The 50,954-nt window shown below is 33.5% G+C and overlaps 1 protein-coding gene across 1 annotated transcript; it reads left to right on the top strand.

Moving 5' to 3' along the window:
- Window positions 1-3,629: 3,629 nt before the first annotated feature.
- Window positions 3,630-48,309, top strand: LOC133205965 (protein MMS22-like). The gene is made up of 34 exons (XM_061341872.1): window positions 3,630-3,746; window positions 7,962-8,037; window positions 8,396-8,521; window positions 9,616-9,656; window positions 11,307-11,379; window positions 12,957-13,050; window positions 15,342-15,441; window positions 15,869-16,002; window positions 16,738-16,851; window positions 17,098-17,167; window positions 20,912-21,033; window positions 21,863-21,922; window positions 22,013-22,126; window positions 26,131-26,183; window positions 26,482-26,535; window positions 28,949-29,050; window positions 29,753-29,864; window positions 30,780-30,949; window positions 31,131-31,255; window positions 31,486-31,576; window positions 31,825-31,868; window positions 32,732-32,852; window positions 33,258-33,317; window positions 33,419-33,565; window positions 37,253-37,373; window positions 37,642-37,812; window positions 39,335-39,457; window positions 39,688-39,783; window positions 40,059-40,097; window positions 40,664-40,795; window positions 41,256-41,314; window positions 41,463-41,585; window positions 47,487-47,678; window positions 47,929-48,309. The coding sequence occupies exons 1-34, from the start codon at window positions 3,659-3,661 to the stop codon at window positions 47,975-47,977; spliced, it is 3,396 nt and encodes a 1,131-aa protein (XP_061197856.1). The 5' UTR covers window positions 3,630-3,658; the 3' UTR covers window positions 47,978-48,309.
- The last annotated feature ends 2,645 nt before the right edge of the window (window positions 48,310-50,954 follow it).

The following is a 50,954-nucleotide window of genomic DNA, read 5'->3' on the forward strand; positions in this document are numbered from 1 at the left end:
ACACATGCAAAATATAAAAGCCCTTGCACCAACTATTCAAAAGTTATGATCAAGGATGAAGTTTTTCAAAAGTAGGTCAAACTCCAAGGACAAAAGGTCAAAATGTTGGTATCCGAAGGAAGGTCTTGTCACGATGAATACACTTGTGAAATATGGAAGCCTAGCACCAACTGTTCAATAGTTATGGCCAAGGTTAAATTTGGGTAAATTTTTACAAAAGTGGGTCAAATCCAAGGTCAAGAGGTCAAATATATTGGTACCCAAAGGAAGGTTTTGTCACAAGGAATACACATGTGAAATATGAAAGCCATTGCTCCAACCAATCAAAAGTTATGGACAAGGTAAACATTTTTGAGAACAAACAGACAAACACACAGATAGAAAGACGGGCGGACAGAACAAAAACTATATACCCCCAAACCTTATTATTATAAGATTACGGGGACAAAGAAATAATCAACAAATATATTTAAGGATAAAAAAACCCATAGGTATCCAGGCATTCGGAGAAAATTGAATTTTTTATGCCCCCGTTTTTATGCTTTGGGTACAATTTTAAGTTGTTTACCTTCACCTTGGGAGTTTTACTTGCATTTGAGACTTGTTTTACCCAAAGGGTACAGAATTTCAAAAATCAGGTGAAAACATTCCTGCTTATTACTACTTTATATAATCTATTTACCTCCTAGATGCCCCAAAACAGAGAAGAAGATTTTCAAGGAAATAATCCATTTTAACTATAGATTCAATATAGCCCCACCCTGATACCAAGCCCCTGATCCAGGGGCCAAGATAATCACAATTTTGAAGGAGTTGCCTTTGCTCGTCATAACTATATACTTCGTTTATCTGCTCAATACCCAGGGACAGAGTAGATTTCAAAGAAATAATGCATTTTCACTACATAATCAATAGAGCCCCGCCCTACAGTAAAACACCAGAACCCCTGACCCTGGGGCCACAAATTTCACAATTTTGGAAGAGGCGCCCTTGCTCATAATAACTATAATATATTTGTTTGATATGCTTAAACCTAGGAGCACAATGAAGACTTTCGCAGAAATAATGCACTTTCACTATAGAATAAATAGAGCTCCCCTTTCCCGGAGAACCCTTCAGGCTGGGGCCAGAAATTTCACAATCTTGTAAGAGGCACCATTGATTATCATAATCATGCAATTATTTTATCTGCTTTATATAATGAGGGAGAGAAGAAGATTTTGAAAGAATTTGTGCATTTTCACTATATGAATTAATGCATTTTCATGATCAATAGAGCCCCACTCTAACACCAGAACCCTTGACCCAGGGGCCAAGATATTCATAATTTTGGAAGAACCGCCCTTGCTCATCATAACTAGGAGCAGAGAAGATTTTAAAAGAAATAGTGCACTTTCACTATATAATTAATAGAGCCCCCCCCCCCTTTTTACCGGAGAACCCCTCACAATCTTGTACGAGGCACCCTTGATCATCATAGCCATGCACCTAGTCTGTCTGCTTTATATACAAGGGGGGGGGGGGGGGAGAGAGAATTAGAAGATTTTTAAAGAATTTGTGCTTTTTCACTACATGATCAATAGAGCCCCACCCTAACATCAGAATCCGTGACCCAGGTGTCAAGATATTCACAATTTTGGAAGAGGCGCCCTTGATCATCATGACTATATACTTGGTTCCTATCTGCAAAATACCTAGGAGCAGAGAAGAAGCATTTCAAAGAAAATAATGCACTCTCACTAAATAATTTATAGAGCTCCTCCTCCCACAGACCCCCTCACCCTGGGGCCAGAAATTTCGAAATTTTGGAAGAGGCACCTTTGATCATCATAACCATGCAATTAGTTTATCTGCTTTATATAATGGGGGAGAGAAGATTTTAAAAGAATTAATGCATTTTCATTATATGATCAATAGAGCCCCACCCTAACACCAGAACCCTTTACTCAGGGTCAAGATAATCATAATTTTGGAACCTATTATTTACTCGCCCTTGCTCATCATAACTAGGAGCAGAGATGATAATGAAATAATGCACCCCCCTCCCATAGAAACACCTGAGTTTACTCAGATGACCTAAAAAAGAGATATCCTTCCTGGCTTCTTGAGACGACCGTGTGGTTTGCAAGGCAGTTATGGCTCTTTCAGAATAATGCCAGCATTGGCTGTTTAAAATAAAAGTCTAGTGAATGAATTGGACCTATAATAATAGGCTCCTAAAATTTGAGAAATGAATTCATATTTTAGGTAACTACAATACATTTAAAGAGTTCTAGATCTATACTCCCTTTTTCAATAATAATAATAAAAACCCAACTCTACATATGGAAACTCTTTTTCCATATAAGACAAATATATCCAGATTGCCTTAACTCTCTAAGAAAACGGTAACTCAAATGTTCTTAAGCTCTTCTTTAATTTAATATTAAATTAAATGTGGGTTCATCCTGATTATTTTTTACATGAACCATGAAAAGTTTCAGCTTTGCAACAATTATAGCCAAGTACGAGGAAAAGTAAGTATAAATTAAAAGTATAGATCTGCAACCAAAAAAGAAAACAACTAAATTTCTAAACCTTTGACTTTTAAAATGGAAATGATTATTTAAAACTTTTGAAATCGAAGCCTCTGCAGCTGCATGCAACGGCCTTTTGGAAATCCAAATGTTCAATATATTGTATTTTTTAAAAAATTTCATGAGTTTCAAAACTTACCTCTGGAAATGCAAAGTTGTCCATGAACAATATGTATTCCCGAAATGCAATTATCTGTATATTGTGACGTCAAAGTTCAGGCGCGGATCCAGGAATTTTTTTCCAGGGGGGGTTCCACCCCAGTCACACACCCTCCAAAAAAAAAACGGTATTTCTGTTTCCCAAAATTGAAATAAACCTATTTCGTGGTGGGGGTGGTGGGATCCACATTTTCCAAGGAAGGGGGGGGGCGGTCCAAAGTCATTCTTTATTTGCGTCAGCATATACTTTTAATAACTCTGCAAATTCCAAATCCCCCAACCCCTCTAGATCCGCGCATGAAGTTTGTGAATATACTAATCCAATCCCCCCCCCCCCCCCACCCCGTTCGCAATTTGAGATTTTTTTTATTACTCCTGTACATGATGTTTGTTTAAACTGGTATAACCTTACACCCACCCACCCCCACCCCCCAAGAAATAGGATTTTAAAGTTATTTCAATCTTTCTTACTTTCCTTCTTCATCCCCATTTCTTTATTGCTTTGCTTGTCACATAAAAATTGACCCCCCCCCCCTCCCCGTTCTTAATTTTTTGGATACACCACGAAATACTTTGATTTTAAAAATAAAATATGCGGTTTATATAATTACAGGCATTTTTAAAAATTTTGATTAATATGTTTGTTATTATAGATCTACGTAATGTACATCTTTCAGAGTTTTTGCGGGAAAAAATGTTTCTCCCATTATCGGTTTTCACAGTTATAATTATTTTTGCGGGAAAATGAAAGTATCATAGTATGGTTGCCACTGAGGAAATGAATGATAGAGCTGATGGCCGTGCAGATGGATGCGATATGAACTAAACTAGGGACATTAGATGTATAGATTTAATTAATCGTTTGTTCACAAAATTGTTAAAATTAATTAAACAGTGCTGTTTAATCATATCGGTTCAACGACATGATGGAATTTGATGACAGTGAAAGTTTTTATCCTCTCATCTCGGAGGAAAACATTTTACTGACAACGCCAAGGGAATTAGATTCTGGTAAGTGCGACATATGGCTTATGCTGAAGGCTTTAGTTCAAATATGCAACCAACTCTAGCCAAATCACAGCCAAGATTAAACTGTTAAAGTTAAACCTGCAAAGACTTAATATGCTTAATGGGGTCCAATCCTAACACCAGCAAAAATCTTATCATGCATGCGTATATTCGAGTAGATAGAACATTCTGAGCATGTATTTGATTAGATAAAACATTCTGAGCATGCATTTGATTAGATAGAACATTCTATCTTTAACAGTCAGGGGTGAGACTGAAAACTGCATTCTGAAAATGACAAATACTAGTCTTAAAATTAGTATTGTATTTAAATGATTAAAACTCATCATTTTTTTTAGAAAATGATGAAAAACAAGTCCTAAAAATTTCTAATGTTGCTAGCATATTGAGTTACCTCTCTTTAAAAATGTTATATCCACCAACCGCAAAAAGTGCAGAAAACATTGTAAGCCAGCGTTTTTTTTCCTTATATAACTGGTACCGATAAACGGTACCATTCCCAATGCCAAAAAACGTTAATTTTTCCCAATTTTGAGACTTAAATTTCCCAATTCAACTGCCAAGCAACAGACTACGATGACATCGTATTTCTTTTTAAATGAAACATTGTACAAGTTGACTAATAGTTTCACTTCCGCTTAAATTGAAAGTAGAGATTAATCGTAATATGGCGGGACCTGTTGTGTAAACAGTGTAGTGTAATACATTTTGACAAATAAAAGCATGAAAATGTGAAAACAAGCATTAATATTGAAAACAATAATACTTGTATATTCTTTGAAACACAGAGTATTAGCTTATGAGGTTGAAATAAACGCAAAATACATTTCATTTGTTTAAATGACAGAAAATTCTCCTTTTTTCTACTTCGATTCTTTTTTTCCCAATTGAACCGGTACCGGACCCTTTCCCAATGGGTAGAAAAAAATCACTGTAAGCAAACTTCATTTCTCAAATATAGTTGACTACAATACTGGTTATATTGACAGCGACAAATTCACAAGCAAAAAGAAGATTGGAAAAGTTATTTGTCAATTTTTTGGCACAAAATAGTAAAGAAGATAAAATGATGCATACAGTATTTCTTCATTTGACCAAAATGGAGGGTCTGGGCACGTTGAAATATCTCCCTTGTTTTATGGGGTGCACTAATTTTTTATTGTTTAAATTTGTTGTTGAGAATTTCTCTACTCATTTGTATATTGCAAGATAGTGTACTGTATGTTATTATTGAGTTAAAACCATGTAATAGTACAGTCATTTAGGGTATTCCGAATCATCCTGCATTTCCCGACTCTCGGTAATACCTTATCGCTGCTCCTCGCAGGACACATGCACCTGTGTGACAACCAACCAGTCATTAACAGCATGATTTATACTTATATAACATACAAAAAATAAAGAGGTAAACATAATGTGTTAATTAAAAAATCAATAATTTAATTCATTAACTTGCTATCCTTTTCGAAGAAAAAGTTCATGTAGAAATGTTGCATGGTATTTCTCATAGATGTCGTGGCATTGTTTGTGGATGAAACATTGCATATTAGGTTTTTGATACAAAGGCAATTTTATAAGCTTTCGTGAGCATTAATTGTTTTTGATAACACCTCAGATATATATTTTAGTTATGGCTGTATTTGTAGCCCCCGACAGTTTGGGGTATTTTGACATGACCACAGCCAAATAAATTGCACAAGCTACAATTTGTAAATTATGTCAGATATTATTATAACATAGTTTTTCTTTATTGCAAGGGGTATGAAAGTAATGATTTGACAAAGCAAGAGGTAATAAAACCAACCCGGGTATACACTTGATCTGTGTTGATCCTTTTATCATACAAGTACGGACATGCATGTATGTACACATTATATGTACAACTTCAAGTATGCGTATGTGCAAGTTATGCAGTGATGTATGTCATTCTTGATAATCGTGATATCTAAATAAGAGTATATAATGTTTAAATAAATTCCTTTTCATACATTTGTTTATTATCATCATTACCTTTTTTTTGGTACCCTTCTCGTAGAATTGTGATTAGGTATTACATTTTCAATGTTAATTGTTTTGCATGGAACAAAAAATTCTCACGGGTAAAAAAAAATGACATAATTATATTTACAGGAAACAATTTACAGTCGAGTAATTTCTGGAACCATTATTTTGTTTGTAATTGCTTTTCTGCAAGATCCGCTTCTGAGAACGCTGTCTTATAGTGCGATTACAAGGGGGGAGGGGGGGGGCTTTAATAACTTTAAAATAAACAAGTACAATCAACAAGAAAATAATTCTTTTAATTTTTGGGGCCTTTTGGTAAACAATACAAACTAATTCATTAATTATAATATTGTTATCTGTCCATTATTAACCCATTTACCTGGTGATTCAAAATACCCGGAAGTGAACCGCAATACACTAAAAAGTTGATGTAAATATAACCCTGTCAAGGTCGCTGTATAGAAGATAGACTCACCCTATAAACTATAAAGAAGATCTGATTTTTCATAGAATTGGCTTTCCTTTAATACCAAACAACCATTTATAAACTTGCAAATAAAAGTGTTTGCAGTGAAAATGTAAAAGGTATTTTGGAATACCCTAAATGTCTGTAGCGAAGTAGTTCTACAAAAATTTGACATTTTACCAATGAAATAATAACTTTCACCTTTTATGCTGAGGTTCTAATGCACATGGTCAACAGAAATTAGTGACCCGGATGAAATGAAACTCGTGTAAACACTCTTCTTTAAGGGATTAATTCAAAATTCATTTATTATATAATGGGATAGAAGAATAAAGTTGAGAATAAAAATATGATGATAGTTCGTCATATTGACAAAAATGACCAAAAAACGTAATTACCACTGGTAGTAAACATAAAGATTACCCATCATTTTTCAGAATGATGGATTTCAGTCTCGCCCCTGACTGATTAAAATGATAACTGTCCTACCCTAAGCATCTGGTTTAACAAGAGAAATCATTCCAAATGTCGGCCGTGTAGCAAAATAAACAGGAATAGATAACTCTAATCTACATGTTTATTATAAATAATCCAGAGAGTTCCAAATGAAAACATGGAGTGTAAATTCAAAGTGAGAAAAAACTTGAGAAGTGTTGAATTTTTGTCATTATGTGGATTATTTTTTAGGATTAAAGGCATGTACAAGCTCAAAAAGGCTTGTAATTTGGTAGTTATTTTAGTGCAACTCCTTTTGTATTTAATATTCAAAATCATTTCGGAGCTTATCTATTTGCTACATTGCAACTATATAGGACAAATTTTTACTGTGGTGAGGGCTTGTCCTGAGACACAGTTAGATTATACTAATTAGGTTGGAAAGAATCACCCAGGTTATATTTACCCAGTCCAGGAATTGATATACTTGGGCTAGCTATATAGAAACCTGCCCAAACTGGATTTATGATTTATAATATTCCAAATGGAATATATTGAAATCTTGAAATAAATCAATGTGAAAATATCTGCAATCAAGAGAATGTAAATATGTTAAAATATTTGTAAGTGAAAATGAATTCAATAAACATGATAAATGTAAAATTCTTTCTGAAAAGACCTGACCAATATACACAATCTGATACAGATCTCTACATAGCGCAAAGCTTTGCACTGTGTAGAGATCTGTATTTTAATCAGATTGCCAATATACAGTGCCTCAAGACTGATGTGTATGTATGCTAAATCTTCAATTCATGACAAATTATTCATGATTTGCAAGATGAACAATGTTTTTGGAAATACGAGGGTTGTCCCAGAAAAACTTTTTAAATATATCATAAACTACTTGTCAATGACCAAAATTATTCTTTTTTGTACATTGTTGGAAAATGATATTTTGAATTTCATTATTTTTACTTAATATTATGAGGTTGTGATGTCGTATACATTTGGAAACAGCATTTAACGGGTGTTAGATATCGGTGGTGGGTGAATCAAAATTTTTTCAGTTTCCAAAAATACCATTGTAAGCCACATTTCGATTATCAGCAGATTTTACAGAAATATTAGTGACAAAATTAACATCTAATAAAAACTCTTTCATCTAGGATACTAATATATGAAAACTCATTATTTTGACATAATGAATGGCATTGATATGACATTATATACATTAATGCTAAACACTGCAAATGGCTTAACCTCAATTTATTTGTTTTGTTTCATTTCAGATGACATAACAGACATTGAATTTGCTATACCATATGATTGTTCAAGTTGCAAAAATAATACAGCAGAGCTGAAGAGGTATGTGATAGTTCTCATATTAGCATGTAGTCCATATTCCTGCATTTTCAGTAAATGTACATAATATGTGTAATAAGAAAATCGATAGGAAAAGAAAAAGAATATCATTGTATCAGTATGTATATTGATGTTTAGCAGTAGCAGTGTGTCATCAGTTTTTAAGAAAATCTGTTGACATAATAAATGTAATTCAATTTTGATGGTTTTAATTCTGTAACAAATTTGTAATAGAGGCAGCAAGCTTGTTTCGATAAGACTTTATACAGAATGCAGCACTTTTGTGTAGCATTGTTAAAGCACACTTTCTGAGACGGGAAGAAAACATTTTGAAAAAAAATGATTTTAGAATTATTTTCAGATATTTAAAGTGTCTTACAAGTGAATCATTACCCAGTGTTCCACACACAATGGAGCTATTTGATCAAGTTTTTGTAAAAGGCCATTTTCAACAGAAGAACAGGAATAGTGCATTTATTTTGATGAGGTAAATTTTCTAATTGAATACAAGTACCTTTGTAGATGTAAGGCTGGAAAAAAAGATAATCCCTTTTGTCATGTTTGTACATTATGTGTAGCAAAAGTATATAAAATTAGTAGAAAAATTAATTTACTAAAAGTAACATCCAACTATAGATATAGGTGAGGATTGCTAAAATCAAGATTTTTCCTGTATTCTTTGCATAGATTAGAACTAAGAGATGATCATGATAATGGTCGGGTAAAAAAAGATTGTGTTTTAATTACAGTTATCTCTTTATTCCATTTTGCATTGCTCCGTAAACCTAAAAAATTTTGTAACTTCAGATATAACAAGATGTGTTTGAGAAACACCGATGCCCCTGTATGGCAGCTCATGGCGAAGATTAAAGTTTCTCAAATGCAAGTTAAATGTCAAGTTCAAGGTCAAAATGTCAAAATTGTTGCTACCAAATGAAAGGTCTTGTCACAAGGAAATACACCTGTGAAATATGACAGCCCTTGCATCAACCTTTCAAAAGTTATGATCAAAGCTTCAGTTTTTCAAAAGTACTGGTAGGTGAAACTCCAAAGTCAATGTCAAAAGGTCAAAATTGTTGGTACCCAAGAGAATGTTTTGTCAAAAGGAATACTCATGTGAAGTATGAGAGCTCTAGCACCAACTGTTCAAAAGTTTTGGCCAAGGTTAAAGTTTGGTAAAATTTTGCAAAAGTGGGTCAAACTCCAAGATCAAGGTCAAGTATGTTTCTACTTCAAGAAAGATCTTGTCACAAGGAATACACATGTAAAGCATAAAAGCCCTAGCTCTTACTGATTAAAAGTTATGGGCAAGGTTTTAAGTTTTTGTTGACAAACAGACAGATAGACAGACAGAGCAAAACCTATATGCCCCCAAATCTTTGATAAAAAAAGAAGTAAATATCTATTTTTGTATGAAAAGAAATGAATTTTTGTTGCAAATAGGTATTTCATGTTTCCAAGCTCCAGGGCTGATCATGAACTAATTGATGCTAGAATAAAATAAATAACACTTGTAAGAACTGCATAAAAAGTCTGCATGGACATGTATCATGCTAATTCATTCTTGTTAATACTTAATAGGCAGTGGATGAATATCATTAGCAGTCCTGATACCACATTTGGTGAGTTCATATAGTAGCAAAGCCAGATCTGGTTTTTGAAATGCTTATATTAATTTCTTAGATTGTCCATACAAATTATTTGAGCCATATTTATTTGATCCTCTAAGCCCAAATTATTGCCTGACAACATGAGCATCAGGCAGGTTAAAGATTAATTTTTCCTTGATGCAAATTAAAACAGTGGGTTGAAAGCTAGCCAACCAAGTTGTGTGCAAACAGATTTTACATCAGAATTTGTTGCTTTGATTTGAACAACAACAGGTAGCAGAAGAAATGATCATGTTACTGATGCAAAATCTTGGTGTTTTAATCCTTTAATTCCTTTAATTTTTTGCATGCAACTTTTCCATGTAATTCCCTATACAGACATGTCATTGTAATCTTTTTCTGCATTTCTATACTACTTGATTAGTCCATTTGTCTTCTATGAAAGAAGGGACACAATCAATTATTTCTTATTTCTTTCCTTTTGGAATTTCTATTAAATGGGTGAGATGGCTTCTTTTGAATAAAATGTCTGCTCTTATAACCTGATTCTTGACCTTTAGAATGTATAATTTTTTTTACATTTTTTATATACATGTCACATATATAACACTAAAGCAACAATTCACTGTTTTCCTAATATTTTTACTTTCCTAATTATCTCAAAAGTGGTTTAGTCCAATTAGTAACACACTCAAATAAACTGTAAATATACACACTCAAATGAACTGTAATATCAATTGCATATTTGTTTTAGTTACTTTATTTTTAATTTAAAGTCAGTGAACAATCTTCAATATAACATTATTAATACCTTCTTTCAAATGTTATGTACATGCTTGTACATTCCACATAATCAGTTCTGTTGTTTTCGTAATCACAGGTAGGTACTTTGAGATACAAACAAAAAAACATGTTCACCTGAAATTAGTTCACTTTCTTCTTCTGAGACAAGTTTTATTTCAAAAGAGTCTTCAAGATCCACTCGTAGGACAAATTCAAAATGTATGGTAATGAAACATTTTGCTCCCAAAGACAATTCCTACATAATTCGTTTAACACCTAAACACATTTTGCACTTCAGTGGCTAGGGATATCCACTCCTCAGCCAGGAACTGTGTGAAAGCACCAATTATTCTTTTTCTAATTGAAAATTGAACAAAAAAGTATTCTAGGGTAAGAAAAATCTATAGGTATATAGATATATGGAAAGAATAGCTATCTTTATTTACCAGTACTTTGCAGTACTTACTTTAAAAGTTGTTGACAATCGGACATCGATAATTTATTCATATTGTTTACAAGGAATTTTTGTTTGTCCAGTTGGACTGATTAGCAACATATTTTATTAGTCTGAATGAAAATGTATTAGTCTGAGACTTACAGACTAACATTAGTGTTAAACCCTGCAAATAGATTCAGGTAAGAGTAGAATTAAAAATTGGTTTTCTTTGACACAATAGTTTGGTCTTCTAGCAAGTTTCACTTTTTTTCAGAACAGTGTCATAATTGAACACTTGAGATCTTTTGTTAATAAATTTTCATTAATATAATACTTATGCATTTATGTTATCTTTATGATTTTGGTATTTTTGTGTAGTGCACTATTTTGCGATTTATGCAGTAATTTGTGACATTTAGAAACTTTAAAAGCTTTCTTTTTAGATGCCAAAAGCAAGGCAGAATACCGTCAGGACATTGTTAAGTTTTTGGAATTTATCAAGTACTTTATTGCAAGGTTTGTTTAAAAGGTCCCATTCTGTATAAGTGGAATTTTTAGCAAGACATATATATTTAGCTATTTGTCTTTAAAAGTCGGCTACTATTTTTAGCTCATCTGAGCCGAAGGCTCAAGTGAGCTTTTCAGCTGATCAAAATTTATCCGCTGTCTGTCATCCTCGTTGTTGTCATTAACTTTTCACAATTTCATCTTCTTCTCCAGAACCACTGTGCCAATTTCAACCAAACTTGGCACAGAGTATTCCTGGGTGAAGGGGATTCAAGTTTCTTCAAATGAAGAGCCACGCCCTCTTCCAAGGGGAGATAATTACAAATTAGTGAAAAATTAATGGCATCTTTTAAAAATCTTCTTCTCAAGAACCACCTGGCCAGGAAAGATGAAACTCATGTGGAATCATCCTCCGATAGTGCAGATTGAAGTTTGTTCAAATCATGACCCCTGGGGGTGGTAGGATGGGGCCACAATGGACGATCAAAGTTTTACATAGGAGTAAATAGGAAAAATCTTTCAAAATCTTCTCAAGAACAGCAAAGCCATGATTGGTCATATTTATATGGAAGCATCCTCAGGTAGTGTAGATTCAAGTTTGTTCAAATCATGACCCCCGGGGGTAGGGTGGGGCCACAATGGACGATCAAAGTTTAACATAGGAGTAAATAGGAAAAATCTTTCAAAATCTTCTTCTCAAGAACAGCAAAACCATGATTAATCTTATTCATTTGGAAGCATCCTCAGGTAGTGTAGATTCAAGTTTGTTCAAATGATGACCCTCGGGGGTTAGGGTGGGGCGTCAATGGACAATCAAAGTTTTATATAGGAGTATAGGAATACATAAGAATTTTTTCTTAAAGGTCTTCTCAAGAACAACAAAGCCATGGTTGGTCATAGTTGTAGGGAAGTATCCTCAGATAGTTTTGATTCAGATTTGTTTCAAATCATGACCCGAGGGGTAGGGTGGAACCACAATGAAAGTTCAAACTTGTAGGGAAAAAAGCCACAATTAGTCAAAGAAACATGTAAGCATCCTTAGTTAGTGTAGATTCAATTTTGTTCAAATCATACCCCCTCCCTTTTTAGGGGTAGGTCTGGACCACTTATGCATTTAAGCTTTTCAATACTGAACTGATTTTTGCTTTTTTCCTAGCCACAGTGCTCAGGTGAGTGATGTGGCACATGGGCCTCTTGTTTATTTAATGAAGTAATTAAAGCAATTTTGTAATGCCATGAAATGTAACTATTACCACAGATAGAAAATGAATTATTTGCAATATTCAAAAATGACAATCTCAGCTTTTTTGCAATAAATGCCTAATGGAATTCTAGATAAAAATTCTTCCTATACAGTATTTCTCCTTTAATGACTTGAAATGAATTTAAAAAAAAATTGCTTTGTTCCATCTTCATACATTCACTAAAAAAATTATCATTGAGTATTGTGATCATTCAAGACATATGCACATGTACATGAAAATTGGATTACACTGAATTCAGAATGGATTCTAAATAGGTTAGATATTCTTGCTTTACCAGGCTTTTTGAATTAGAAAATGCCTAAACTTTATGGTTTTTAATAGTGGTGCCAGCAGAAATGTATATGAGGACTTGGTGAAGGAGATCCATGGTATTCTACTGTACAGTGACAGACTGTCAGAATTTGAACGGGAACTAGTAAGTCCGTAGTTTGTTACATTGTATCATTTTTACTGCTTTTTGTTCCTTTTTCTCTATCTACTATTGTCTACCTTTAATAAAGCAAAATCTTGAAGTGGTTCTGATGATCTACTATTGATTCTGTTTTAACTAATTTTTTCCTCTTTTCTGTTAGCAAAGAGAAAAGGAAATTAACGACTCTGGCTTGTTATACCCTCTGCAAATGAATATGTTTAAAGTCTTTAAGTGTTATTGTAAAGTCTTGCTTTGAAATATCCATTTCTGGCAGGTCCAATAAAAGAACCCCGTCACAACTGAAAATTGACTTCTCTTTTTTCCAAAATTGCAACATGTGCAAGGAGATTGAAAATTTTAGTGCTTTTATATAAGAAATGAATTTTGAGATAGTGATGGTTCATTTAGATGCAAACAGAGGATAAGCCTGCAATCTAAGGGATTTATTCTTTGGTAAAACATAAAATCAGAATATATATATACTTTTGCCACAAAGTATTCTAGAAGTGACATTATAATGAGATGTGGATGCTTAAAAACCTCAAGGAACTTTTAGAAAATTTGGAATCACCAGATTTTACCAAAATCAATAGCATCAAAAGTATGACTTAATTTTCAACACTTTATTCAACCATTCCCCACCATAAATTATAGTCCAGGCTTTTTGACATCATAGACTCTGTTTCTTCAGTAAAAATAGAACTTATAAATTTGCATACCTTGTCATTGGTCATCTTCAAACTTATTTTGTTTTTAAAAAAACCCTCTGATTCTACACACAAGTACTCCAAGGTTTGATATTAAAAAAGATGCTAGAGTTTCTCATTATTGAACAATATCTGTGTGGTTTTCGGAGACCAGGTCTTCCAACAATCTGTTGGAATTCCCTGAGTACTAATTGTGCCCCGTTACTAGCTAGCAGACCTGTTTTTGTATTCATATGAAGCAGAATTTATGCAAAATCTTCTACATGAAAAGAAGAAGTCTCTTGCTCTAGCTTTCAATTCAACATTTAAATATATTGAAGATGTTTAATCAATTAACAATATTCAGTTGCATTCCTATGTTGATTCGATATATCCCACTGAACGCAAAATAATAGACACTACAGAGTCTGACACATCTGTTTCATATTTGGATGTTTTACTAGAGAAAGACATTGATGGCAAACTGACAACTAGACTTTATGATAAATGTGATGACCAACTATTTCAATAAGGGGAGGCATGAGGTGATTTATCACTGTTTCGATGACCAGAATTTGACACTTCAAATTCCAGACTATTGGAAGTAATTCTAAAACAGCCTCTTCAAATGAATAAATTCACCTCTTCACTTCAAATTCATTTGAAAACCCTGTTTTCTATCATCAACTTCCCTTATTTATCTAGCAATTGAATGTACCATTATCAGCAGCTACATATGGAGTCTCTCTCAAAGTTGATTCGATACCCAAGAGCATGCACTACATATGAAGAATTTCTAAAACAAGACAGGCTATTGACAAAGAAGTTGATGATATAAGGATATCAACAATCCTGTTTAAAGTCAACATTTTGCAATTTCTATGATAGATATAATGACCTTGTTTGCAAATTCAATCTGTCGTTAGGTTGAATGTTGACTGACATGTTTCATACAAATTTTCACACAGAATTGACTATGGATTTTGCTGTTTACTCAATCATGACAAGGAGCACACAGTAGGTATGACTGGTTGGCATGGGATGCTTACTCCTCCATGTCACCTGATCCCACCTCTGTTTTGTCAATTCCAATGTAGGTTACAGTGACACTGTTGTGCAATATATCAGAAGAGACTCTTGTTTATCTATACTTTCAACCCTTCACAACACAGCTATCTAGGGCATATAACCTAAAATGTACATTCAGATGAGGAAAAAAATGCATAAAAATTATTTGCAGAGGTTATATAACCATTGATACATAACATTAATACCCCAATCTGGCTTAACTTACTGATTCTAATTTGACTGATATATTCCTGATATGTAAGAAAGCTGAATGAATCAGGTAATAGACAATGTTAATTACTTCCTATTGATAAACATGTACATTTGACAAACTGAAAAGCAAGGTAACTAAATTGATGGATATTTCAAGTTTACATTGAATTTTTTCAGCTGGTCAATATTTTTTTTTTTGGAATTTAATTGGCACTTGTCTAATAAATATGCATCTTCAATGAATAATGACAGACAGATGTATTTCACAATAAATTTCACAGAAATTTTAAAAATCCAGTACTAATTTTCTGATATTTTTATTTATAGTCAGACTGCAGTGATCATGAAGTCAACAATTTCCACTCTTTTCTGGATGTTTATATTGGTGTTCTTAAAGTTCTTCACATAATAGAAATCAAATCAACAGGTAGAAACAATACGTCATTTCATGAATATATTAGAACCATTAATTAAATGTCTTAATTTGATCAAGTTTGTGAATACTATCCCTTCATGATCCTGAATACTGTAAATGAACTTCTATTTGCATGCAAGAAATATCCCTGACTATAGTGACTATTACATGTGAGTTATTACATGTATTTGTAGCCACAAACCATTGGATGTTCCCTCGCTCTTTCACAAAACTTAATACATTGTAGCGGTTGATGGATTTCAAAATGATAAATCTTAAATAGAATTTATTACAAATAATAGTTGCTTTAAATTAGTCTCTTGAATAAGACTGTGTGTGTGTGTGTAATATAAAAGGAATGGAAGTAGTCAAAGAAGGTGAAAATTAGGTTTGAAGGTTTTTTTCATAAATGATACCTTTGACTGCTTTATTTCTAAAGATTTCACTAGCAACTGGTTCCCGAAACGATGTGCACTGGGAAATCAGTACGCAAACTCTGGTTCAAGCTTTGACTCAATGGTTCATCTGTTGGTGTGGGAGCTTATTATGCTGTCCAAGAAACTGTTTAAACAGGTATGTTAGGTCAATAGCTAAGTCTGGAACTGATGAAGATGCTGAATTTCACAATTCAATTCAGAATATTGGTGTTCTTAATACATTAAGAAGAGGAACATACAGTTGCAACATTTGAATTTGGCACCTTTGACAAAGATGGAAATTATTTATAGCATATGCATCATATGACATATATGTATCAAAATTGTTCTAACATTCATTTTCTTTAAAACCCGTACTTTAATTGGCATAAACTTTTCATTTTCAAAAAAAATCCACTCACATAAAAAGTGGTTAAAAAATTGACGAAATGTGAAAATTTTCTTTACAATGATAAAAAATTATTTTTTTCAAAAGGTTAAGGAGGAATAACAGAATAGACTAAGTGCACATCACAGTTGCAGAGTTTAATGTCAATTTTATATGATTATCTACTTCAACTACATTTCAGTTCCTGATACATTGTATATATACATGTATCTCAGTACCATAAAACATTGGCTATGTAAGCTGTAATTCAGGAAGTCCATTCCAGTAGGAGTTGATGTTTTTCTTCTGTGATTTTACACTTTTTGAATCACTCTATTCATTCCTCACAGACTAATAATTTATCTATTTAGCTGTCTTTTATCTTCTTGCATCACAATAGTTTAATTGCAATTACAGCTGTAAAAAGAAATTTAAATGAAGGTTTGAAATCCTAATATCTGTGATCAGGTTGGTAATATTTAAGCTTTTCTTCAATCATTTCAGTCCTCTCTCCAAGAACTACAGACAAAATCTCCTTTTGTGTGTCCCTGTTTGTTAGAAGTGTGGAAACATATCAAAATGTTGGTAGATCATGTGCATCAGAAAAGCAAGGAAGAGGTCAGTACTTGAAGATAAGTACATGTATATCTAATATAGGTTTATAAGTATTAAAAATTACAAAATATAGCATTATGAAGTTCAGATTGAAGAAAGGAATAGAATAATTAGAAAATAAGGATTTTTAGAGGGAAAAACTATGAAACTAGAACTTAAATGTATATCCCCATACCTCCAACTTTACACATGTATGCTTCATCAAAAGCATATGTCATATAGAGATAATTTACATGTATTTTGTTTCAGTCCTTTTATGAGCTTCTGTTTGATATTATCAGAAGAATTCTTCAACAACCTGATCCTGCGAGTGGAGATGGTAAGACAGGGATTTATCAGCCTATTTTGGGAAATGCCATTTTTGGGGAATTGGGAAAAAACTCGGCTATTTGAAGAAATTGGGAAAAATTAAAAATGTTGCTTAAATCATGTATTCAAGTGTAATTCATTTAACATTTCAGCATGAACTCTAATCTGGGCAACCAAACAGACAATAAAATATGATCCAATTTCAGTATACAAGATCAATTATGAATAATAGACTAATAAAAGTAAAATTTACTTCAATGAGTATAAAGTATTTACCTATACAACTTAGGGTAGTACATGTGTGTATGAGATTTCAATTTAGGTCATTATAGAATCTGTTTCTGGAAAATATAAACCTCCTGCAAAAAATTATACTAAAGTACACATTTTCTCAAAATCCTCTTTTGATATGTATTAAAACATTGAAAATATATTTTTCTATCTGAAATAATGCCTACAGTCCTTACCATTCATTCGTAGATCATTTGAGTAGGTGGAAATAACTTAATAAATCTATACAATTTCACCATATCACCATTTTCAGAAAAACGGAGGAAATTCGGATTAAAAGTTGGTGATGTTTTTACAGTGTTGTTAAACGTGTTATGACTGCAGCTTTGCTAAATGAGTTAAATAGATGAAAATTACAGACAATCTGACAATTTTACACTGTGTTTTTCCAAGAAAATTGAATATAAAAGCATTGTTCACCAATTGGGAAAAATATAACCAAATTGGGAAAAAATTAGCTCATTTTCAATTGGGAATGGGGCCGAATTTCGGCCCCTGAAAAGGTACTGATAAATCACTGTAAGAAAAAATGCAATTGGTTATTTGACCATAGACTACATTCTAACAATGTACATGCATATACAGTGCTACCTCAGTATATTGCCAACTTTTGTCCATGGCAGATTTTGGCATTAAAGTGAGGGTGGCAATATAACGAATTCTGTCATATTAAATTACAATACATTGAGCTCAAGCAAACCAAAACAAATGAATATGCAATTTATTTCAGTTACAGTCAAATGTCATGCTTGTGTATGTGTGTACATACATGCACAATTAAGCGCAGCTTTCATTTCTTTAGTATAAAAGACATTAATTTATTGGCTTACAAGAATTTTGACTAAATGAAAGGAAAATGTCAGCATATTGAACCACTTAACCATTTCCTGCACTTTTGCTCTTCTGTCATATGGCCCATGAATTAAACAACCCAATGATCACAGTGTTAATAGCAGTTATAGTCTCTCGGTACAGTATAAAAAAAGTTTTTGAGGTTTATCGACAATTTCATCTGAATCGGAAGTGGATTATTTCACCATCTCAAGAATATAAAAATTTCTGCTGGTTAAGCATCATGACTGTCGAAAGGAAAGTCACGTGTCAGGTTACATGTCAAAATCTTCATAAACCCGTTGTAATATACATGTATTCTCATGTTTGCTAGTACCTGAATACTTTCTCTTCCTATTCTGTTTTGATATTTATCAATCAACCCATTATGTGTCCAACACTTTATGACTGCATGATTCAAAGGTAATGGGAACCTATGCTATTTTCACGGGCGGAATAATAATAGTCTAAAAATAGAGATGGGGTTTCCTTTTGATTGATAGAACGGCTTCCTGATCTAATGGGGAAAAATGAATGTTTGCATTTATTATGGCTTAGTGCATTATCTGTGCTAAGAAACAATCATCGATTTATAGTTAAATAAAATGTACAATTGTTTGGGGCTTTTTCTTTCGTAATATAAACTTTATATGACTTCTCTTCCCTGACTTTCCCATTACTGTGATGAAATAATACTGCTATCTTATAAAAACAACACCAAAGACACTGCCAATTTTAGTTTTATACAAAAATTATTTTTAATTTTAATTTATAATTTTTAATTGAATTCCTTGTTCAGTCAGTCACGCTTCACCACAAACACTGTGAAAGCACGAATAGATAATTGGCATTGTTATCGAGGGTTTTCTTCATATAATTTGACCTTTTGTTACCAAAAACCAGTGGCGGATGGCAATAAGCGGGGGTTGCAATATAACGGGTGTATTAACATGGGGAAATCCGTTCTTGGAGAATTCCTTGCAATAAGCGAGGATGGCAATATAACAAGGTAACACTGTACATGTATGTTTGCTGTTGATTTTTAGCTCTACTGTTCAGAGACCAGAAGAGCTTATGTGATAGTGAGGTGTCCGTCGTCCGTCCGTCTAGCTGTCTGTCCGTCTGTAAACAATTTTTCGAAACGCTACTCCTCCTACAGTTTTGGTCTGATTTCAATATAACTTGACACACAAGTAGACTACACTAAGATACATACATTGTAATTCTGTGTATCAGTTTTTGATTTCAATGAATGGTGTTGCCATGGTTACAAAAAATAGAGATTTCTGGAAATACTTTCAAAACGCTACTCCTCCTACAGTTTTGGCCTGATATCAGTATAACTTGGCACACAAGTAGACTATACTAAGATACATAATTCTGTTTATCAGTTTTTGATTTCAATGAACAGTGTTGCCATGGTTACTAAAAATAGAAATTTCTGTGAAAACTTTCAAATCTCTACTCCTACAGTTTGGATCTGATTTCAATATAACTTAGCACTCAAGTAGACTATAATAAGATACATAATTCTGTGTATCAGTTTTTGATTTCAATGAACGATGTTGCCATGGTTACTAAAAATAGAAATTTCTTGAAAATACTTTCAAAACACTACTCCTCCTACAGTTTTGGTCTGATTTTAGTATAACTTGGCACACAAGTAGACTACACTAAGATACGTAATTCTCTATACCAGTTTTGGATTTCAATGAACAGTGATGCCATGGATACTAGAAATAGAAATTTCTTGAAATACCTTCAAAACGCTACTCCTCCTACACTTTTTGTCTGATTTCAGTATAACATGGCATACAAGTAGACTACACTGAGATACATAATTGTCATTATTGTTTTTTGATTTTGTTGAATGATGTTACCATGGTTACTTAATCGGAATTTCTGTAAAATTATTTTAAAGGCTACTCCTCCTACAGTTTTAGTCCGATTGCAATAAATCTTGCCACAAAAAGAGACTTAACCAAGGATCATTATTCTATTTATTGCTGTTGCAAAGTTTCAAGTCCAAGTGCTACTTTTATCTTCCTTTATAAGTACAACCAGTAGAGCTACAGTCTTGTCAAAGACTTCTGGTTGATATACACTACACTAGCCAAACTTGTCTGTATACACTGTATCTTTCTAGGGCCAGATGTTAGAATCTCGGGTCTTACTTACATGTTAAATAGACTTTTTGAAAATCATTTTATGCATTTTTGAATAAAATGATGAAAAGAATACAATAGCCTGTTGATACTAAATCTGGACATTCCTTCATATTTGTTGAATATGTACTGTATACTGTAGATTCCTAAATATACGCGAGGAATAAATTATCGCGTAATTACGCCAGGAGCACCACTCGCGAAATAAAATTACTCGTTTTTATTTTTATGGTGCTTTAATGTATGAAAAATCTCTAGATAAATCACCCATTCGCGAATTATTGTTCCCGCGATTTGACGTCATTGTGCCATTTCGCAATATTAAGTACTCGCGTAAAATAAGGAATCTACAGTATGCTTTAAGTTGATTTTAAATATGGCATTTATGGAAAATGGGTAAATGATAAACACTTTTTTGCGATAGATTGTACAATTACGTATGTATACCACTATATTGATATTTACAGAAGAGATGGACTCTGATGTTTACGATTATCCACCAAGGGAACTTTTTGTTGACAGTACTGGAGAATTCTGTTTGTGGATTCTGGTTCACATATCCAAAATGGCTGGTCACAGCATTCAACAGGTTCGCATGATAAAAGAGTTTGGATTTCAAGAATAAATGAGAAAAAAAAAACATATGTTTTGATTTCAGCAGAAATGGCAGATTGTCTGAATCTAGCGAGTTGCCTAAATCTAGTGAGTTAATTTTTCTTTGGCCACTGCATAAAGTTGGTTTAGTAAACATTATTTGATATGGGCCAAACAACCAATCTTACAGATTAAAATTGGAAATAAACCAGTCATCAATATATTTTTTTTGTCAACCACCCCACCACTACCCCATACCCAAGAAAAAAATAACATTTAATGTGAAACTTACACTTATATACATGTAGTTCTGTGAAAAATTATTACACTGGATGTCTGTGTAACAGTCTTTACTGGAATAAATTAATGTTTTACTATTACAAGTGTGTGGAAAAAATCCATATACTTGGGCCGAGAAACTATGATATTGTATTGATATTATTGCAATTACCGGTACGTGTAAATTTTGCACAGCTTTAGCAGGATAAGCTGGATAACCCTTCAGTATCCTTCAAAAGAAAATGAAACGGCAATTAAAAACTCAGTTCAAATTGATTGTTGTGTAAGGTTTGATTAATTTGTAGGATTCATTTTTGATGGTAATACCCTGTTGTATAAAACAGAGTAACCCTTCCCTTGCATCATCAGGAGTGAATTAATTAGCTACCTTCACCCTCTAGAATATGAGAAATCAACACCACCCCACCCCAAGCCCTAATCCCCACTTAAAGTAAAAAAGAATGACATTTTATCTCCGTTAGATAATATTTTCTGGAATAGCTCTGAGGATATTCAACTCAAGTATTTGGATATACTTTTTTCAGAGTTTAGGTCAAAAGATGAAAGAGATTATTTCAACTGTTTTAAAATCCTGTTTATCAAAGGTAAGGTTTTTAATTGCATGATTCACAAACATGAATTCCTTGTCACCATGTGGTCAACAGAAGCATCACTAAATTAATTTAACATTTCAGGATAACATAACAGAGAGTCAGCTTCGATTTGTGGTTGGTTTGTGTCAAGATCTCCACACTGACACAAGAGCTGGTATACTGAACATTCTGTGGGAATGTTTTTACAAGAAAATGGTTTGTATTTCTTTATTTGATTTTTTTCAATTTGTATAGAAAATTATTATTATTATTTAGCTTCATAGTTAACCTGAACCAAAGGTCCATGTGAGGTTTTCTAATCAAGGAGTATTCAGTGTCTTTCTGTTCTTCTATGCGTTGTAGTGCAGTAAAATTCTTACAATTTTGACTTGCATGTATTATCCAGAACAACTTTGATCAATTTCTACCAGATATGGCACATATCTTCCTCTGGGTGAAAGGGATTCACATCTGGTAAAATGAAGGGCCATTCCCTTTTTCAATGGGAAATGATTAAGAAATTGTAAAATAAGGCAAGGTTTTAAAAAAAACCAAAAATACACGAGGTAAGAAAAGACAAAACATATGAAAGCTACCCTACTGAGTGAATATACACGTATATACATGTACATGTATTTATTATTATTATTATACTTCTGTTAAAATGTTTCCTATATAAAGTTAAGAAGGTAAAATAACTATCTTGTATAGTCTGAAAATTTCCACGGATAGAAAAGCTATACCCCGGGGTAAAGTTTGTGCTACCCACCCTCGGAAAAATTTCATGCAATTTTTGCCGCCAATTTTGATTTCCTATAATCAATCTATAGACTGATGATGTTATCCTGACTTCAATTGCATTGTGATGTCATCAGGATTTCAGCTCACTCTAGCAGTGTTATCTTATTCCAAATACTTGTTCAAAACTTTAATAATTATTCTTTTCATGTTTTGCCTGTGAAACTGTAGTGTCAAGTAATACAAACCCTTAGAAATTATGATATACATCAGTATAATAAAACGCTTATCCACTGGCTGTGAGTGGGATAGCTCTTTCATCAAACCCTTGACAGGAACTATTCCCCTTGGGCAAGCCCTCGGGGAATAGTTCCTGTCGTGGGTTTGATAAAAGAGCTATCCCACACACAGCCAGTGGATAAGAATATACTATCATAGTCCCCTAGGATTAGGTGACCAAAGGAGAACACAATTGTACAAAGATATATGTTTACTTTTTTAGCTCACCTGAGCCGAAGGCTCAAGTGAGCTTTTCTGATCACATTTTGTCTGTAGTCCGTCTGTCCATCTGTCCGTCTGTCTGTCCGTCTGTCCGTCTGTAAACTTTTCACATTTTCGACTTCTTCTCAAAAACCACTGGGCCAAGTTCAACCAAACTTGCCACAAAGTATCCTTGGGTAAAGGGGATTCAAGTTTGTTCAAATGAAGGGCCACGCCTTCTTCCAAGGGGAGATAATTAAGAATTCGTGAAAAATTAATGGCATCATTAAAAAATCTTCTTCTCAAGAACCACTGTGCTTGAAAATATGAAACTTTTGTGGAAGCATCCTCAGGTAGTGTAGATTCAAGTTTGTTCAAATCATGACCCCCGGGGGTCGGGTGGGGCCACAACAGGCGATCAAAGTTTTACATAGGAATATATAGGAAAAATCTTTAAAAATCTTCTTCTCAAGAACAGCAAAGCCATGATTGGTCATATTTATGTGGTAGCATCCTCAGATAGTGTAGATTCAAGTTTGTTCAAATCATGACCCCCGGGGGTCGGGTGGGGCCACAACAGGCGATCAAAGTTTTATATAGGAATATATAGGAAAAATCTTTGAAAATCTTCTTCTCAAGAACAACAAAGCCATGATTGGTCATATTTATATGGTAGCATCCTCAGATAGTGTAGATTCAAGTTTGTTCAAATCATGACCCCCGGGGGTCGGTGGGGCCACAATGGGTGATCAAAGTTTTACATAGGAATATATAGGAAAAATCTTTAAAAATCTTCTTCTCAAGAACAGCAAAGCCATGATTGGTCATATTTATATGGTAGCATCCTCAGATAATGTAGATTCAAGTTTGTTCAATTCATGACCCCCGGGGGTCGGGTGGGGCCACAATGGGCGATCAAAGTTTTAGATAGGAATATATAGGAAAAATCATTAAAAATCTTCTTCTCAAGAACAGCAAAGCCATGATTGGTCATATTTACATGGAAGCATCCTCAGATAGTGTAGATTCAAGTTTGTTCAAATCATGACCCCCGGGGGTCGGTTGGGGCCACAATGGGCGATCAAAGTTTTAGATAGGAATATATAGGAAAAATCATTAAAAATTCTTCTTCTCAAGAACAGCAAAGCCATGATTGGTCATATTTACATGGAAGCATCCTCAGATAGTGTAGATTCAAGTTTGTTCAAATCATGACCCCCGGGGGTCGGGTGGGGCCACAATGGGTGATCAAAGTTTTAGATAGGAATATATAGGAAAAATCTTTAAAAATCTTCTTCTCAAGAACAACAAAGCCATGATTGGTCATATTTATATGGAAGCATCCTCAGATAGTGTACATTCAAATTTGTTCAACTCATGACTCCCGAGGGTCAGGTGGGGCCACAATGGGCGATCAAAGTTTTAGATAGGAATATATAGGAAAAATCTTTAAAAATCTACTTCTCAAGAACAGCAAAGCCATGATTGGTCATATTTACATGGTAGCATCCTCAGATAGTGTAGATTCAAGTTTGTTCAAATCATGACTCCCGGGGGTCAGGTGGGGCCACAATGGGCGATCATAGTTTTACATAGGAATATATAGGAAAAATCTTTAAAAATTCTTCTTCTCAAGAACAACAAAGCCATGATTGGTCATATTAACATGGTAGCATCCTCAGGTAGTGTAGATTCAAGTTTGTTCAAATCATGACCCCCAAGGGTCAGGTGGGGCCACAATGGGTGATCAAAGTTTTACATAGGAATATATAGGAAAAATCATTAAAAATTCTTCTTCTCAAGAACAGCAAAGCCATGATTGGTCATATTTACATGGTAGCATCCTCAGGTAGTGTAGATTCAAGTTTGTTCAAATCATGACCCCCGGGGGTCAGGTGGGGCCACAATGGGCGATCAAAGTTTTACATAGGAATATATAGGAAAAATCTTTAAAAATTCTTCTTCTCAAGAACAGCAAAGCCATGATTGGTCATATTTAAATGGAAGCATCCTCAGATAATGTAGATTCAAATTTGTTCAATTCATAACCCCCCTCCCCCCCCCCCCCCCCCCCACCCCCCAACCCAACCACTTTTATATTTAAACTTTTCAACCTTTCAAGACTGAACTGATTTCTGCTTTACCTAGCCATAGTGCTCAGGTGAGCGATGTGGCCCCTGGGCCTCTTGTTTTTGGCTTAGAATCATCAAACTCTGTCAGTTGATGCATCTTGGGTCCTCAAAGTATGTTTTCTGAAAAGTAGGTCACTGTGATCTACTTTTGAAATTTTATGGTTATAATTTTTAAAATATTTTAGGTATTAATTGGCTTAGAATCATCAAACTTAGTTGATGCATCTTTGGTCCTCAGAGAATGACAAATGATTCTAAGCCAATTAGTACCTGAGAGTAGGTCATGCTGACCTACTCTCAGGTACTAATTGGCTTAGAATCATCTTGGGTACTCAGTGTTTCATCTAAAATGTAGGTCATGATGACCTAACTTTGGAATTTCAAGGCTTTATCTAAATACATGTATTCAGGATATTTAGAGGCTTCAAATAGAAGTGATAGGTTGTACAGTTTATCAGAAGAGAGATTCAAGGCCTTTGGGCCTCTTGTTTTTTAACTTTATAGTCGTCAATTATGAACTGAAAACTTACGAAAGTCATAAAGCAATAGGAAACTTGTAAAGCAAGGCCCAGTATGCCTCATTCTTAATAAGTGTAATCTTACAACATTATAAAATATTCAATCTTGTGCTCATGTATTTTTGAAACGATATCAGTTTTGTTGAATTAACTCAAATGCACTTAATGCATAAAGAAAAGGATTAAATACCCAAACTGGTACCAGTTTTCAATGAAATGATATTTTACCGGTAATTTTGAAAGAACTTTTCGGTACAGTACTGCTACCAAGTATCGGTGTCCAACCCTACTTATGCAATACATTGTTGACAGAGGAATAGTCTCTCATTTTGCCTAGTCTTTGATTTTACAGAATAGCAGTTTTTTCTTGAACACAAGGAGCATCGATTCAGTGGGAAGACTATGGTATGTAAATTATTGTGCCTGTTTAGAGAAAGTTTACTTATATTTCAAAGTGGAAGGAAACCAATATTCTGCGATTTTTGTTACTATCATGAAACTCATGCTGATCAATGTAAATAGCAGGCAAAGCATAGTAGTAGTAACTGTGAATGTGTCAGTGATAAGTGTTTTGATTGTTTATATTATTATTATTTAATTACCACAGATGAATTCCATTTACATATGTTGACCTACATCATGTTATATGTAGTTATACATATTATAATTATGGTGATAATGAATAAACACTTTGTTTTTGTAGCAAAAGTGCAGGTCAGCAATTAGAATTGTGCACCAGAATAAGCAAAGGGGAAAGGTACATATGTAAATAAATACTTGGTCAGAGATGTTAATCTTAATCTCTATGAAATATTCTATTGGTTATTAACTACTCTACATACATTGTCTTCTTTGGTTAGGCATGGTGATCTGTCTCCAAAGCCTTGTTTCTACCTGAAATAGAATTGTCATAAACACATAGTCGTGTATGGAATAGAGTACACATTGTTGAATTTCAAAAAAAGATTTCATGCATTATTTGCATAGATCTCCAAAATTCTTCATTTTTGTTTAATAAATATCATATTTTATTGATACTCTTACAGTATGTAATATTTATTTTATATACTGTAAGCCAAATATTTTTTGTGACTTCACTTATTCGTGAGTCTTCAGTTTGAAATCCATCCACGACTATCAATTTTCACATCTGAAAACATTCTGCATATTAAGTAAACAGTAAAATAAATGGTTTGTAGCAAGAAATATTCACTTATTCAGGAAGATTGTGACACTCTTGGATATTTCTCACACACAAATAAATGTTGGTTACAGTATTTTTTAAATTTCCATGCAAAACCCATTTGCTACACTTCATGTCACAGATTATTCATGCAAGCAAACATAGTCATGACCGACATAATATGCTAATCGAAGGAAAATACACAAATCCCTCTTAAAAAAATAAAAATAGTGTTTTGAAAAAAAGTGAGAATTTAGCACTGTAAAAGTGTGACGCCAGGTGGATTTAAACCATGACTACATATAGAATATCTTCGGTTTCAAGACCAAGTGATCTGACCTGATGAATTTCTCTACTACCGGGGTATATAATCAGTCCGTATAAATACAAACCAATTAAGTTATCAAAAACAGGTTTCCTTTTTTTTTGTAGTTTTTTTTTTTTTTTTTTGTGATTCTCAATCCCAGGGCAGGGGTGCCCCCACAAAAAATTCTATTTTAAAGTATTCCTTGCATCACATCCTACCCTATCCTATCTCTCACATAATATCATAATTTTATTTATAGGGGCAGGTCTGTCCTGAAGGACTTCTAGGCCAAAATTCATGTAAAAATCTGTGCTTTATTGAGGAAAATGATGTTTTAGCCAACTTTGAAGGTTAATTTAAAAATTGCAAATAATAAATTTTAGATTCAAAATACAAATTTGAAAAAATTAGACTTAGATACAGTAGAAAATAACTAATAAATATTGAATGAATTTTTAAATGAGACTTTTAGCCATTAAATTGTTCTCACTTATAGGTCAATTCTTTTGAAATTCAGAATACATTCAAAAATATGTAGAAAGTTCATATTTGACAAAAATTGTTCACAACTGGAGGATTATTCCTCTTATTGTTCTTTTTATGAAATACTTTTTGAGGGGGATAATCAATAGAGGAAAAATTTTAAAAGTGAGTGTATTACTTGAATGTTGATGTAAGAAGTATATTATTTGATTGTTGATGTAATGCTCTTCCTGAGTTCATTACCAAGTCAACCTAATTTTTTTGTGGTTTGTACAAGTGGAATAAGACCCCATATACAGTTAATTGACTCCCAGTTCAGAATATAGTATTTAAAAATGTGATAAGTAGAAGCATTAACAGTTCATCAATTTGAGTAGAAGCCAATTATCCCCTTATTCACAGTTTCATTCATTGGAGTTTATAGAGATACATTGTATGTTGAAAACAACAAAATAATGTTTCTATGCACCTTTTATTTTGAATATAATTTCAATTTTTTAGGTCACCTAAGTGTTTATTTGGGTTTATCCCTTGTTGAGAATTATTCATATAATTCTGAAAATCATCATCTCCAAAATCTTTTAGCCAGTTTCATGCAAACTTAACAGTCTCAGAGCATTCATATTCAATTTGGTTTCTGAGGTGAAAAAGTTAGGTTGTATCTTCTTCTCAAATTGCCACTGGTCCAAAAGTAACAGTGAAAACTTACTTAATACTAAAAGTTACTACTGTCATGGCACATGAGGCAGATGCTGAATTATTTTCCAGATGAGTGACCAGGTTTAAGTTAGTACAAGCATTACCTGGTCCAAACTTGCATGGAAGATGCATTTACGTAAAACCGCTATTAGAACATTTCATATGGTGCGAGACTTTTCCTTGCTTTTAGATGATATATGTTGAGGTTAGCTCCATAATCTTTGATTATCTCTAAACTGTGGGGTTGGGGTCATGATAGTTGATTAATGAAAAAGGGTTACTTTTAATGTAAATTTTTGGTGCCTTGGTAAAACATATTATTAATGCTCATTTATCAACAAAGGACAGCTTGTGAGATAAATGAAGGTAAATCTGTAATCCTTTTAAGTGTTTTGTTTTTCATTCTTTTTTCTTATGTACATATATTAGATTTAATGGAAACATAAAATGCATTTGGTAAGTTACAGCGGCATTATTGTGTTAATTTTTCTTTTGCAGCAGGTTGGATGATAACAGTTACATAAGGTTTCTCTGCATTCTCTGTAAATCACTTCAGGAAAAGGGCAGTTTATCCTCAGAATGGAAACAGATAAAAGGAAGGTAAATTAATTTCATTAATATATACAAAACTACAATTCTCATCTTCTGTCCCTAAGTCAGAGTATGTAAGTTTTCAGATCATAGTCCTTATAATAATCTCATGTCATGTTTTGAATTATTTGTAAATCATGGTGTATACAGTATGATCTTATAAAGCAAAAAGTATACACAGTAATACTTGCCCCGTTATTGGGATTTTTTGCCTGTAAGAAATAAAGCATCGATTGTCACATGCCACTGTCTGGAGTGCATATAGCTCTCTCCTACCCATGGCTGCTTGATCACACAAAGCATAATCTTACAAAATCACGCCTCTAATGTGTTATGTCATGTAATCCAATCAAAATAATTGTTTGATATAAAAATTGGCAATCTGACTAAGCTTTACTTAAATTGGTCAATATTTTAATGAGCTACAAAATATTCTACTCCCATTCAACCATGAATCAGAATGGAGAGGATCATACTATTTGGCTATAGTTTGTGTCGATAGAAATACATTCAAACCTTATTATCCTGATATCTTGGGGACTAGGAAAACACACTGATATATTCAAGAATTAAAGATCTCTTTTATAGACAACTACATGAACTCTTTAGCTTTTGATAAGTCTATAAAGCAGAGAAATGCCACAAGATAACAATGTTTTTTCTAAAGTGGATTTGTAATTTTGAAGAATATTAATATTATATCAATCACAGGATTTTCTCAAAGTTCCACATTAGACGTATGCAGGAGCTTACAGACACTGGGCTGCATAACTTTTTTTGCCTCTTTTTGAGTTTGGCTCTAACAGCAGATACTGAAGAAATTGTAAGTACATGTTAGTTCAGTATTTTCTCAAAATTTTACTCAGGGGATAACAAACACAATAATGACAGGTTATGTACCTCCATATACCGTTTGCAGTACAGTATGGTTCTCAAGGCATACAATTACAGAAGAAAAATTCAGGAAATAGTCTTCATATTGGAAAATTAATTTACTTCGGAGCATTTTCTATTTTAACACCCATAAGAGATGTCATTTTTTAGGTCATCTGATTCACTCAGTTAATCTTATATAAAATTTATTATTTAGTGATTAATTATGTAGTTATGCTCCCCTTCAAAGAAGGGAGGGCATATATTGTTTTGTTGCTGTTGGTCGGTCGGTGGTCTGTCTGTCAGTCCACCAACAGATTCTGTTCATTTTCTTTGCAGAGGTTGCACATACTGGAATGAAATTTGGTATACAGATTTATCATAAAATATCTTGGTCAAGTTCTGTTTTGGGTACGATCGAGCAATTTTGAAAGAGTTATGCCCCTTGGACTTTGAAAAATTCTAATTACTTGCAGTTTCCATTCATTTTCCTTGCAGATCGAGGTTGCAGATACTGAAATGAAATTTGGTATACAGATTTATCATAGGAATATGTAGGTCAACTTCTGTTTTGGGTACAATAGAGCAATTTTTGACAGAGTTATGCCCCTTGGACTTAGAAAAATTCCAATTATTTGCAGTTTCCATTCATTTTCTTTGCAGAGATTGCACATACAGAAATGAAACTTGGTATACAGATTTATCATAAATATATCTAGGTCAAGTTCTGTTCTGGGTATGATTGAGCAGTTTTTGACAGAGTTATGCCCCTTGGACTTGGAAAAATTCCAGTTGTGGGGGGGGGGGGGGGGGAGGGGGCTGAGGGAGGCATAAGAGTTTCACAAACATCTCTTGTTTATTTTAGATCACCAGAATGTGTAAGTTCAGTGATATGATATCCAGTATGGAGGATACTGCCCTCAGGGTTAGTCTGATGAAGGGCCGCTTTGCAGCTGTATTATTGTACATACAGAAAAACATCAATGTGACAATGCTATCAGAAAAATTAGTAGAGGATTTCAACAAGGCTGCCGTGTAAGTCATCACCTTTTTCCACAAACAGTAACTAGAGGATGGTTTGATATATGTGTGTGATTCTGTATTAAATTATTGCTGTGTTTTGAAAAAGAAAATTACACAAGTCTTATTTGTTTGAAGACTGAAAGACTAAATGGAAATACTGATTCATTATTATATGCATGCATGTAATTATTAGAAAATTGGAACAGGAAGAAATGAAGCATTACAGTCACTGGACCGTGGTCTGTGCTTATATGGAACATGTCGCTGAGGTGTTTGAAAGAAGTAGTGATGTGGAACTGTCACAGTATCTATTTATAGGTACATGTCATTTTTACAGTGTAAATATAATTCATTCTTCATTGATTTTGTATATAGAAGGATAAAGGAATTTACATGTTATCACAATTTACCTTTGTTAGGTACACTGTCACATTTTCTCTTTGCTTGTAAAGGATTTGAATAACTTGTTCGTTCAAAATTTGTTTAGAATTTCTGAACTTTTGCTTGAAAACTAGCAACATTTATGATGCTTTGACATTTACTTTCAGGGGAAGGTTTTGGAAAACTTCTTGACTCATGTAGAAGCTCAGAAATTAGTGGAATAGTTACAACACTACAAGAAATACTCAGCAAGTTTAGGTAAAAATTCTTAGATGGACTAACGATAAATTTGTAATGTAATTTGTTTGGATCTTCAGTGTGTTGAGTATGTAGGTTTAACCATTCGTATTGCTATTTATTATGTCTTAGGGATTGAAAATTACCATGTAGTATAAACCATAAATTACAGTAATTGTGTATTCATGTACTAAAAAGTCTCTCAAGCAACTGTCAGTTATTAATCAGAATAGGAAAGGATAATGATAATGCTCAATTTTCACTTGCAGAGATATTGTCACAAGAGGTTTTATCATGACTGCACCAAACTCAGGTAAATTAAAGTGTGCTTAATGAAATATAAATGTTTATGTATATTCAATTAAAAAGCAAGATGTGTTTTTGAAACACCGATGCCCCCGTATGGCAGCTCATGGCAAAGGTTAAAGTTTCTTATATGTAAGTCCAACTCTAAGGTCAAGAGATCAAGAACTTTGGTACCCAAAGAAAGGACTTGTCACAAGGAATACAGATGGTGAAATATGAAAGCCCTTGCAGCAATCATTATTGTCAAGGTTAAACATTTTCAGAAAAAAGTCCAAGCTCAAGGTCATGAGATCAAAAATATTGGTACTTCTTGAAAGCTCTTGTCACAAGGAATTCACCTGTGAAATATAAAAGCCCTAACACCAAGCATTCAAAAGTTATGACCAAGGTTAAAGTTTTCAAAAGTTCAAATGTGTCAAACTCCAAGGTGAAGGTAAAAATTGTTGGTACCCAAAGAAAGTTCTTGTCACAAGGAAAACACTTGAAAAATGAAAGTCATAGCACCAAGCATTCAGAAGTTATGGTCAAGGTTAAAGTTTTTCAAAAATAGGTCAAACTCCAAAGTGAAGGTCAAAAAGTCAAAATTTTGGTACCAGAGGAAAGATCTTGTTTCAAGGAATACACATTTAAAGTATGAAAACCCTTGCATCAACTGTTCAAAAGTTATGACCAAGATTATGTACATGTAGTATGATATGACATTTGAAGAGTGGAATATTTTACAGAAATACATAAATAATGAATACAGTCAGAATTACGATACATGTATTTACTAAAATTCCATGGTATTTAAACTACCTTCTATGTTGCACTGCTGCTTAAATGTACATGTAAATAGCTTTTTTTCAAATCAAATGTTCAATATTGCAGCTATGTACTCTGAAGTGATGACCAATATTTATCCATCACTGAAAACCCTGTGCTGTAGTCTAACAGCACCACAGCCCTGTGCTGACCTGCTAGCAGCACTGTGCTTAATGTCCATAGACTGGTAAGTGACACAGTTGTTGAATCCATCCAATCTCTGGTTGATACATAAGAGCAAATCTCACTTTAGCTCACCTGAGCCAAAGGGATGGTGAAATGTTAAAGGTGGGTAACAAAATATGGTGAGGTCATTTGAAAATATTCTTTAGAAACAATGACCAAAAAAAAGTGTAACTTACAATAACACTCCTTTACTGAGTGTAGATTCTAGTTTGTTCAAATCAATTCCTTCAGGACTATTGGACAAACATTTTACATAGAAAATTTTACATGTAGGAAATATTTCTATATACATGTATGTCTGATGATACCATTAAGAGTTGGTTCTCTTGTCTGTATATTGAAAAAAAAAGTTTCATGCAGAAAACTATGCTTAAAATACACAATTTATCTTTGAATATTTGTGCAGTAAAACAGATGATTTTGTCAGCATCTTGAAGTTTTCCGTAAGTGAACAAATCAACAAAAGGTAAGCTACATTTCTTTGATGTCATAAAGTAATTTCACATTATTATAAAATGATTCTAAATACAGTTATTTATTTTTATTAATTGCTAACTCTTGAATAAGCATATCAAGTCGCTTCCTGTCCCAAGTTCTGTCTGTGAATGGATTTCTGAAGCAGTTGTCAGAGCACCTACCATCTTATGAGGTTACACTGATGCAAGCATGGGTTACCTCCTCATTACTAGTGCCTCAGTCTCCTCTCAGGCTCAAGTAAGTGCAAACTTACATATTAAATCTGTTTATTCTCTTCTAAAAATATACTGGTAGTCTTCAGTCTCATACACAGCTAAAAAAAGGAAACAGTGTTTAACATTTTTTATGCCCTGCCATGAATATGGCCAGGGTATATACTGTTTGACATCTCTGTCTTCTATCTTTCTGTCCTTTTATCCTTCAATCCATCTGTTACACTTTGCATTAATTAGCTCAGTTTTAAAGTTCAAGATATTTTGACCAAAATTCATACACTGTAGGGCTGTCAGGGTTCCAAATTTTTCGGGTTTGTAAATTTTGGGGTTCTTTTCAGGTCTTTCGGTTCAGTTATTTACAGTGCTCCCCCCCCCCCCCCCCCCCCCCCCCCCCCCGCTTATTGTGCCAGGAATTCTCCAAGAACAGATTTCCCCCGTGTTAATTCGGAGTCTTTTCAAAATGGGGAGGAGGGTGAGGTTGACAGGTATGTACGTGATCCGGATTAATACGCCCATTATAATGCCACCCCCACTTATTGCCATCCGCCACTGGTTTTTGGAAACAAAAGTTCAAATTATATAAGGAAAACCCTCGATAACAATGCCAATTATCTAGCAGGTGTCGGTAATTTGGACGTCACATTTGTGCTTTCACAGTGTTTGCTGTGAAGCGTGCCTGACTGAACAAGGAATTCAGCTAAATTAAAAATAATTGTTGTATAAAACTAAAATTGGCAGTGTCTTTAGTGTTGTTTTTATAAGATAGCAGTATTATTTCATCACAGTAATGGGAAAGTCAGGGAAGAGAAGTCATATAAAGTTTAGATTACGAAAGAAAAACCCCCAAATAATTGTACATTTTATTTAACTATGAATTGATGATTGTTCGTTATCACAGATAATGCAGCAAGCCATAATAATGCAAAACTTCATTTTCCCCCATTAGATCAAGAAGCCGTTCTATAGATCAAAAGGAAACCCCATCTCTATTTTTAGACTATTATTATTCCACACGTGAAATAGCATAGCTAGGTTCCCATTACCTCTGAATCAGTCAAAAAGTGTTGGACACATAATGGGTTGATTGATAAATATCAAAACAGAATAAGAAGAGAAAGTATTCAGGTACTAGCAAATGTGAGAATACATGTATATTACAATGGGTTAATGAAGATTTTGACATGTAACCTGACACGTGACTTTCCATTCGACAGTCATGATGCTTAACCAGCAGAACTTTTTAATTCTTGAGATGGTGAAATAATCTACTTCCGATTCAGATGAAATTGTCGATAAAACTCAAAAACTTTTTTATACTGTACCAAGAGACTATAACTGCTATTGACACTGTGATCATTAGGTTGTTTAATTCTTGGACCAAATGACAGAAGAGCGAAAGAGCAGGAAATTGATAAGTGGTTCAATATGCTGACATTTTCCTTTCATTTAGTCAAAATTCTTGTAAGTCATTAAATTAATGTCTTTTTTCCTAAAGAAATGAAAGCTGTGCTTAATTGTGCATGTATATACACACATGCACAAGCATGACATTTGATTGTAACTGAAATAATTTACGTATTCATTTTGTTTTGGTTGGCTTGAGCCCAATGCATTGTAATTTATGACAGAACTCTTTATATTGCCACCCTTGCTTTAATGTCAAAATCTGCCATGGACAAAAGTTGGCAATATACCGAGGTAGCACTGTACATCTATTTTGAACTTAATTTTCATGAATTAAACTTGAAAAAATCTTCTTTTTTCCATGTATTTGTTACATTAAATTCACTTTGAAAAAAAGTAGAACCATGTTAATGTGTTAACATTGGTATTTAGGACTACCAGGCCAGTATTAGCTATAACATGACCACTTTTCCTTTTTTTTATAAATATTCCATCCGTTCATGACAATTGTTTTGTCATGGATGAAGTAGATTGCAGATGTGATATTTATTTATCAATGTTATTGTCATCATTCTTTTGATTTTAATCCCATTTTTTGTGTAAACCAGATTCTAATATATAAACCACACCCAAACCAAAATCGAGAAAAATGGAACCGAAACTGAACAACTTGGACCACAATTATCGGTTATTTTGGGGAACCATGAAAGCCCTAATACATTGAATACATACACTGATACATACTGGTGATAGCTCTTCACTGTGGCATCATTTTCTGACATTGACCTTTCCTTTGACCTTGACCTTACCATATTCCTTATTTTGTGTTTAGCTCAGTTTTAAAGTAACTATTAAAATTATTATAACCAAAATTCATACACTGTTACATATTGATGAGAGCTATTCAGTTGTGGCATAATTTTCTGACTTTGATAAGACTTTGACCCTGCTATACCCTATTTTGTTTTAAGATAAGTTTTTAAGTTCTTTTCAAGAGATATTTATCAAATCTCATGCACATTGGTGGGAGCTATTTAACACTGACCTTGACCTTACTAATACTTAGTAACGTGCTCTAGCACAGTTTAGAAGAAACTGTTCATATTTTCTACAAACCTCACTTATAAATTTCACATTTTCCCCTCACTTTATTCTTAGTTCATTTTATTTAATTCCAGAAAGGATTACTTAAGAAAATTTCATACATTGATAAATCTCTGCAAGAGCATTTTTATGATTTATGATCATACATTAATTTGGTAAATATGACAAGATATTGAAACAATGAGACTTTATTAAATTGCTGTTAGATGGGTTCAGTCCACTAATACATTTCCCATAGGCGACAATGTTAATGTTTTCTCCTACAGCTTCTCCCATAATTTTTAATTGAAGGATGGGGCACTCCACAAATGAAAACACCTTAAATTCTCTCTCACTAGTTAAAATCTTGAGGTGGCATGTCAGATTGGTTTTCCGCAAAATGTATTCAGAAAAAAATCTGAAAATGAAAGTAAAAGTAGGGTATATCCAAAATTCAGGGTATGCACACATCAAACAATTTAATTCCATTACTTTCAAAGATAAAAATGAAAGCGAAATTTTCTCTTCTTTCATCTCTAGTTCAGATGACGACCTACTTATTTTAAACATGTATTGTTAGCAAGTTCAGGAACTATTTCATTTTAGTGCACTACTTTCTTCCCCTAACAATACTAAAAATATTTAGAGGTATGTGCCCAGATATAAGATGGGATGAATCAATCTCAGACCAAAGAAGACAGTATATTTTACAAGTATTTTGACTGTTGCAATACAAATGTACATGGGGGGGGGGGGGGGGGAGGGGGGCATTCATGTCCTATTGAAATATTTCTAGTTCTTTCAAAATTCTGCAAAGTTAGTGCTGCCCAAGTAAGTGTAATTATGCCCCTGTACCCAAAAATTCAGGGGCATATAGTTTTTGGTCTGTTTATCTGTTTGCCCACAAAAACTTTAAGCTTGCCCATAACTTTTGATTGGTTAGAATTATGGCTTTCATATTTACATGTGGGTCAAATTTGCAGACTTGCTTAAAAAGTTAGTGCAGCCAAAAGAGATGTAATTATGCTCATGTACCCAAAAATTCAAGGGCATATAGTTTTTGGTCTGTCTATCTGCTTGTCCACATAAACTTTAAGCTTGCCCTTAACTTTTGATTGGTTAGAGTTTAGGCTTTCTTATTGGTGCCAGGGCTTTCATAAAATGCAAGCCCATTTTTTTTAATATAAGTGGTATCACTTAATGCATATTTTTGCATCTTTAGAGATTTTATACAGCTACCAACTGTAAAAGAGATGTTTACAGTCAGTGGATTGGAGCCTGCAGAGGATGGGCAGATAACTCATTTCATACAGGCAATCAAGAAAACATATGATAAAACCACAGTGAGTAGTAATCATGTATAAAATGTAGATGTATATCAAATAGCACATGAGAAAGAACAGTGCTATAATTTTATAAAAGTGCCTTTATCATAGCAATGAATTTTAAAAGGCATATCAGAAATGTGAATGTTGTCCTTCTTAATGCTGTCTGAGGACACTCATTCTGAAGAATTGGCTTAAGAATTGACTCAAATAGTACAGCATATTTGAAAATAATGCTGTAAATCTCTAGTGATTGCCAACATCTGATTGGCTTAATTTGATTCAGGGTTGGAAGGAAAGGATCTGTTTAAGAGACAAGGTGATCCAGTTCTTTGTGGACATCCCTAAACAGATAGCACCAGTCATGCAGTCTCTACAACCAGCAGATATCCTGAAGAATGTGTATGCTGTGCTGGGCTACCTGGTGAAGCACTGTGCTCCTGTCTTGTTTGTTCAGGTGAGTTGTTTGTAATCTGTAATTACAGGTAAAATTTTCATTTGCATGCCACAGTTTTCATTTGGCCTTCTTTGGAATTGTTATTTAGTTCAAACAATGCTTTACTATATGTACATGTATTTATCAGGTGCATGCTTACGTGGAAAACTTTGAACGTTAATAAGTAGGAAAGTACCCAAAGAGAAGATATAGTCATGTTATTGATATACAGTAGTTCCCACAAAAATTTGCTTCTCTACCTTAAAGTGACAGTACGGCGCGTCTCATCAAAAAACTGACTAGATAAAATTATCCGACAAGATTTGGAATTTTTTTTACTACTCATAAATGTATAAACTTTCAGAAAATTACAACTTTTACAATTAAATAATTTGGATTATTTCATTAAAATTAATAGTTATTCATGGGACGTAAATATATACATCGCAACGTGTTCGGGGTTCCACATTCCATGCTATGCATGCATGCGTAGTTTTCATAAACAAAACAGCATGGTTAGAGAGGGAATCCCGGTAGGCCTGCTACATTGACAAAGTCGACCAAAAAGAAAAAGAAACTGAAAACAGAACTTGAAAAAGCAACTTTCCTGACTAAAATTTAGTTTGGGGATTAATATAATCGCTGGATAAGGAAGAAATGGGAACTCGGCGACACTCGTGCAGGGCTCTCGAAGGTTCTGTTCGACAGGTTTGTTGATACTTGTTATCATTTCCTCATTTTTCCGTCACTTTCAAAGAAAAAAGATAGTGTAATCTCAACATAAAAAATACATCTTTGACTTATAAACATTGTTGCCATTTGAAATGCTATTTTTTTTTAACTGTGCAGAAACATATTTTGTTTGACATTTGCCGCGATAACGTATGATTAGTTGGTTTTTCCTTTCTCGGACCCCAATACACAAAACGTAAACATTTGTACTTTAATTTCTGTTAAATTCGCCTGAATGCAGACTAAAATCTTTTCGATTATTATTTTAGATTATTTTATCAGATAGTTATGATAATTTGTGTTTTTGAAAATTGCTTTCACCTAATATTCATTATAAATGTAAACGCTACAGTGTAGGGACGTGCCGTTTTAGAATTCACGTGGTACAAATAAACAGATCTAAGATTGCTCCAGTTCATACGACCCTTGATTTTCCGGCAGATTCTAATTACGTTAATTTTGTTTAAGTAGAGAATATTTCTGTTTCTCAAACTGCTTCAACAAATTTATACCTTATTTCTTAATGACATATTGGGTAAATTTGGATGAAAAAGCACATATTTTGCAGCCGTACTGTCGCTTTAAGCTAGGAGTATAAGGCATTTTTACTTCAATTGAGAGGTGTTGATCTGATGTTGTGTAGACATGCATTATTTTAAACAGCAGAAATTATTTGAACAAATTGTAAGATATTTTGAAATCCCTTTTTAAACCATGCAAATCTTTTATTTAAAATAAATTCAGTGAAAATTCAATGTTTATTTGATGCACATCAAATTCAAGAATTAAATTATTAATGTTGTCATTGTAGTCCAAGCCAGATTGCCCCCTGCCTAACATACTAGCAGCTCTGATTGTCCCACACTTCATGTATAATACAGACAAGCCCCCTAAATCTGCTTTTGTCAACATTGTAGGACAGTATCTTCATCAGGTTAGAGAAATGATTGTTTAATTTTTTCAGGTGGATACTCATACTTTTCAATGACATTTAATCCCTGCAACCTTTTTAGTTCATCTTCCTAATCCAAGATTTTGGGATAAAAGACTAAATGAACAAACTTATCATTTAAGATAACTTTATCATCAAGTGTTAGCTTACTCTGTCTCTATGACAAAAATGGGACAGATCTCTTAGCTTGTGTTTCTCTTTCATGTTTTCAGTTTGTGATAGGGCTGTCCAAGCTTGATTACAGACGATCTACTTATGTCAACAGAAAACTCGGCGATATTGTGTCTATATATCTACCTAAATATTGGGTTGGTGCTTTATATCACAGAACTTATGTAATTAACTGTTTTAAAGAATATGAAATTTATAAGACACAAAACAAACATAATCAATTGTTAAACTATGAAATTGAAACATACTTCTTTGAATACTGATATGTGGTATTGTGTCCAAGAATGACTTGAATTTCTTCAAGAATTATAGTTTGGATCTGCCATTTTTAAAATTTAAGATTTCTCTTGAGAGGTTTTAAGGTGAAGAGCTTGTATATGTCTTCTTATATTACCACTTATCCGTCTTACAGAGCTCCTCTTTAGGTCCAGGAAGGCAACACCCACTTGTGGTAAGAAATATTTTAAGTTTTGTAAAACTACAGGTTTTGTTGTCAACATTTTGCATATTTGTTTTGTAGGTTTTATTAAACTAGCATATAGATAATATACAAATGGATAAAATCAAATGCCCTTTGATACCACTTCATATATAAGATGTAAAGATTTGAAAGGTGTTCTCTCAAAATATTTTGTATTATGTAGTGGGTATAAATATAAACAAGGTTCATGAAAAAAGATCTGCCAAAAGTTCTAATATCATCAGTACAGCAGATATTCATAGATAGGAAATCTCACACAGCATTCAGTATCAAGTACATGCACATATGAAGTATTTTAGCATTTTGATCATCAGTGTGAGCAAGTATCATTTTGGAAAAACCCACTGTCAGTAAACAACCATGATATGGAGAGATTTTTTTCAGTTACACAAGGTGTATAGCAATTAAGTCACAACATATTTGATAGTTTGATTTTTCTTTCACAACTTGTGTATGCATGTACATTCATATACATGTACATATAGGTGGAGTACATGTATTTGTTCCACATACATTTTTTTTTCACCTGTTTTCAGTTATCATTAAAAGCCTCATTCATTAAGGATTCACCAGAGAATGATGTGGCCTTCAGACATTTTATGCTGGAACTAGTTTGTGAGAAATATCTACAATTTAATCAACAGGCATATAACCCTAATCATCAATATGTGAGTTATAAGTTGGTGATGTTAGTTTGTGTTATGTATTTTTGCTATAAAAATTCTAATATGCTGGTTTCTTTTTAAAAAAAAATTGACATTTATAAAATAAACATTCAGTAGATGATGCATTTCAAAATCTTCATTAAGAGTTTTGTTTGTCATTATTGCTTCCAAGTGTTTGAGGCTGAAGTCTTCAAATTTTATGTTCAGTATGTTTGAAAATTGGAATTTAACATTTTGAGTTCTGGATCATTAGGATGTGCAAATGTAAATTAGGAAATTCTTATAAATGACACCTTATCGCCAAAGTTTCTACTCATCCACTTCTTGTTAAAGAGCATTCTTAAATACTAGTTAGACCATCAGAGTTTCCAATGTGACTCTCCATATCACAGAAGAACTAAATTGTCCAACTTTGAACTCCTCAGTCTAACCACATTAATTTTACTGTATTTCTTATTTTTAGGCTATTAGGTTCCTCTTGGAAGTCGTGAAACTTACTACAGAACCTGATGTCATTGAGAGGTAAAATTGTTTGGTATTTGAATTTATTCACTATCAGTTTGAAAAATACTTACATATTGATTTTCCATTATAACCAATTATTAGTGCGGTACCACATTTCATTTGATTGATTGATTGATTGATTTTTTATTTGTTGTTGATTTTATAGTGACTGTCGGATTATCCTGTATCCCATTCTGAAAGTGGATCTATTAGCTTCCACACACCAGTCAGAGCTTCTAATACAGAGCATCATGGAGGCTGTGTGTACAAGTCAACAGAACAAGGACATGTAAGTTAAGCCTACAGTAGAACCCTAGAGAGTACATCAAACAACAAAACAAGGACATGTAAGTTAGGCCTACAGTATAATCCTAGAGAGTACATAATACAACAAAACAAGGACATGAAAGTTAGGCCTACAGTATAATCCTAGAGAGTACATCATACAACCAAAGAAGGACATGTATGTTAGGCCTACAGTAGAACCCTAGAGAGTACATCATACAACAAAACAAGGACATGTAAGTTAGGCCTACAGTATAATCCTAGAGAGTACATTATACAACAAAACAAGGACATGTAAGTTAGGCCTACAGTATAATCCTAGAGAGTACATTATACAACAAAACAAGGACATGTAAGTTAGGCCTACAGTATAATCCTAGAGAGTACATTATACAACAAAACAAGGACATGTAAGTTAGGCCTACAGTATAATCCTAGAGAGTACATCATACAACAGAACAAGGACATGTAAGTTAGGCCACCAGTATAATCCCAGAGAGTACATCATACAATGAGTCCTTTCTGTGGCTGTCTTTCATTGGCAATTCAGTCAGTATTGCAAACATTAGAATCAAAGAATATTAAAATATCTATATCTATTTGAATAAAAAAGCAAAAATTGCAAATGCAGAAATTTTAATGTTACATTTGGAGGATTTAACTGCAGAAATTTTGATTCACAAAAAACACCCATTATGCAGTTTGTTGATGAAGGGATTTTAAAGATGAAGTATCTATGTATTATGGATTAAGTTTATATCCCATTCTAATGGATTATTTTCAAATATCCTGAAGGTTGGGATTTGGGATTAAAGATCAGCATTCTGCACTGCAGTTACTGATTTCCACTCCAATCCCTGTATCTTTCAAAATATTTACTAAAAAGATGCAGTGGAAACCTGTTAACATGGTAATTTCTCAGTAGAAATCAAGATATTTTTCTATGTGTTTTTATTCACATTTAGTTATTCACCTTTGGTGCTAATGTAAGTCCAAGGTATTTTTGATGCCAGAAATTTCCTAAAATTTCATTTCAGCTAAAGGTAATTATAAATGATAATGTGAAATTTTATATCTCAAGATAGTTATCAGCCAAGTTTTTAAATATCTTCATAAATATTCAGTTTGCATTCATATAATATTTTTTCTTGTAATTTTATTTGAAAACCTTTTTGAACAAGATATTTGTCCATTGAAATATCCTTGGATATTGGAAGTTGAAATTAAAAAAAAATTTTAAAAATATCTTTTAAATATTCAGTTTGCATTCATGTAATTATTTTTTTTTGTAATTTTATTTGAAAACCTTTTTATACAAGATATTTGTCCATTGAAATATCCTTGGATATTGGAAGTTGAAAGTTCATAACCTGAGAGTGTGTTGCCCTAGACCCAAGATCATTGATCAATTTCATGGTTATTTAGTATACAGAAATGTTTAATTCCTATACCGACCATATCTTGTAAAGGAGAACATAAGAGGGCTCATATTTATCTAAATATTGCATATGATCTTATTGTACGTATTGACCCTGACATAAGGTCATTCCAGCAAGTTTGTGGTTACTGGCAAAACAAGCATTCTGAGTGTATGGAATAAGAAATACTAGTCCCCATACTGGTGAGTGTAATCTGGTTCCCGATAAAAATTGAAAAGGCCATAATTCCATCAAAAATCATTGAAGCAGAATGAAATGCAAACTTGATATGTACATCATATCATATTAGATGTCATATGAGATGTACATCAATTCATCAAGGTACACTCTCATTTCAATATGCAAGCATTTAAAAAAAGTGCAGAAAATAACTTGGGACAGACAGACAGACAGACAAACAAAGAGGAAACCTATAGTCCCCTTTGATTTTACTGTTAAGGACTAAAGTGTTTTATTTGTGTCCTTTTAATTATTTTTTCAAATGGATACTATTTGGAAGTTGGTCATTGGTACAAAGGTGTATTGTCTAAGGCTGAATCGTGACCTTGATTCAAGGTCATGCTGGAAAGTTCAAGGTCACTGGCAGAAATAGTTTAAACTATTTGTCTAGTATACAACTTTCGGAGAAAGATTGGAAGTTCATACTTCAATCAAAGATTGCTTATGACATAAATGTGTCCCATGACCTAAGGTCATTTTATCATGTTCAAGGTCACTTATAGGAAAACATTTTATTCCTGTCCTGTATCTTGTAATGGAGAACAGAAGAGGTCATACTAACAATGAAGCTCATTGAAGTGGTAAAATTTTCCTTCTGAATGAAACATTTTGAGCTGTGAATTCGTTTGAACATTGGTTGTTACATGGTGACATGCCCATTTCTTCATGAAGGAGAAAGCCAGTCTATCCCAAAAGCACCGGTCCGTTGGACAAATCCGATGAAATTCGATTTGGTCCGATGATGAAGTTAAATTATTCCGTCCAAAGGCCCATCGATTTAGATTTGTGTTTTTTTTTCTTTTTACTTAATTCGATCGTCTATAAAATACAGGCGACTCTTCTAAACTCGGAAGTTCATGGGACCACTGATCTTGAGTTCAAAAATCAGCATTTTCTCCCGATGGTTATCAAAAAAAAATTTCTTTCATTTGAATATTTTATAGAAATGATTGAACCAAATCTAAAGTACTACTAAACAATATTCTTTGTTTATCTAAGTGTTCTTATATATGATTTATTTCATCTATTAGTAAATTGTATTAAAAATTAAATATGGTCGTACAAAAACGAAAGTAGAAATGGCAGCGTATCTATACTTATAAATTAATAAATTTTGCAAATAAACTCCGAAACGGGTGCACCAGAGTTCATACTAACTCCTCTAAGAATACACTATATACAAGATGATGTCCGTAAACTATATTTAGATTTCACTCGGATAGTTAGTATCGTACATTAAATTAAAAGTCTACCCTCATTTTCTATAAACAGCCATGAAATAGCAAAAACATGAGTACGGTGGCATTTCCGGTTGGCGGATCTAAGTTACTGGCAATTTTTAATGACACTGACAACAAGCAATCGTTCATTTATTTCATAAAACGTCATCACTGAATTATTCAATCAAAACTTGATTTAAATGATATAAAAGAGATAAGTTGTGATACCCGATTAAAAAGGGAAATGTGCAAATTATTTTCGTCATTCACCGATCTTAATATTGACGGAAGCTTCTAGAACATCATATAGCATCGAGCCCGATGTTAAAAAAAAAACGAGGCTATTATTGATTATGCTACATGAAAAAAGCTTTTGTGTGAATGGTCATTGAAATAATGGTAAATCATTGATAACACTATAAGTTTTGAATATATTTATATATCGAAAGACTAAAAACATACATGTAGTAGGTTTTCCTATCGGTAAAATCCTCACTGCGAGCATCGTGGCAACGAACCCAAAGTACAATTTGTACTTTGCAATAAACTTGCTTACATGAAAAGAGAAAATTTAATGAATAAGGTATTGTTCAAATACAATCAAAGCTGTAAACTTTTGTGCTTTAATCAATACATTTCAGTTATTTTTCTGAATACAGTCCTTTGTATCAAATACACGGCCTATTCATAGGGCGTTAAAAGCTAATTTTTACACAGGTACTTGAGTCTTGGTTTATAAATACGTATGTACCTTATTGATACATGTATGTAAAAAAGTAAAGTACATTTTTTACATATCGATAAGGTACGTAGATATTTATAAAGCAAGGCCCAAGTACCAGTGAATTTTTAACCCCCCACCCCCCACCCCAAATCAATTTATAAGTAAAATGTGCATATTCCCTGCTTTTATCCTTGAGGGAAATGAAATAAGAGCATCTGAAGTACAATATCCATAACATAGTGTAACAGATTTCACAATAAACGCCAATTAATGAAATTGTTTTTTTCTTTCAAATTTTCACAAATGGAGGGGGGGGGGGGGGGGGGCGTACATCTACTTCCTGCAGGATTTTGAACAAAGTATTTCTTCCTGCTATAAACCTGTAGGCTGTCAGTAGAAACTACAATATATTTTCTGTCGGTAGTAGTATAAATTCAATTCCCCGTGCTTGCGCGGGATTTCATCTAGTATGTAGATAAATAAACAAAACAAAGTTTACAAAGTATCTCAGGTTAAATAACTGAATAAATGATGTATTTAACATTGTAATTTTATTTTGTTTCTTTTTTATAAATATTATTGTTTGCCTTGTTTACGGAAAAAAAACACAGCAATAGGTCGCCAATCCATTACGCACGTGACACAACTGACTCAATCTAAATTTTTGAAAGTCTTGGAAATCACCTAACAAAAATAAATGCCCTTGTTGATAAATATTTTCAGTCTGGCAAATATTGATTTGGTCCTGTGAAATGCATCAGACTGCCGGTCATTTTAAGAACCACTGGGACAGAAAAGATTAAACTTATGTGAAAACTCTTTGAGGTATATGTAGTGTAGATTCTAATTGTTCAAACTATGACCCCTGGGGGAAAGAATGGGACCACTATAAGGGATCAGAATTTTATATTGAAATATATAGGGAAAAATTTGTACAAGAACTACATGACCAGAAAAAAAGAAAATTATGTGAAAGCTTTCTGAGGTAGTATAGAGTCTAAATTGTACAAACCATGGCCCCCAGGGTACATGTAGGTGGGGCTGCAATTTGGGATCTCGGTTTTACATTGAAATATACTTATCATCTTCTTGAGAACCACAGGACCAGAAAAAATAAAACTTAATATGTGAAAACTTCCAGACATATTTTAGATCCCTAATTGTTCAATCATAATCCCCAGAATAGGGTGTGGTCACAATAGGGGTTCAAAATTGTACATTGGAATTAGTGGATTTTTTAAAAATATCTCAAGAACCACTGTACCTGAAAAGTTGAATCATTTAAAAGCTTCCTAATATGAATTGAATGTAGATTCTAAATTGTTCAAATAATGGCCCCATGGGGGTAAGGTATGACCACAATAGGGGATCAAAGTTTCACATGAGATTATGTAGGGGAAAAAATTTTAAAAATCTTCTCAAGAACTACAATGAAACCATTCTTTTGCCAACATTCCTAAGTTGTGTGGATTCCTTTTTTTTTTCAAAATTTTGCAGTGATGATTCTATTCCAATATTTAGCGGAATTCCGCTAATTTGAGTCCAAGAATCCGATATTTAGGAGTGTTTTCTGATATTTTGGTACTTTCTATTTTGCAGCGATCCGTTTCAATTTTTGTCTGGGTAAAATATTCAAGTTGTTTTGTCCGTGTTTTGCACTCGGCACACCTCGGCCGATTCGTATCTCATCTAACTTCATCTTTGATGAAGGTGACGGAATCAGCCGAGGTTTGCCGATTGCGTGTTTTGAACTTATTTGCATCATCCAGATGTTTGCTTTTATCTCGTAGTAAGGTAAACACAAACGTGGGGATGATTCAGACTTCCTTACAGTGGTGTGGCTGTTCATTCAGCTAGGTCAGGATGTAAAAGTTGTTAAACAAACTGTGACACCTCAATTTTTATCACTCAATTAAACTTATTTTTGGCTTGCTAAAGCCCATATTTTGTCAGCCCCTAGATCTGCAACCTATTTCAGGTATTTTGGCCAATTCTCAGGATCATCACCGATTTTGGAGCCTGTGTTAAGAGTTGGCTAAAATTGGAATCAAATTTTACTAAATGCATGTATACAGGAAAAGGATTTCTTCTTCTTAACTGCAAGGCCATGTTAGGCATATTGATATTGAAGCATATCCATGTTGTGTGAATTAGAGACCCGCTAGAGTGGGACCATAATAAAGGGTCACAATTTCTCATAGGGGTAAAGAATCTTTTAAAAATCTTTTGAAAAAACAGCAGGGCTAACATTACTTGGGTGAGAGTTGTGGCCTCTTGTCTTTACTTTTTTATCTCTATTGCAGATCTAACATATGTGCCATCTTGTCCAAATTTATCAATGATCACAAGAAAGGCCACCTGGAAACTATATTCAGCACATTACAGAAACTTCCTCAAAGCTGTTGCCCCTACATCTCGCAAATTGGCCCCCAGCTACAGCACTGCTTGATTGAAAATGAGTCCTTCAGGGGTGTAGGAAGGGATAACACTGTCAGGTAATTTTGTAGTTTATTGATTAATAAATATAAGCAGAGATTAAGGAAATGTCAATTTCTTTCTTTGAAAAATAATGAAATTGGAAAAGATATGGCTCTCTCAAAGGAAAAAGTAAGGTGAAGATAAATATGGTACCTGACATAAGCAGCACAAGCAAGGTTCCAAGTTTATTTATATGAATTCAAAAAGAAATGTGCACAAACTTGGTAATACATGTACATATAATTATGCAAGGTCTATTCTTTTCAGATCAAAGTATTATCAGTTGTTGAAGTACTTTAAAGTTGAAGGATCATGAGAGTTCCGAGTAAATTGCTTTCACTTGGAAAACTATTGAGAAGGTGCCATTTTGAAAACATTAAAGTTGTTTATAGATTGGAAATGATGTGAACTTGGTGAGTCAGTACTTTCATGGATGTGTCTGTGATATTTTATGGATCAAGAACAAACACGAAGTCAGTAAAAGAAACAATTAATTGAAGAGTTATAATGTAATTAAGAAAAGTGGGGTTTTTTTACAACAGAAATGAAAAAGTGTTTGGAATAGTTCAGACAACATTCGATTTTATTAGAAGGGTATAATATGAATTTTTAAGTTCATACAATAAATTCTCAATTCATTCTTTTTTCTATTATTTTGTGTCCAGTTTTGTTCAGGTATTTGTTGCCTATATGGCATAGAATAAGAGTTGAGGAGTAAGGATTTGATCCTTTTATGGCGGGTTTCAAATTCACTGCAGGACATGGAGACTGATCCTGTGGATGAGACCATATAAACAGAGGTCCTATAGGTGCTGGCACAAAAATGACCCCTCACTGCTCAATAGCCAAAAGTGTAGAGTGCAGGTTAATTTGCAGCCCTAAAACTGCAATTAGTGGCATTCCAATATGAGTGGGAAATTCTCATAAGGACATAAAGCAAGCAAAACAATTAAAAAAAAGATCAGACATTTACCAGTGTAAGAACAAATATATGACTAGACAAGGACAGATTTTCTTGTATAAAAAATTTGCACTGTAATAGTGAAACAAAGTCCTCCATTCTAACAGATTTGGAGTAGTTTTTCAGTTAAAATCCTTTTAGAAGTTTTAAATTTCAAATGTGTATAATGAGTAATTTTGTAACTGTTGAAAGAAAACAACTCTCATTGTTAAATAACTAAATTGACACTATCACAATGCTGCTGACAGAATTCTGTCTGTTGCTGTTTAGTGAACTCATTATGTAGGGTTACTGGAATGAGAAATATGTTAGACATTTTAAAGAACATATACTTCATAGTGTAACGGTGAAGTGATTCAAATAAAAACTAACGTGTCACCTCTTTTTTTTCAGAAATCATCTAAAGTACACACCCTTTATAAATTGGTGACAGAATTTTAGTTTTCATTACAATGAAATAAGAAGGCAGACAAAGCCGTCAAAAATATCAGACCTTGGTGTTTTTGTTTTCAAATTGGTGGTTTGTTGGTTATAGAATTACAAATCACACTGTCCTTTTAAGTGGCTATGGTTACAAGCCCACACATTTTATTCTTCTTTTTTAACATATTTTTCATTTTTAGCTCACCTCAACAAAGTTGGGGAGAGCTTATGTAATACCCTCAGTAGCAGGTTAAAGTTTTTGGAACAGATTTCTCTTCAAGTACTCCTATGCCCTATATTAATCAGAGATGCATGGAGGATGCTTCTAGTGTGTTTTGTGGTACCAGTCAAGGTTTCAGATGCTGGAATTTCAGCTAAAGAATGACCACGTTAATGTTTTTGGAGCAGGTTAAAGTTTTTGGAGCAGGTCTCATTTCCTAGTAACTGCATGTATAAGCCCTATGTTGACCAAACTTGCATGGATGTTACACCTAAGGATGCACACTACCAGGCTTATGCTGGATCTGACCTACATTTTCCGGATGAGTGTCCAGGTTAAAGTTTTTGGAGCAGATCTCATTTCCAAGTAACTATAAGCCCTGAACTGACTAAACTTGCATGGATGATACATCTAAAGATGCACACTACTGTACTTTCTTCGGATGCTGGATCTGATCTACATTTTACAGATGAGTGACCAGGTAAAAGTTGTGGTGCAGGCCCATTAGCAAGATGATAGTACTAAGGCCTGTCTGAACGAAACTTGCATGGATGATGCATCAGGGAATGAATATTCTCAAACTTGCTTCAGATGCTGGATTTGACTTATATTTTCTGGATGAGTGACTATATAGTTTAAAGTTTTTAGATAAGTCCATTCCCAAGTATCTGCAAGCCCTATGAGACCAAAGTTGCCTAAATGTTGTATCTAGAGATGCACACTACTAGATTATTTGTTTAGTGTGGGACTTTGCCTTTCTTTAAGACAACATTCATTGTGGTGAGCTCTGTAATCTCTGATTACCTATGTTTTAAGCCTACATATAAAGAAAATTTGGTTATAAATTGTATTGTAGTCTATCTCATCTGCTCATAACACTTTATTGTCATTTTGTAATAATATAATAATATTCAATTTTGGCCCAAAGGTTTTTCCATTAGCCTAAAAAGGTATGGTTCAAAACTCAAGTCTGTCATTAGAAATCCTCCTACATTCTTAGTGGTAGCCAAAACAAAACAAACAAAACTTGCATATGAGTAGCTATGATAAAGGTTTCAAATTTTGATCTGAGCCCAGGGGCTCAAAGAGGTTTTGGTTTTTCATGAGTCATTGCTGTAGGTAACCTACATTGTACATTTTCTGAATGAATGAACAGGTTAAAGTCTTTTACAGTAAGGGGTTTATAATTCCCAATTAGTTATTCCTATGTTGATCATTATCATCTAGTAATGAATGATGAAAATAAGGATGAGTATCATCAATCATGATTCATATCCTGCATGTGAGCTATATTAATAGATGAGTGAACAGGAAAATGTCCATTCCCAAGTTACCATGTACCTTGACCAATCTTTCATACATGTATCTTGGGATGTTTGCTATTAGTCAAGCGTTGTTTGCTGTTTGTGACCTTTTCTGGATGTTTGGTCAGATGATTTTGGAGTAGGTTTGACCACATCGTCGCAAGCCACGGGTTTTGTGTCCATTCTATTTCCACTGGAAATAGAATGGACACAAAACCCTTTGCTTGCGACGATGGTTTGACCAGTATTGGAAACTTTCAGCAGTTGAGGATCCATAAATAAGTTATGCTTGAGATGTTGCTTTTGTCATATATTTTCTTGACAAGTCTTTGAAGGCTTTCCTTTATCAAAAAACTACAGTTCAAATATGCATAAGTAACATGGC

This window comes from Saccostrea echinata, unplaced genomic scaffold, assembly GCF_033153115.1.
Source record: "Saccostrea echinata isolate AGI-Se365-2 ecotype Australia unplaced genomic scaffold, CSIRO_AGI_Sech_v1 ptg000054l, whole genome shotgun sequence".
In the NCBI taxonomy this organism is placed as follows: Eukaryota; Metazoa; Mollusca; class Bivalvia; order Ostreida; family Ostreidae; genus Saccostrea; species Saccostrea echinata.

Coding starts and splice junctions, on each gene's coding strand:
- LOC133205965 (XM_061341872.1), top strand. CDS start 3,659: ATGATGGAATTTGATGACAGTGAAAGTTTTTATCCTCTCATCTCGGAG. Junction 8,038..8,395: donor AATACAGCAGAGCTGAAGAG/GTATGTGATAGT, acceptor AATTATTTTCAG/ATATTTAAAGTGTCTTACAA. Junction 29,865..30,779: donor CAGCAGATACTGAAGAAATT/GTAAGTACATGT, acceptor TGTTTATTTTAG/ATCACCAGAATGTGTAAGTT.